The sequence below is a fragment of the Salmo trutta genome, unplaced genomic scaffold, assembly GCF_901001165.1.
Source record: "Salmo trutta unplaced genomic scaffold, fSalTru1.1, whole genome shotgun sequence".
Lineage (NCBI taxonomy): Eukaryota > Metazoa > Chordata > Actinopteri > Salmoniformes > Salmonidae > Salmo > Salmo trutta.
In genome coordinates, this window is record NW_021822911.1 from 4,124,606 (window position 1) to 4,196,694 (window position 72,089).

At 39.7% G+C, this 72,089-nt stretch overlaps 1 protein-coding gene and 1 pseudogene across 1 annotated transcript; both read left to right on the forward strand.

Moving 5' to 3' along the window:
* Positions 1–12,316: 12,316 nt before the first annotated feature.
* LOC115186412 (zinc finger protein 420-like) lies at positions 12,317–29,487 on the forward strand (annotated as a pseudogene).
* Positions 29,488–45,490: 16,003 nt separating this feature from the next.
* On the forward strand, positions 45,491–47,267 carry LOC115186590 (uncharacterized). The gene is made up of 2 exons (XM_029746179.1): positions 45,491–46,184; positions 46,229–47,267. The coding sequence occupies exons 1-2, from the start codon at positions 46,180–46,182 to the stop codon at positions 47,043–47,045; spliced, it is 822 nt and encodes a 273-aa protein (XP_029602039.1). The 5' UTR covers positions 45,491–46,179; the 3' UTR covers positions 47,046–47,267.
* The last annotated feature ends 24,822 nt before the right edge of the window (positions 47,268–72,089 follow it).

Genomic DNA, 72,089 nt, shown 5'->3' on the forward strand with positions numbered 1-72,089 from the left:
AAACAATTTACCAAGCAAAACACAATACAAAATTGCAACATTTCTGTAGACATGTCAGACCATAATAAATAATACATTTACTTTGTATAGTGCTTTTCATGACATTTAAAACAAATAAAATAATGATGTACAATAAAAACAACATTAAAAATGAATCACAGGTCAACTAACAACATTGTAGACTTGATGCTAAATACAGATTTTTTTCAGCTTTAGTGTGTATATCATATCCACTTAGTTATGTTAGGAAGTTTTCCATCTTTATGACCGGCACTGGTAACTTCACCCCAACTTCTCTGATCCCCAGAACACAGTAACTTAACAACATAAGTGTTTTTCTGACATTTTTGGTAAATTGAAGGGAAAATAAAAATACAGCCGTAGCAGAGCCCCAAGTCCCATGGGGACGTCCTCGAGGGCCTGGATGTTCTCCCCATCAAAGGCCAGCGGGATTTCACTCTCATGGTGAAATGGATTTCCAACGATGTGCAGTAAAGGAGTGAAGAGCGGTGAAATCTGTGTCAACAAAAGTAAGAAAAGATTAATACACATACAATTAACAAAGATTATAACAAATGTTCAGCTGTAGTTTTATATAAGCATGCACACCTATGTTTATGAAGAAACAGATGATTGGTGCATAGGCATACCTTGTCACGGACATAAAGGCCACTCAGGTCCTCATTGAAGAGGTTGGGCAAGAGCAGAATCGCTGCTGTGGTCTCCAGTCCTAGTAAAGAAAAGCAATGATCTTACTACACTTGCTAATTTTATTACAAAATACATTAGAGAAAGGGAAGGAATAAGAGCAAATCCCTCTTCTGTATTGTCCTTCAGGGACTGTCAAAATAGCAGGATGATGTCCTCACCCCTGCCTCGCCTCTCTGCCTCTGATAGTCCTTGAATTCTCTTTTTGTCTATATCCATTCCATGGACTTGATTCATTTCTGAGAAGATCTGAAAAGACAATTTGCACATGCTAATACATTTCAGTTTGTATTGACTGCTATGTAGGTTAAATGTACACTTCAAATGCAGCTGTCCTACAACATATCTGTACCTTCTTCTTGATCCCAATTGCATTGTGTCCATGTTCTGTCCTATACAAATTTCAAAGGAAGAGAACATGTGTCAAAGAATTACAAGCATTAAAATATATTAAGTAAATCTTGAAAGATAAATGGCATCGACATACAATTGAATGCAAAATAGAAGAACATATTGGAGAAAGCACTAGCCAATACAGTACTGCCATACAGTAACAGTACTGCCAGAGAGGCCTAATATCACATTTCAAGATATCTTTGTACACAAATTGTTCAATATTGTATCAGGCTGACTTGAAAAATTATACGCAACATTTTGCTGCGTGGCAATACAGTGTTTGGATTCTGAAGAACATTTATACAAAAGAGGTAGTCTAGACACTGTATTAATACCATTATGCATTTGAATCCCATCTACAGCTACCATCTAAGATATTAATTTCCCTCCACAAGGGGGCATACATGTAACGTTTCCAAAATGGGATAGTATTGTACATGTAACATTTCCAAAATGGGATAGTATTATACATGTAACGTTTCCAAAATGGGATAGTATTGCACATGTAACGTTTCCAAAATGGTATAGTATTGTACATGTAACGTTAACCAAAATGGGATAGTATTGTACATGTAACGTTAACCAAAATGGGATAGTATTGTACATGTAACGTTTCCAAAATGGGACAGTATTGTACATGTAACGTTTCCAAAATGTGATAGTATTGTCCATGTAACGTTTCCAAAATGGGATAGTATTGTACATGTAACGTTTCCAAAATGGGATAGTATTGTACATGTAACGTTATGCCCCCTTGTGAGTTAATAGTATTGCATGCTGTAGCAGGTTATATAAAGAGGAAGACCTCCATTGACGATTCAGTTTGTTGTAATATCTCGTCTGGACAGGTCACCGTCCTTAGATAGTTAGTTTGCTTCGTTAACTAACTTACTAACTAACTAACTAACTAACTAACTAACGTTAGCCAGTTCATTATCACAAAAGTGAGAACTGCTCTAGATTGGAAACTTACGTTAATGAGTGTAAAGCCATGTTGGGTTTATGGAAACGATATACAATATATGGGAAAGAATATAGTTGAGGAAATTATCCAAACCTAGTTGTGCCTAGTTAGGACATAACGTTAGCTAGCTAGCTAACGGTACTGTACTGTAGCTCATACAACGCCGACGGTCAAACCCGGCTTTCTAATATTTACGTTAATTAACTATAGTAACGTTATAGAAGATATTCACAGAAAAACCATCATTGTCTTCGTTATTCATTATTAGTATGTTATATTATTATATAAATTATTTCGATATATATTCAGAGCCAAACATCAACCCAACTTAACCTTTTTAACTGTTGTCGCATCCAAACTTGTCACTATCGTTTTCAGTTGTAATTGCGAAGCTCCCGGAAGAAGTCCAGCAACAACGGAGGTTCCTCGATGAACCCACCTTCTAACAAGTTCTTTGAAGAACCTTTTGGGGTTGTTTTTCATTGACCAAGAACTCTAAGGTTCTTAGGGGATCTGAGAACAACTCCAGTTGAACCCTTCATTTTTAGAGTGTAGTCTGCTCTATTTACTCTCAGATTCAAACATAATGATTAGCATCAACAATCAAGTCAGCTGCTGCTGCTCCAATACAGTATGAGGTGAGACGGTGAACTGATGTTGAACTGGGCAGTCAGCCGCTGCTGCTCCAATACAGTATGAGGTGAGACGGTGAACTGATGTTGAACTGGGCAGTCAGCCGCTGCTGCTCCAATACAGTATGAGGTGAGACGGTGAACTGATGTTGAACTGGGCAGTCAGCTGCTGCTGCTCCAATACAGTATGAGGTGAGACGGTGAACTGATGTTGAACCGGGCAGTCAGCTGCTGCTGCTCCAATACAGTATGAGGTGAGAAGGTGAACTGACGTTGAACCAGGCAGTCAGTCATTCATTATGTACTATGAGTCTGGTCTATCAATGTTGGTATTGAAAAAGCCTACTGCACATTGTGGTGGAAATTCTAAGCAATCAGGAGAGACTTTGTCATTTCTTCAAACAATCAACCTTTATTTGATAAGAATTGCAATAAAGTAGCTGGTCAGCCCTACACTCTGAGGTGGAATGCCGAGAGCTCGATGACACAAGGAGCTCAGAAGCCTTATATAGTCAAACTATCTTGTGCATATAGAAAACAGGTGATCTTGGTATGTGTACGTGTGTGGAGAACGAGACACAGACTAACTGTGAATTGGTCGTCTCGTTCTGTAGCAACAGCTAGTTATTCTAGTCTTCTAGTGAGGTGTCAAAACAACAGGAAATCACTCTAGACACAGTTCCTCTGAAGTAGATCAACGGTTCCCTGAATTGGGCCAAGCGCCTTTGGCCTGTCTGCCCAGAGGGTGTGTGGTTGCACACCTATACGTCTTTCGGATGGGTGTGTCTAGAGCTACTCCGGCGATAAATCAGATCCAGCCTGAACTGTGTGATGTAGTAGGGAGTTGTAGTTTCTCTAGAGATAAATCAGACCCAGCCTGAACTGTGTGATGTAGTAGAGAGTTGTAGTTTCTCTAGAGATAAATCAGACCCAGACTGAACTGTGTGATGTAGTAGAGAGTTGTAGTTTCTCTAGAGATAAATCAGACCCAGACTGAACTGTGTGATGTAGTAGGGAGTTGTAGTTTCTCTAAAGATAAATCAGATCCAGACAGAACTGTGTGACTCTAGTAGGGAGTTGTAGTTTCTCTAGAGATAAATCAGATCCAGACTGAACTGTGTGATGTAGTAGGGAGTTGTAGTTTCTCTAGAGATAAATCAGATCCAGACTGAACTGTGTGATGTAGTAGAGTTGTAGTTTCCAACAGGACAATATTCTACATAGTTTAGCACATGAAACGTAATTAACTACAGTGACCATAATCCATTGCGTGCCTACTTGTCTTGTCTGTGTTTCTTTTACACCTGCTATGTAAAAGAGACAGAAGAATGCACAATGGTCAATGCTATCTGGGATCCTTGGGACATCCCTACCCTAAACCCTAACCTTAACCCCTACCTTAACCATTTTAAATGTCAACTTCAAAGGTCTAGGGACGTCCCAAGGATGTATCTCTACCTGAAAATACATAATCTAAGTGATTGATAGTTGGTATTCAGCAGTCATAAAGCCTTATTTACTTTAATAAACTACTAAAATAGTGATTTTGTCAGACAGCAGCTCTACACTTTATTGACTGACTGATCCATTCATCCTTCCATCCCTCCTCAGCCTTCCTCTTCTCTGAAGACCCAGTGAGGGTGGAGCTCAGTCAGAGAGCTGTTGAGGGACTGGTTAGGAAGAACACTTCTACAGCCAGAGATGTGAGAGGTCACACATGGTTTAGATGGTAAATATTTATGTCCCCTTAGCGGTTCATCACATCAGCAAAAGGGAATATGTTCCATCATCTATATTAATTTACATTAGTGAAAATTATCCACTGATATTGGTGTAATTTCTCACCCCTTTTGGCTGTATGAACGTTAATTTGCATATTCGGTGGCCAGACTCAAATTCCGAACACAATGCTGGTAGATCTGAACCTAATGCAGTTTGGAGTGATCAGATGACAAAGTCACATTTAGGTGCCAGGTGTAACTGAGGCCATAGATGCTCCATATCCATTACTTTGAGTGTTTTATATAATATGACTAAATGTGTTTCTGTGTTGCAGGGTCAGTCAAGAAATGGAACAGCAATGACAGAAGCAGAGCTGTGGGAGACCACCTCAAGCCCCTGGTAGAGCCGGGGGTGGTGTTTACCACTCCACCACGCCTTCAGCAGGCTGGAAAAGTGGGATTGATACTTACTAAGATGGACATGGTCAGTCATCGGGTTAATTTGTTTTACAATATGTTCAAATCAAATGAAGCTTTATTTATACAGCACATTTCAGACATGGATGCAATGCAATGGCTTCACAGTGAAAAAAAAACTATGAAAATAAACAGAAATATTTAGTACATTTACATTTTAATCATTTAGCAGACACTCTTATCCAGAGCGACTTGAATGCATACATTTCATGCAATTTTTTTTTTGTACTGGCCCCCCGTGGGAATCGAACCCACAACCCTGGCGATGCACACACCATGCTGGCATTGCAAACACCATGCTCTACCAACTGAGCCACAGGGAAGACTTTAGTACAGAACAAACATAAGAGGATAAAAAACAGAAGACTAACAACTGAAATACTATTGAGCATTCTAAGGAAATGCCATTGATTAAAATATTAATTGGATGCAATATCCAACCTAAAATACCAGCTTGTTTTACTACATTGTTTGTTGTTACGTTCCCCAGCAAGAAAAATCTCAAATGTTGCTCAAATAGAAGAGGGCAACTAACAAAGAGTCACTGACAACAACCACAACTAAACAGGTTGGGTTTTAGGAGGGTTCTGATAGACACTATGGGGGTGTCCACTGAAAGTTGACTAGTAACAACAACTGGGACCTAAAAGACACCCACCATGAGACCCACTAAATCTGCCCAAGAAGAGGAAAACAAAAGAAAAACCCACACCAAACTTAAAGACAGGAAGCAAACCAAAAAGGTGGAGCAACTAAAGGTGTTGACTCTCCACATGTATCAAGACAACTGGAGCACTGGGCCAGACACTCTTAAATAGAACCTGCACCAGCTCAGGTGAAACACCTTCCCACTAACGAGATGGACAAGCCGGCACAGGTGTAACACATACTGACTAACGAGGTGACACCAATCAGTGCGTCCTACGTGCTAACGAGCTAGACGTGCTAACGAGCTAGACGTGCTAACGAGCTAGACGTGCTAACGGGCTAACGAGCTAGACGTGCTAACGAGCTAGACGGGCTAACGAGCTAGACGTGCTGACGAGCTAGACGTGCTGACGAGCTAGACGTGCTGACGAGCTGGACGTGCTGACGAGCTAGACGTGCTAACGAGCTAGACGTGCTGACGAGCTAAACGTGCTAACGAGCTAGACGTGCTGACGAGCTAGACGTGCTGACGAGCTAGACGTGCTGACGAGCTGGACGTGCTGACGAGCTGGACGTGCTGACGAGCTAGACGTGCTAACGAGTATAACGAATATAAACATGGTGTCTACTGGCTGTCAACAATTAAAAACAATCTAAATAATAATATACAATCGTTTTATTTTCTCTCATTTTTCTTTCTATAGAATCCTAAAACTCACTAGCTTCTAGAACTCTCGTCTTCCTAAATCCCACTAGCTTCTAGAACTCTCACCCCCTTGGAACGAACCCAAACAAAACTAATCTCCAATAGGTAAAAACATGTAGTCAAAATAAATTGTGATCCATGGCAACGCACTGGCTAAACGCAAAACAGAAATCTTTTTGACTGCCCACCCTTGAGACAATCAGCAACCATGTTGTCCTTACCACGGACATGTCTGATTTCAAGAGGAAACTCCTGCAATATCCGTAATAACTTTCCACCTCACTGCGGAGCTTCTCTCTCTTTTCAGGGTTCACAAGATAGGCATGTTGTTGGATCGGGGCCCAGTCCCCAATGTCATGCTCTAGTACATTTGGGTTGGCACATGTGAGAATAAACCCTGATATTCATAAAAACACGGCAACAATGGGAATACAATTGTACCAAAAAAATGGTCAGTTGGTTGCATAAATAATTATCATTACTAAATGTTACATGAATTGTAAATAGGAAATATTTGATTGCATAGTCTTATTTTCGACGTCTTTTCAATGACATTTTGCTAGGTGGGATATCCCCAATGTCAAAGCACAGTTTTAACATGTACAAATCAATAACCAATATGCAGAAACAGTTTGTGATAAATTGAAAACCTAAACATAACATGTGCTATGTACACAAACATCAGCCAGTCAGGTTGTACGTGCTGTTGAAACTAACACAACTAAAAAACACATGGAAATGGGAGATATATTTTACCTCACAGGTTAGAGGACAACCTGCAGAAGACAGTCAGCTACATTTTGGAGTGATGCATTTAAATGTAGGGGTCGCTAAACAAAGGAACACAACACTTATTCATCGATATCATGCTAAAATCATTTGTGTGACAGGAGGGAGATGAAGTTGCACGTCCTGTTAAAACGAACAGCTCAAAAACCACATGGAATCTGGGAATAATGTGTACATCCCTGGTTAGAGGACAATTTGTAGAAAGCAGCTAGATACATTTTGAAGTGTTGCGTTTTGATTCAAGTGGGTCACCAACGTGGTAAGTGTAACACAGCTCTTTTTTTGTTAGTCACTTTTTGTTAAATCTCATGAATAGTAACTCTTCCAATTCAGAGCCTGGATTTTCCCCCTGAGGCTAATATCCATATCATGTTGAAATCAATAGAACAGGGGGCAAATGTTTATGGTTGTACATTGTGACATCATTAAAATACTCCTACTACAATGTTAAAACATTCTACATTGTGACATTATTTCATTGATATCATGAAACAACTCCTTCATGTATTTTCTGATGTTTAATCAGAGATCTTTTATCAGAGTATCTCTTCCCACATTGATCACAGCTAGGAGGTTTCTCTCCTGTGTGTGTTCTCTGATGTGATACTAGGCTGGTTAGCCAAGAAAATCTTGTCCCACATTGACTACAGCTATATTGTTTCTCTCCTGTGTGTGTTCTCTGGTGTATAGTGAGATAGCTAGACGTAGAAAAACTCTTCCCACATTGAGTACAGCTATATGGTTTCTCTCCTGTATGAGTTCTCTGGTGTTTAGTGAGAACTCTAGATGTAGAAAAACTATTCCCACATTGGTTACAGCTATAAGGTTTCTCTCCTGTGTGTGTTCTCTGGTGTAATTTTAGGCTGTCTGGCCGAGTAAAACTCTTCCCACATTGATTACAGCTATAAGATTTCTCTCCTGTGTGTGTTTTCTGGTGCTTCTTCATATTCTGTGAAGATGAGAATCTTTTTCCACAATCTGAACAGTGGAATGGCTTCTCTCCTGTGTGTACTCGCTGGTGTCTAGTCAGATGGCAAGATGAAATATAGGTCTTCCCACATTGATCACAGCAAAAAGGTTTCTCTCCTGTGTGTGTTCTCTGGTGTACAGTCAGTTCACTAGATGTAATAAAACTTTTCACACATTGATTACAACTAAAAGATTTCTCTCCTGTGTGTGTCCTCTGGTGTGATAACAGGTTGCTTGACTGAGTAAAACTCTTCCCACATTAAGTACAGCTGTATGGTTTCTCTCCTGTATGTGTTCTCTGGTGTTTAATCAGATAGCTAGATCTAGTAAAACTCTTCCCACATTGATCACAGCTGTAAGGTTTCTCTCCAGTGTGAATTCTCAGGTGTACTTTTAGAAAAATATATATTTAACAAATGGTGAGCAAAGATTAGTTTTCACAATGTATTCTGAATATTACAGCACAAGATCAGGAGTGCTACTCAAGGAAACTCACATTAAGTTCTGTGTCTATTCACTAATTCACCACCGTGGGGGAAACTCAGGGGAGTTCTCATAGGCTGACAGCAAATAAAGCCTCCATTTCCAGGTTGATTATGATTATTATTATCATTTGACACTACTTTGGATTATAATTGTAAGGCTCGTTTGAATGTCCTGATTTAATATAATGTTTGTGTTATTGTCAAATGTACTACTTTATATTTAAAAACGACTTCAACCAGTAAAATGCTCATTGGCTAGTTTTCCATCAGCCTGACAATGAGGTTTTGTCCACTAAGTGTATGCCAAAATGGTCTATAATCTCACCTAACAATAACATAGACCTACTGTAGGACCCATAACTTCACCTAACAACAACATAGACCTAGGACTATAAATCATTTAATATTTCAGGTGAAAGAAGGAGACTAAAATGTCTTTGTCATGACAATTCATAACCTGATCACCAGATAATTTTGTGAATAATCCCATTAGGCTACTCTGTAATGTGTTGTCATTCTAAATGTCCTGAATAAAGGAAAATAGCTCTGTGTGTTGTACAATAGCCTATCCATCAAGGAACAGTTCTCTACACATTATGAGCTAAGTATCTCTGTGTCCAGACAGACTAATGAGACCCTACTGTAAATCAAGTAGACAATAACACATTATAAATATCGATTTGTTTGGGATGTTGGATCCAACGTGGAGCACGGCATAACTGTCTTTACCGGTGTAATGAATGAAGAACTACATTTGACTGGCATGCAGAAAATGATTTCCTGGATCAGCTGATGATAGTTGAACATGTGACTGTAACTAAACAGCTACAGTATTAAGTATTATGCGTAATTATTTAAGAACCGCATTAATGACAGTATCCATTTGGGAGTTGTCAATAAAGTTAATGTGACTCTCGGTTAGAACCATTGGATTTAGTAAACTGAAATGATTTAGGATTTCTGTGCCCATGAAAACTGTTTTCCCAGCGTAACATAAGGAGACAATAAATGTTACGTAGTTAGAGAGCATTTCAGAGATCTGAATACAAAAAACTGTCCCACAGCAAGATCCAGTATTTAAGTTAAAGTTCATAATATGACAAGCTTCACGTTATGACTATAACTACTGTTCCCTGAAGGAGGGAAACTAGGTACAACATACTATTAAATCCACACCTTATGACTATAACTACTGTTCCCTGAAGGAGGGAAACTAGGTACAACATACTATTAAATCCACACCTTCAAAAGCTCATGTTCGGGGATGTTAGCTAGCTAGCTATCATTAGCGACTAGGCTAATGCTAACTTAACCAGCCAGCTACTATAGCTGACTAATAAAAAAATAACGTAATATTAAATTAAATAGGTTAACAAGTAGATACGACAGAAGTGTGTCTAAAACACAGTAGGTAATATAGACCGAAAGCGTATAAATAGCTTGAATGTTTCGGCTATGTTGGCTAGCAAGCTACCGAGGTGGTTGACGAGCTGTTTATGAAGAACCGTCCACTAGATAATACGTCACGCTGCAGCATCGCCTGAAAGACGCACATCGCCGTCTGCTGACTGGAGGGAAACGCAGTTGAGGATCACATTTTATTTTCAGACAAAGATTATTTTACATGGATTGAATTAAATAATACTATTGAGACATACAAAGACAGGAATGTGGTGATTGATTAGTGAGAATAAAAAATGTTTACTACAGCACATTTAAGGCAGTTTCATTCAGTCAAACTAAATCTTAATAAGTAGCCAGCTACTGTAGGTCTATACTGCTCCTACATGGTGTAACAATACATCATGTAGATGTATATAATGAACAGACTAGGTCTATACTGCTCCTACATGGTGTAACAATACATCATGTAGATGTATATAATGAACAGACTAGGTCTATACTGCTCCTACATGGTGTAACAATACATCATGTAGATGTATTTAATGAACAGACTAGGTCTATACTCCTCCTACATGGTGTAACAATACATCATGTACATGTATATAATGAACAGACTAGGTCTATACTGCTCCTACATGGTGTAACAAAAGTTTGGGGTCACTTAGAAATGTCCTTGTTTTTCAAAGAAAATCAAAAAGATTGTCCATTAAAATAACATCAAATTGATCAGAAATACAGTGTAGACATTGTTAATGTTGTAAATGACTATTGTAGCTGAAAACGGCAGATTTTTTATGGAATATCTACATAGGTGTACAGAGGCGCATTATCAGCAACCATCACTCCTGTGTTCCAATGGCACGTTGTGTTAGTTAATCGAAGTTTATCATTTTAAAAGGATAATTGATCATTAGAAAACCCTTTTGCAATTATGTTAGCACAGCTGAAAACTGTTGTGCTGATTTAACAAAGCTTTTGTAAACAGTGTTGTTGCATAACAATCAGGCAGTAGAACAACAATAATCATCACCCTCTTGACCAATCTTCCCTCCCCTTAACATTGGGTTTGATTCAGACCCTGTCAGTGTACCAGGTGGACATTGGGTTTGATTCAGACCCTGCCAGTGTACCAGGTGGACATTGGGTTGATTCAGACCCTGTCAGTGTCCCAGGTGGACATTGGGTTGATTCAGACCATGCCAGTGTACCAGATGGACATTGGGTTTGATTCAGACACTGTCAGTGTACCAGGTGGACATTGGGTTTGATTCAGACCCTGCCAGTTTAACAGGTGGACATTGGGTTGATTCAGACCCTGTCAGTGTACCAGGTGGACATTGGGTTGATTCAGACCCTGTCAGTGTACCAGATGGACATTGGGTTGATTCAGACCCTGTCAGTGTGCCAGGTGGACATTGGGTTTGATTCAGACCCTGTCAGTGTACCAGGTGGACATTGGGTTTGAGTCAGACCCTGCCAGTGTACCAGGTGGACATTGGGTTTGATTCAGACCCTGCCAGTGTACCAGGTGGACATTGGGTTTAATTCAGACCCTGCCAGTGTACCAGGTGGACATTGGGTTGATTCAGACCCTGTCAGTGTACCAGGTGGACATTGGGTTGATTCAGACCCTGCCAGTGTACCAGGTGGACATTGGGTGGATTCAGACCCTGTCAGTGTACCAGATGGACATTGGGGTTGATTCAGACCCTGTCAGTGTACCAGGTGGACATTGGGTTTGATTCAGACCCTGCCAGTGTACCAGATGGACATTGGGTTGATTCAGACCCTGTCAGTGTACCAGGTGGACATTGGGTTTGATTCAGACCCTGCCAGTGTACCAGGTGGACATTGGGTTTGATTCAGACCCTGCCAGTGTACCAGGTGGACATTGGGTTTGATTCAGACCCTGTCAGTGTACCAGGTGGACATTGGGTTTGATTCAGACCCTGCCAGTATGCCAGGTGGACATTGGGTTTGATTCAGACCCTGCCAGTGTACCAGGTGGACATTGGGTTTGATTCAGACCCTGTCAGTGTACCAGGTGGACATTGGGTTTGATTCAGACCCTGCCAGTGTACCAGGTGGACATTGGGTTTGATTCAGACCCTGCCAGTGTACCAGGTGGACATTGGGTTTGATTCAGACCCTGCCAGTGTACCAGGTTCGACATTGGGTTTGATTCAGACCCTGTCAGTGTACCAGGTGGACATTGGGGTTGATTAGACCCTGCCAGTGTACCAGGTGGACATTGGGGTTGATTCAGACCCTGCCAGTGTACCAGGTGGACATTGGGTTTGATTCAGACCCTGCCAGCATGGCCAGAAATGTATTCCAAGGTCAGTAACTTATAACCACAGAACCACCCCAGACCTTTCATGCATGACTAAAAACACCTAAGTATTAGATGTACTACCATGGTCTAGTATGTCACTGCCTCAGACACCAGTCACAATGCTGGCTGAGGTACGAGTAAAACATGACATATTATTTCCTAACCATTCACAATGCTGGCTGAGGTACGAGTAAAACATGACATATTATTTCCTAATTGTAAAAAAATCCCCACTCCTTAATCAACTAGTCTCCCACTGTTTAACCAGAATAACAGGAGTTGTGTCCTTCAAAGTGTTAGATTGTTAGTCCAAAAGAATATTCAGCTACTTAGATGTCATGTATTGTCATGTTATGCTCACTATAAGAAGTCCTGAATGTATTGAAATGCCTGGAGGGGATGTGTTAATTCATAACCCATCATTTATATCTGTTAATTCATAACCCATCATTTATACCTGTTATTTCATAACCCATCATTTATACCTGTTAATTCATAACCCATCATTTATACCTGTTAATTCATAACCCATCATTTATACCTGTTAGTTCATAACCCATCATTTATACCTGTTAATTTATAAACCATCATTTATACCTGTTAGTTCATAACCCATCATTTATACCTGTTAATTCATAACCCATCATTTATACCTGTTAATTTATAACCCATCATTTATATCTGTTAATTCATAACCCATCATTTATACCTGTTAATTTATAACCCATCATTTATACCTGTTAATTCATAACCCATCATTTATACCTGTTAATTCATAACCCATCATGTATACCTGTTAATTCATATCCCATCATTTATACCTGTTAGTTCATAACCCATCATTTATACCTGTTAATTCATAACCCATCATTTATACCTGTTAATTCATAACCCATCATTTATACCTGTTAATTCATAACCCATCATTTATACCTGTTAATTCATAACCCATCATTTATACCTGTTAGTTCATAACCCATCATTTATACCTGTTAATTCATAACCCATCATTTATACCTGTTAATTCATAACCCATCATTTATACCTGTTAATTTATAACCCATCATTTATACCTGTTAATTTATAACCCATCATTTATACCTGTTAATTCATAACCCATCATTTATACCTGTTAATTCATAACCCATCATTTATACCTGTTAATTCATATCCCATCATTTATACCTGTTAATTCATAACCCATCATTTATACCTGTTAATTCATAACCCATCATTTATACCTGTTAATTCATAACCCATAATTTATACCTGTTAATTCATAACCCATCATTTATACCTGTTAATTTATAACCCATCATTTATACCTGTTAATTCATAACCCATCATTTATACCTGTTAGTTCATAACCCATCATTTATACCTGTTAATTCATAACCCATCATTTATACCTGTTAATTCATAACCCATCATTTATACCTGTTAATTCATAACCCATCATTTATATCTGTTAATTCATAACCCATCATTTATACCTGTTAATTCATAACCCATCATTTATACCTGTTAATTCATAACCCATCATTTATACCTGTTAATTCATAACCCATCATTTATACCTGTTAATTCATAACCCATCATTTATACCTGTTAATTCATAACCCATCATTTATATCTGTTAATTCATAACCCATCATTTATACCTGTTAATTCATAACCCATCATTTATACCTGTTAATTCATAACCCATCATTTATACCTGTTAATTCATAACCCATCATTTATACCTGTTAATTTATAACCCATCATTTATACCTGTTAATTCATAACCCATCATTTATACCTGTTAATTCATAACCCATCATTTATACCTGTTAATTCATAACCCATCATTTATATCTGTTAATTTATAACCCATCATTTATACCTGTTAGTTCATAACCCATCATTTATACCTGTTAGTTCAAAACCCATCATTTATATCTGTTAATTCATATCCCATCATTTATACCTGTTAATTCATAACCCATCATTTATACCTGTTAGTTCATAACCCATCATTTATACCTGTTAATTTATAACCCATCATGTATACCTGTTAATTCATAACCCATCATTTATACCTGTTAATTCACAACCCATCATTTATACCTGTTAATTTATAACCCATCATTTATAACCCATCATTTATACCTGTTAGTTCATAACCCATCATTTATACCTGTTAATTCATAACCCATCATTTATATCTGTTAATTCATATCCCATCATTTATACCTGTTAATTCATAACCCATCATTTATACCTGTTAGTTCATAACCCATCATTTATACCTGTTAATTTATAACCCATCATTTATACCTGTTAGTTCATAACCCATCATTTATATCTGTTAATTCATATCCCATCATTTATACCTGTGAATTCATAACCCATCATTTATACCTGTTAGTTCATAACCCATCATTTATACCTGTTAATTCATAACCCATCATTTATACCTGCTAATTCACAACCCATCATTTATACCTGTTAATTCATAACCCATCATTTATACCTGTTAATTCATAACCCATCATTTATACCTGTTAATTCATAACCCATCATTTATACCTGTTCATTTATAACCCATCATTTATACCTGTTAATTCATAACCCATCATTTATACCTGTTAATTCATAACCCATCATTTATACCTGTTAATTCATAACCCATCATTTATACCTGTTAATTCATAACCCATCATTTATACCTGTTAATTCATAACCCATCATTTATACCTGTTAATTCATATCCCATCATTTATACCTGTTAATTCATAACCCATCATTTATACCTGTTAATTCATAACCCATCATTTATATCTGTTAATTCATATCCCATCATTTATACCTGTTAATTCATAACCCATCATTTATATCTGTTAATTCATAACCCATCATTTATATCTGTTAATTCATATCCCATCATTTATACCTGTTAATTCATAACCCATCATTTATACCTGTTAGTTCATAACCCATCATTTATACCTGTTAATTTATAACCCATCATTTATACCTGTTAGTTCATAACCCATCATTTATACCTGTTAATTCATAACCCATCATTTATATCTGTTAATTCATATCCCATCATTTATATCTGTTAATTCATAACCCATCATTTATACCTGTTAGTTCATAACCCATCATTTATACCTGTTAATTTATAACCCATCATTTATACCTGTTAGTTCATAACCCATCATTTATACCTGTTAATTCATAACCCATCATTTATACCTGTTAATTCATAACTCATCATTTATATCTGTTAATTCATAACCCATCATTTATACCTGTTAATTCATAACCCATCATTTATACCTGTTAATTCAGGTGTGGTTCGGACAGGCTGGCACGCTCCCTAACCATACTCGGCAGGAACTCATGGGGATCCATAATAAACCCCAGGAAGAGTAGCTGCTGCCTTGACAGGAACTAATGGGGATCCATAATAAACCCCAGGAAGAGTAGCTGCTGCCTTGGCAGGAACTAATGGGTATCCTTAATAAACCCCAAGAAGAGTAGCTGCTGCCTTGACAGGAACTAATGGGGATCCATAATAAACCCCAGGAAGAGTAGCTGCTGCTTTGGCAGGAACTAATGGGGATCCATAATAAACCCCAGGAAGAGTAGCTGCTGCCTTGACAGGAACTAATGGGGATCCATAATAAACCCCAGGAAGAGTATCTGCTGCCTTGACAGGAACTAATGTGGATCCATAATAAACCCCAGGAAGACTAGTTGCTGCCTTGGCAGGAACTAATGGGGATCCATAATCAATACAAATACTTGCATCAATATATTTGTGTCTCTTTACTCTCGGATTCTAAAATGCTAATTAGCATCAAAGTAGATGACATGCAAGACTACAAATCCCTGCAAGATCCTGCATGTCATCTCTAGCTAACACCTTTCACAGAACAGTTCACTGAATTGTCCATTGAAATACATTTTGACAATTTAATCATTGCTACATTAAGGCCTGATTGCTGGAGTGCTGCAGAGATGGTTGTCCTTCTGGAAGGTTCTTCCATCTCCACAGAGGAACTCTGGAGCTCTGTCAGAGTGAACATCAGGTTCTTGTTCACCTACCTGACCAAGACCCTTCTCCCCCGATTTCTCAGTTTGGCCAGGCGGCCAGCTCTAGGAAGAGTCTTGGTGGTTCCAAACTTCTTCCATTTAAGAATGATGGAGGCCAGTGTGTTCTTGGGGACCTTCAATGCTGAAGACATTTTTTGGTACCCTTCCCCAGATCTGTGCCTCGACACAATCCTGTCTCAGAGCAATATGGACAATTCCTTTGACCTCATGGCTTGGTTTTTGCTCTGACATGCACTGTAAACTGTGGGACCTTATATAGACAGTTGTGTGCCTTTCCAAATCATGTCCAATCAATTGAATTTACCACAAGTGGACTCCAAGTTGTAGAAACATTTCAAGGAAGATCAATTGAATCAGGATGCATCTGAGCTCAATTTCGAGTCTCATAGCAAAGGTTCTGAATACTTAAGTCAATACATTTGCAAAAATGTTTTTTTAAATGATTTTGTTTTGTCATTATGGGTTATTGTGATGTCATTATGGGGTATTGATTATTCAATTATAAAATTATTCAACTTTAGAATAAGGCTGTAATGTAATTAAATGTTTAAAAAGTGAAGGGGTCTGAATACTTAATGAATGCACTGTATACCCCTTGCAGTTTTGTACACAGTCATGTGATACGTGGTATAGAAGAGTCCAATCTTAGGAGAGTACATGGGAGGCACTATAATGTGTGTCTGCAGGTGTCTATCTGGTTAAAACCACTGTTACAGGAGCCCCTCCACCCTCTGGTGGGATGGATCATGTCAACAGAGAAACCTAGATTCAAATACTTAGATGTGTGTGTATTGGGTATATGTTGTGAAATTGTTAGATATTACTTATTAGATATTACTGCACTGTCGGAGCTAGAAACACAAGCATTTCACTACACCCACAATAACATCTGCTAAACACGTGTATGTGACCAATAAAATGTGATTTTGTTTTGAAATAAACGTCCTATTTATCAAAGATGCTTTTGGCTGGAGTCAAAATGACTCCAAAGGATTTGAATTTGTTAAAAGTCCATATTGATACAGAAACACTAAACCATGATTTAGATTTATTAAGAACAAGTTGATTGACAAAGTCATTAAAATTTGGAAGAATTGAATGAAATACATTTTGGCTATGATAAAAGATATGCCTCTGGGGTCAAAATGATCCATGTCATAAGTATGGTTCAATGCAAATATGTAGTGGGTGTAAAGTTGGTTTTAAATTCTCACTCATTAAACACGAATCAATCAACACATGCTTCTCTTTGAACGACTTAATATAATATTAATCTTCTCTGAAATAAATGAAAAATAAACGTTTGGTTCCTCAACTGCGTTGCCCTCCAGTCAGCAGATGGCGATGTGCGTCTTTTAGGTTCAGGCGATGCTGCCAGTGTGACGTATAATCTAGTGGACGGGACGCTCCTTCAACAACAACAGCTAGTCAGACACCTCGGTAGCTTTCTAGCAAACATAGCTACAACATTCACGCTCTTTACACTGGTTTGGTGTATATTAGTCGCTGTATATTAAACACACTTCGATCGTATGTACTTGTTGGCCCATTTAATTATATATTTACGTTGTTTGTCAGCTAGCTGGTTTGCTAAGTTAGCTTAGAACTAGGCTAGTCGCTAATGCTAACTAGCTAACATCCCCGACCATGAGTTCACTAAGCTACTCTCCTCCTGTTAAAGAGGAGGAGGAAGAGAAAGATGTTACAATACAAAAACAAGTAAAGGGTGAGGCTGTTACAGTGAAAGAAGAAGAAGACGAGTTCAGAGTGAAAGAGGAGGAAGATAATGTTACAATACAAAAACAAGTGCAGGGTGTAAAACAAGAAGTAGAGGGTGAGGCTGTTACCGTGAAAGAAGAAGAGAAAGTTGTTTCAGTGAAAGAAGAGGAAGACGCTTTCAGAGTGAAAGAGGAAGAGGTAAACAGTTACAGTAAAAGAAGAGGATGAGAAACAGGAGGATGCAGAGTGGAGTGAAGAGAAGGAGGGGGAGATGACTGTCGCATCGAAAAAGGAAGAGGAGGAAACTGCATATCTGGGCCCGGTTTCCCAAACGCATCTTAAGGCGTCCAATGGTTCTAACGGTGAATTTAGCCATAAGATGGTTTTGAGAAACCGTTCCCTGATTAACACTAGTAAGTACTGTCTTAAATACAGAGGCACAAACTCTGCAGTTGTTGAACCGATGTGTGGTGTTAAAGGGGAAATCTGCAATTGCTACATCCATATTTGGACTTTAAATTATTAATTATTAATTTATAGCCATTGATCCTTGAAGAATATAACACATGTCTCATGAGCTTAGTTCAACTGTTGTACCCCATCAGAATCCCAAATAAGCTTTTTTTACTCCAATGTTTAGAAACAATGTAAACCAACACTGTTAAGCCTCAACATAGTTAAAACTATAATGTTGATATCATGGATGGTCAGTCCTTGTATCCGTGGCTTTTTTAAAGGGACAACCAAGTATTTAAACAGAAACAAAATGATTGTCCAGAGACTTGGTTTGGTAAACATCTGAGGGATGGGGGCTGGAGAAATGTAACCACTCTCAAATTCATAGAGAAAGCTATTGTATCAACCTTAATCCAAAACCTAGCGACCTCGTCAAGAAGTTCAGACATCTTGGCGTTACAGTTATAAGGTGTTGGCTTGACAGTCGCTGGACCCAGGTTTGAGTCCAGCTTAGGGCTACCTCCTGAATTGACTACACTATAAATACAAGGACTGGCCATCCATGAGGTCAAAATTATAGTTTTAACCTGATTTCAAGGCTATATAGTATATTCTATAATTGGCAGTTAAGATTTGCTGTGGGGGTCAAATTGTTACAGCTGTTGATACAGTTTAAGAGGGAAGTTTACATACACTTAGGGAGTTTTTCCTAGCCACCGTGCTTCTACACCTGCATTGCTTGCTGTTTGGGGTTTTAGGCTGGGTTTCTGTACAGCACTTTGAGATATCAGCTGATGTTAGAAGGGCTATATAAATAAATTTGATTTGATGTTGGAGTCATTAAAACTCGTTTTTCAACCACTCCACACATTTCTTGTTAACAAACTATAATTTTGGCAAGTCGGTTAGGACATCTACTTTGTGCATAAAACAAGTCATTTTTTCAACAGTTGTTTACAGACAGATTATTTAACTTATAATTCACTGTATCACAATTCCAGTGGGTTTGAAGTTTACATACACTAAGTTGACTGTGCCTTTAAACAGCTTGGAGAATTCCAGAGAATTATGCCATGGCTTTAGAAGCTTCTGATAGGCTAATTGACATCATTTGAGTCAATTGGAGGTGTACCTGTGGATGTCAAGGCATAGCTTCAAACTCGGTGACTGTTTGCTTGACATCATTGGAATATCAAAAGAAATCAGCCAAGACCTCAGTCTGGTTCATCCTTGGGAGCAATTTCCAAACGCCTGAAGGTACCACGTTCATCTGTACAAATAATAGTACACAAGTATAAACACCATGGGACCACGCAGCCGTCATACCGCTCAGGAAGGAGACGCATTCTGTCTCCTAGAGATGAACATACTTTGGTGCGAAAAGAGCAAATCAATCCCAGAACAACAGCAAAGGACCTTGTGAAGATGCTGGAGGAAACAGGTAGAAAAGTATAGGACTTTTACTGTGGATATAGATCCACAGTAAAACTAGTCCTATATCGACATATCTGAAAGGCCGCTCAGCAAGGAAGAAGCCACTGCTCCAAAACTGCCATAAAAAAGGCAGACTACGGTTTGCAACTGCACATGGGGACAAAGATCGTACATTTTGGAAAAATGTCATCTGGTCTGATTAAAAAAAAAATAGAACTGTTTGGCCATAATGACCATCGTTATGTTTGGAGGAAAAAGGGGGAAGCTTGCAAGCCGAAGAACACTATCCCAACCGTGAAGCACGGGGGTGGCAGCATCATGTTGTGGTGGTGCTTTGCTGCATTAGGGACTGGTGCACTTCACAAAATAGATGGCATCAGGAGGAAGGAAACGTATGTCGATATATTGAAGCTACATCTCAAGACATCCGTCAGGAAGTTAAAGCTTGGTTGCAAGTGAGTCTTCCATATGGACAATGACCCCAAGCATACTTCCAAAGTTGTGGCAAAATGGCTTAAGGACAACAATGTCAAGGTATTGGAGTGGCCATCACAAAAGCCTGACCTCAATCCTATAGAACCTTTGTGGGCAGATCTGAAAAGTGTGTGCGAGCAAGGAGGCCTACAAACCTGACTCAGTTACACCACCTCTGTCAGGAGGAATGGGCCAACAATCACCCAACTTATTGTGGGATGCTTGTGGGAGGCTACCCATAACGTTTGACCCAAGTTAAACAATTTAAAGGCAATACTACCAAATGCTAATTGAGTGTATGTAAACTTCTGACCCACTGGGAATGTGATGAAAGAAACAAAAGTTGAAATAAATAATTCTCTCTATTATTCTGACATTTCACATTCTTAAAATAAAGTGGTGATCCTACCTGACCTAAGACAGGGAATTTCTACTCGGATTAAATGTCAGGAATTGTGAATAACTGAGTTTAAATATATTTGGCTAATGTGTATATAAACTTCCCACTTCAACTGTAAGTCATTGTAAAATATTCAGCCATTTATTTTTTCATGCCATTACATTGAAGGTGAAACATACCTAGATACAATAACATTAACCTCTCTAGGGGGAGTGGGACGCTAACGTCCCACCTGGCCAATATCCAGTGAAATTTCAGAGCGCCAAATTCAAAAACAGAAATATTATATAAATAAAAATTCATTCAGAAAACATACAAGTGTTATACATCGGTTTTAAGATGAACTTCTTGTGAATCCAACCACGGTGTCAGATTTCAAAAAGACTTTACGGCGAAAGCAAACCATGCAATTATCTGAGAACTGCGCCCAGCAGACAAATCATTACAAACAGTAACCAGCCAAGTAGAGGAGTAACACAACTCAGAAATAGTGATAAAATGTATCACTTACCTTTGATGAGCTTCATATGGTTACACTCCCAAGACTCCATGTTACACAATAAATGTTTGTTTTTTGTTCGATAATGTCCCTCTTTATGTCCAAAAATCTCAGTTTTGTTGGTGCATTTTGTTCAGTAATCCATTGGAACAAAGAGCAGACACAACAGGTAGACAAGTACCATAAAAGTTCGTAGAAACATGTCAAACGCAAATCCTCAGGTTGTTTTTGTCATAAATAATCGATCATATTTCAACCGGACAATAGCTTCGTCAATAGAAAAAGAAAAACAAGAAAGGCACGCTCCTGGTCATGCGCAGGACTCATATCTGTAAATTTCCACTGTCCTCTCATTGAAAGTGGTGTTTCTCCCTCATTTTTCAGAGTAAAGGCCTGAAACAATGCCTAAAGACTGGCCACATGTTGTGAAAGCCATAGGGATCGTGAACTGGGTCATAAGTCTTTGTATGGTGGATAGGCTCTCAATGGAAAAACAGCCGTTTCAAAATAATAGCACTTCCTGGATGGATTTTCCTCAGGTTTTCACCTGCCATATCAGTTCTGTTATACTCACAGACATTATTTTAACAGTTTTGGAAACTGTAGATTGTTTTCTATCCACATCTACCAATTATATGCATATCCTACTCAGGCTTCTGGGCCTGAGTAGCAGGCAGTTTACTTTGGGCACGCTTTTCATCCAAAATTCCTAATGCTGCCCCCTACCCTAGTGAGGTTAAAGGTGAAACATACTTAGACTCAATTACATTAAGGATGAAGCATACCTAGATTCAATAACATTCATGAATTGGTTTGAAACCTTTGTTTTAGAACCTTCTTAAAGTTGGTGTCTTGATGGTTTCTCACTCGTACCCTGACTTTTTAAAAGGGATTTTGGGACAATTAGCTTAGTTTATAACGTGTATTTTAGGAACTGCGTGTCACAGCATGACAATGTGAACGTGATTGGTCGACAGTCTCTTGGATGGGCATTAAACATTTGAATAAGGCTGTAACTTAACAAAATGTGGAAAAGGGAAGGGGTCTGGACTTTCTGAATGCTCTATGTTTTATTACATTTTTCAAATGTAACCTTTATTTAACTAGGTAAGTCAGTTAAAAACAAATTCTTATTTACAATGATGGCCTACACCGGCCAAAACCGGACGACGCTTGGCCAATTGTGCGCCTCCCTATGGGACTCCCAGTCACGGCCAGTTGGGATACAGTCAGGATTCGAACCAGGGTCTGTAGTGACGTCTCAAACAATCGATTGGTTGAACATTTCTAATGTGTATTTTTCCATATATAAACACCACCCACGTGTTTTAATAAAATAAAAATTATTCTCAACCAGGTAGAAATACTTTCAGACATCCCAAATGGGCACATTTATAGACCTACATTTGTGTGCAGGCCAGGTAGACTAGTCCTACTTCTATATGCGTAATCAGGTGTGCGTCCTTACTCAACATTGACAGGACTGTTTCAAACAAAAGACAATTAATAAATTGACAAACCTGACGCATCTTCAAATCAAATCAAATTTATTTATATAGCCCTTCGTACATCAGCTGATATCTCAAAGTGCTGTACAGAAACCCAGCCTAAAACCCCAAACAGCAAGCAATGCATGTGAAAGAAGCACGGTGGCTAGGAAAAACTCCCTAGGAAAAACTCCCTAGAAAGGCCAAAACCTAGGAAGAAACCTAGAGAGGAACCAGGCTATGAGGTGTGGCCAGTCCTCTTCTGGCTGTGCCGGGTGGATATTATAACAGAACATGGTCAAGATGTTAAAATGTTCATAAATGACCAGCATGATCAAATAATAATAATCATAGTAGTTGTCGAGGGTGCAACAAGCACATCCGGTGAACAGGTCAGGGTTCCATAGCCGCAGGCAGAACAGTTGAAACTGGAGCAGCAGCACGGCCAGGTGGACTGGGGACAGCAAGGAATCATCATGCCAGGTAGTCCTGAGGCATGGTCCTAGGGCTCAGGTCCTCTGAGAGAAAGAAAGAAAGATCTTGCGGTGTCAGGTCTGGGTGGTCTGCCAGGGGCCATTTCATTTAGTATCCGTGGATTTGGGTTGGCATGGGGAATGATTGTATTTCCCCATAGAATGTTGTACCGAAGTTGACCGACTGAAAGGGAGTGTAACTTTGACTATAACTACTGTTACAAAATTCAAAAGGCACTCGCACATCTGATCAATCTTTTTGCAGGTGCATGGCAACAGTTGAAACAGGATGTAGGAGAAAGGAAACCGCACACTGCTCTCGATAGTATCACTGATATTTAATAAGCTTTACGTATCGGCCTTCGTCAGAGCTTTTGTGATTTTTAAAAAATCAGCACCCCTATGTAGACCTAGCCCCACCCACATCCGTTCCACGCATGGAAAGGGGTTGGAGGCAAAGGAAAAATAAATAAGTGCTACCAAACATAACAATATGCCTTTCATCTCTGCTGGTTTTTTATTTGAAAGGAAAAGTGGCCATTGTGGCACTGGCCAGTTAGTTGATTTTTCGTCTTGCTTTTCAACCGTTACTCTGAAAAATGGTAACCCTGTTTTTAGTTTCCAGAAAATAACCGAAGCAGAGGTTCTAGCTGCCCTGTGTGCCATTGATACTAAGAAATCCTTAGGCGCTGACAATTTAGACCCGTTCTTACTTAAGTGTGCTGCACCTATCATTGCTGGTTCAGTGACACACATTTTTAATCTAACATTAAGCACAGGAATTATCCCTAAGGTGTGGAAAGCAGCTTTTGTTCTGCCGTTACATAAGGGAGGTGACGGTAGTGATTTGGATAACTATCGACCCATCTCTAGGCTCCCTTGTCTGGCAAAGATCCTAGAATCTATAGTCAACAAACAGTTACAGTCTTTTCTTTCTGCTAACAGTATTCTTAGCACCAATCAATCCGGTTTTAGATCTAAACACAGTATCACATCGGCCACTATGCTTGTTGTAAATGATATTGCAAATGCCTTAGATGATAGAAAGCACTGTGCTGCGTTGTTTGTAGATTTGTCAAAAGCTTTTGACACTGTAGACCATGCTATCCTTTTGAGTAAGCTGTCATCTATAGGAGTGGGCACGGATGCCTGCCGATGGTTTTATGACTATCTTAAAGATAGAACTCAGGCCGTCATGGTCGACGGGGTCAAGTCTGACTCCTTACAGTTACTTAAAGGGGTCCCTCAGGGTTCAAAAATTGGCCCACTATTGTTCTCACTTTATGTAAACAACATTGGTGATGATGTCAGATATTGTAAATTCCATTTATATGCAGATGACACAGTGATGTACTCTATTGCTCCAACAGCGGACCAAGCTTTAATGCAGTTGGAGTCTGATTTTAGGATACTACAGGGGTCTCTTTTACAGCTTAAACTTGTTTTAAACGCTAAGAAAACAAATGTCATGTTTTTTTCTAGGTCTAAACTCTCAGTTAGAAACACTTTTGTAATCACTAGCTTGGATGGTACTCAAATCAAACAGGTCTCTGCATGTAAATATTTAGGGGTATGGTTAGATGATAGGCTTTCTTTTAAAAAACATGTTACTGAATTGGGAAAAAAGCTCAAATTCAAGATAGGGTTCCTTTATAGAAACAGGGCTTGTCTGTCCTTTGTAAATAGAAAACAAATTGTGCAGGCTAATTTAATGTCCGTTTTAGATTATGGTGATATTATCTATATGCATGCATCGGCAAACACATTAAAACCACTGGATGCTATTTACCATTGTGCGCTCAGGTTTATCACGGGTGATATTTACAAAACTCATCACTGTATCCTTTATCAACATGTGGGTTGGGCCTCTATCTGTGAGGCGAGAGCAACATGCTCTCTTGTTTATTTATAAAGCGCTTCTTTTAAAACTACCTCCATATATATCATCATTAATTTCCACTAGATATACAAATTTTAAAACCAGATCACAGATGTGGATTACATTAGAGACTCCTGCGGTCTCCACAGAGTTGGGTAGGACTGCCTTTAGTTCCTTTGCGCCTTATTTATGGAACAAACTGCAGATCCAACTTAAGTTAGACACTCTGGTGTCCCTTGCCCATTTTAAAAATGTTATGGAGGATCAATATGATGTTATCTGTGATTGTTTCTGTTGAATTGTGTCTTTGTTTTGTATGTTTGAAATGTTCTTTTCTGTATGCCTAAAACTGTATATGTCAACATGTTTACACAGGGCACAGCCGTAAAAGAGATCCAGGTCTCAGTCTGTTTTCCCTGTTAAAATAAAGATTTAAAAAAAATAAAATAAAACACTACAAAAGTGTATAAATAAGACGCATTAAACACGTCCATAAAACCACAATGAGGACATAGCAAGTTTTCATTAATCATTGGGTACGTCGTACGAAAAGCATCAGAATTATCTTAAATAGGCACATAATTCATGTTGAAATTCACAACATAACATACATAGGCATTTCATCATTAAGTCCTTTAGCAAATAATGTGTTGGAGGGTGAAAATCCAAAACATTCTCTTTTGCTCAGAGTATTATTAATATCACCTCCCCTGTCTGATATCTTGACTTTCTCTATGCCACAAAATCTAAAGGTAGAAATATCATGCTTTAGGTCATTAAAATATACTGCGACTGGATAATCCCTGTCATTTCGATTGAACTTTTATGTTCACTAATTCTCTGTTTGAGAGAGCGGGAGGTCTTACCGACATAGTAGAGCCCACATGGACATTTAATAATGTAAATAACATGGGTGGCGGAACACGTAATGATATCATTTATTTGGAACCGTTTTCCTGTGTGGGTGTGGCAGAAATATTCACACCTCATCATATTGTTGCATTGTGCGCATCCTCTGCATTTATAGCTACCATTTGGTAGAAGAGCCTGGCTGATTTTCTTTTGTGGCTAGCAGTTGGCATGAACCAATTTATCGCGTAAATTGCGACCTCTCCTATACACAATAAGTGGTGGATTTTTAAATTCGGCCGGCAAAGTTGGGTCCGATGATAAAATATGCCAGTGTTTCTTGACCACACCTCCCACTTTTCGCCCCAGTAATGTGCTAAATCTTCAGGCAAGCAAAATCTAGACTTCCTTAGATTTCGTGCACCAGCTGTTGTTTACAAATGTGCACAGACCGCCCCCCCTCGTCTTACCAGAGTGTGCTGTTCTATCTTGCCGGTGCAGCTTATATCCCGCAACCTGAATATCCATGTCGTCATTCAGCCACAATTCCGTGAAACATAGGATATTACAGTTTTTGATGTCCCATTGGTAGGATATTCGTGATCGTACCTTGTCTAGTTTATTGTCCAATGATTGCACTTTGGCGAGTAATATTGACGGTAACGGCAGCTTTCCTACTCGCCTTCTGCGGGTCCGGACGAGGCATCCGGCTCTTCGTCCTCTGCGTCGCTTCCTTTTGCGAATAATTGGGATGTCGGCCCTGTGGAGTGTTTGGAGAATATAGTCTGAGTCCTGCTTGTTGTTGTTGAAAAAAATCTTTGTCTAATCTGAAGTGAGTGATCGCTGTCCTGATATCCAGAGGCTCTTTTCTGCAGAAACATTATGTACAAAATAATTTACAAATATCGGGAAAGAAAACACATAATAGCACAATTGGTTAGGAGACGGCCATCTCCTCCGGCGCCATTTTTGAATTAAAAGCGTTTTACTGGTTGAAGTGTTTTTTAAGTACAAAGAGGTTGATTTGCGATGATGACACAAACATTATTTTAAGCAGGACATTCAAAGAATCCTTACAATTATAATCCAAAGTAGTGTGAAATGCACTCATAAGCAACCTGGAAATGGAGGTTACTCCCCTGAGTTTTCCCCCGTTCACATTCTGAATACATTGTAAAAATCTAAGATCTTTGCTCACCATTTTTGCTCCAGGCAGATATACTACATCCATAACTATTGGTTTCCTCATTAGCAGGGAGATGTTTCTGCAATCAAATTGTGTGTGCATCGCCCTCGTGCATCTATTTTATTAAACACAGAAAGGGGCCTATATTGGAGACCAAAAGTCGTCTGGCACACTCCTTAGGATTTCAGCAACTTTAACTTTCTTCTAGCATACAATCATCGATTTTACTACTATTGTGAAAAGACAAAATATGACTGTTCTTGCTAATTTTAAGACAATTGTCAAATAATTGTAACATTCATTACAGATGTCAATTGTTGTACAACATCATGGCTACGCTGTTGGCATCACCTTTTACAGTGGATTACTGCTGTTGTGGGCCTTTAATTATCTGTCTGACTTTGTTGTTCACACAGGAGAGATACGTGACTATCATGGGTCCTCTGAGGAGCCTCAACAATCTCATGATGCTGAGAAGGCAGAGAAGAGTCTCTCCACATTAGAACACCTCAAGAAACACCCACAGAGACCCACAGGGAAGAGAACTCACTGCTGCTCTGACTGTGGGAAGAGTTTTGTTTCTTCTGGACATTTAAAATCACACCAGAGAATACACACGGGAGAGAAACCTTATAGCTGTGCTCAATGTGGGAAGAGTTTTACTACATCTGGCCAACTGACTTTACACCAGAGAACACACACAGGAGAGAAACCTTATAGCTGTGCTCAATGTGGGAAGAGTTTTGTTCAATCTGGCCAGCTGACTTTACACCAGAGAACACACACAGGAGAGAAACCTTATAGCTGTGATCAATGTGGGAAGAGTTTTGTTCAATCTGGCCAGCTGACTTTACACCAGAGAACACACACAGGAGAGAAACCTTATAGCTGTGATCAATGTGGGAAGAGTTTTGTTCAATCTGGCCAGCTGACATTACACCAGAGTACACACACAGGAGAGAAACCTTATAGCTGTGATCAATGTGGGAAGAGTTTTGCAGCATCTACAAGTTTGGCTCTACACCAGAGAATACACACAGGAGAGAAACCTTATAGCTGTAATCAATGTGGGAAGAATTTTGCTGCATCTAGCAGTCTGACTCTACACCAGAAAATACACACAGGAGAGAAATCCTATAGCTGTAATCAATGTGGGAAGAGTTTTACTACATCTGGCCAGCTGACTTTACACCAGAGAACACACACAGGAGAGAAACCTTATAGCTGTGATCAATGTGGGAAGAGTTTTGCGGCATCAAGAAGTCTGACTCCACACCAGAGAACACACACAGGAGAGAAACCTTATAGCTGTGATCAATGTGGGAAGAGTTTTGCTGCATCTAGCAATCTGACTCTACACCAGAGAATACACACAGGAGAGAAGCCTTATAGCTGTGATCAATGTGGGAAGAGTTTTATTACATCTAGCATTCTGACTCGACACCAGAGAACACACACAGGAGAGAAATCTTATAGCTGTGATCATTGTGGGAAGAGTTTTGCTGCATCTAGCAATCTGACTCTACACCAGAGAATACACACAGGAGAGAAGCCTTATAGCTGTGATCAATGTGGGAAGAGTTTTACAGGATCTAGCAATCTGACAATACACCAGAGAACACACACAGGAGAGAAACCTTATAGCTGTGATCATTGTGGGAAGAGTTTTGGTCAATCTGGGAAGCTGACTGTACACAGGAGAATACACACAGGAGAGAAGCCTTATAGCTGTGATCAGTGTGGGAAGAGTTTTGGTCAATCTGGGAAGCTGACTGTACACAGGAGAACACACACAGGAGAGAAGCCTTATAGCTGTAATCAATGTGGGAAGAGTTTTACAGGATCTTGCAATCTGACAACACACCAGAGAACACACACAGGAGAGAAACCTTATAGCTGTGATCATTGTGGGAAGAGTTTTGGTCAATCTGGGAAGCTGACTGTACACAGGAGAATACACACAGGAGAGAAGCCTTATAGCTGTGATCAATGTGGGAAGAGTTTTACAGGATCTAGCAATCTGAGAATACACCAGAGAATACACACAGGAGAGAAGCCTTATAGCTGTGATCAATGTGGGAAGAGTTTTACAGGATCTAGCAATCTGAGAATACACCAGAGAATACACACAGGAGAGAAACTGTATAGCTGTGATCAATGTGGGAAGAGTTTTATTACATCTCGCAATCTGACTCTACACCAGAGAACACACACTGGAGAGAAATCTCATAGCTGTGACCAGACATAATCTGATAAAAGATCTCTGATCAAATATCAGAAAATCCATGAAGGAGTTGTTTCATGATATCAATGAATTAATGTCACAATGTAGAATGTTTTAACATTGTTGAAGGAGTATTTTATTGATGTCACAATGTAGAACCCTAAACGTTTGTCCCCTGTTCTATTGATTTCAGCATGATATGGATATTATCCTCAGGGGGAAAATTCAGGCTCTGAAAGGGTCGTTCCACTTACCACGTTGGTGACCCACTTGAATCAAAATGCAACACTTCAAAATGTAGCTAGCTGTTTTCTACAAATGGTCCTCTAACCAGGGATGTACACATTATTCCCAGATTCCGTGTGGTTTTTGAGCTGTTAGTTTTAACAGGACGTGCAACATCTCCTTCCTGTCACACAAATGATTTTAGCATGATATCGATGAGTGATGACAAATAGGTGTTGTGTTCCTTTGTTTAGTGACCCCTACATTTAAATGCATCACTCCAAAATGTAGCTGACTGTCTTCGGCAGGTTGTCCTCTAACCAGTGAGGTCAAATATATCTCCCATTTCCATGTGTTTTGTTTAGTTGTGTTAGTTTCAACAGCATGTACAACCTGATTTCCCTAATTGATATCAGTGATTTATTGCTGCTTGTGAAAACAACAGCGTTTCTGGTGCTTGTGCAGTTTATAAGCTGCTTGTTTAAAAAAAACAAGTAATATGATTATTGTGGCAGATGTTTGTGTATATAGCACATTTTATGTTTAGGTTTTCAATACACCACAAACTGTTTCTGCATATTGGTTATGGATTTGGACACCCCAAATGTAATTGAAAAGACGTTGAAAATCAAACTATGCCCGACATCCAAAAAACAGTTCAGTTTTAGTTGAAAGTGAAAGTTGAGAAGATGATGTCTTTTCGGGTTGTTTTTTCATTGACTTGAAAACAACTTAATTTCAACGTACTTGCGGCCTAAACACATGGACGTAGTATAATAGATTGGTCTATAATCAATTTTATTAACAATCTGACATCACTCCAGTATTTCTTGACAACATTCAAGTGATAATTGTCTTTATTCCACTCCTGAAGAAGCATGATTTTAAATCACCTCATATTTCAAACATTCAGCCTGACAAAATATACATGTTTTATTATTCCATGCCTCACCATTAAGTTAATTGTTGACAATACATATTAACAAAGGGGTGTACATTTGGTATTCATATTTACATTTAGTAATCCTAATTATTTATATGACCAACTGACAATTTTTGGGGACAATTATATTGACAATGTTGCCCTGCTTTTAGAATATCAGGGTTCATTCTCAGATGTGCCAACCCAAATGTACTAGAGCATGACATTGGGGACTGGACCCCGATCCAACAACATGCCTATCTAGTGAACCCTGAAAAGAGAGAGAAGCTCTGCAGTGAGGTGGAAAGTTACTACGGATATTGCAGGAGTTTCCTTTTGAAATCAGACATGTCCGTGGTAAGGACAACTTAGTTGCTGATTGCCTCAAGGGTGGGCTGTCAAAAAGATTTGTTTTGCATTTAGCCAGTGTTGCCATGGATCACAATTTATTTTGACTGCATGTTTTCCCGTATTGGAGATGAGTTTTGTTTGGGCTCGTTCCAAGGGGACAGGAGTTCTAGAACCTAGTGAGTTTTAGGAAGACGAGAGTTCTAGAAGCTAGTGAGTTTTAGGAAGACGAGAGTTCTAGAAGCTAGTGAGTTTTAGGATTCTATAGAAAGAAAAGGTGAAAAATAATACGATTGTATATTACATTCACATCATTTAGCAGACGCTCTTATCCAGAGCGACTTACAGCAGTGAATGCATACATTTCATACATTTTTTTCTCCGTACTGATCCCCCTTGGGAATCAAACCCACAACCCTGGCATTGCAAATACCATGCTCTACCAACTGAGCTACACGTAGAAATGTTTTTAATTGTTGACAGCCAGTTGGTGAAGGTGAAGCATTGTAGTTGATTATAATGAGAAAGGGAAGTTGTTTTCTGTTAGTGGTGAGCATTCTATTAAGGGGGAAGGTGTTACAGTCTTTCTTTTAAGGTGTTAGTCTTTTTGGTTTTTCCATTTTATGTTTTGAGGTTGGACGTTAGCACGTCTAGCTCGTTAGCACGTCTAGCTCGTTAGCACGTCTAGCTCGTTAGCACGTCTAGCTCGTTAGCACGTCTAGCTCGTTAGCACGTAGGACGCACTGATTGGTGTCACCTCGTTAGTCAGTATGTGTTACACCTGTGCTGGCTTGTCCATCTCGTTAGTGGGAAGGTGTTTCACCTGAGCTGGTCCAGGTTCTATTTAAGAGTGTCTGGCCCAGTGCTCCAGTTGTCTTGATAGATGTGGAGAGTCAACACCTTTAGTTGCTCCACCTTTTTGGTTTGCTTCCTGTCTTTAAGTTTGGTGTGGGATTTTCTTTTGTTTGCCTCTTCTTGGGCAGATATAGTGGGTCTCATGGTGGGTGTCTTTTATGTCCCAGTTGTTGTTACTAGTCAACTTCCTGTGGACACTGAGAGCAAAACTGCAAGATTATGTTATAATACTTTTATTGCATCAAATGGTTGTTTTATGCAACAGAATAGAGGGTTCTTAGAACTATTGTGTCTGTGTGTTCTACTGAGGATGGGCCTCTGGGAGAAAACACTGACAGGAGATTTACAATGTCTTTTGGGTGATAAAACCTAAAGAGACTGCATTCCAGAGCATGAGTTAATGTTTCTGTTCTATATGTTACCAGGGAGAGATGACCTCAGGGCCAGACCCTGGTCTCTACACAAAGAGTACTGTTTTTACAGCAGATACTGTCTGCTGAGAATTATAAGTATCTTTCATACAAATCTTAACCTTGTGACCCGTTCTATACATCTGTTGTTGGTCATGTAGGTTAAAAGGGGTGTATCTTGGCTGTAAAAGACCTTTGTACTTTTGTCTCGGGGCTCTCAACGAATCATCTGGGGTTGATTCATCTCTCAACGAATCATCTGGGGTTGATTCATCTCTCAACGAATCATCTGGGGGTGATTGTTCGACCAGCCATCATTATCATAGGGCACCCAATTGATTGACTTTATATGTGTGTTGTATTGACCTGCTCCCTTATAAGTGAATAAAGATTTAGTTTAAGAATAACTCTGACTTGTGTGATAAGTTTGTCTCATTTGATATTAACCACCACATTTGGCGATGGGGATGTGAATCTTGACTTGGTGACCGCTCCTGGTGACCTGGGTAAATGGTGCACCAGGGATCCCTCTAACTTGGGATCTCAGGGAGACCACACTGCGGGAACGGAGCAGATGGAACCACCTTTGATCTGAGAGGCAGCGAGCCGAGTGGATACCATCAGAATAGTATATATAGTGGATACCATCAGTATAGTATATATAGTGGATACCATCAGTATAGTATATCTAGTGGATACCATCAGTATAGTATATCTAGTGGATACCATCAGTATAGTATATATAGTGGATACCATCAGTATAGTATATATAGTGGATACCATCAGTATAGTATATATAGTGGATACCATCAGTATAGTATATATAGTGGATACCATCAGTATAGTATATATAGTGGATACCATCAGTATAGTATATATAGTGGGTACCATCAGTATAGTATATATAGTGGATATCATCAGTATAGTGTATATAGTGGATACCATCAGTATAGTATATATAGTGGATACCATCAGTATAGTATATATAGTGGATACCATCAGTATAGTATATATAGTGGATACCATCAGTATAGTATATATAGTGGATACCATCAGTATAGTATATATAGTGGATACCATCAGTATAGTATATATAGTGGATACCATCAGTATAGTATATATAGTGGATACCATCAGATAGTATATATAGTGGATACCATCAGTATAGTATATATAGTGGATACCATCAGTATAGTATATATAGTGGATACCATCAGTATAGTATATATAGTGGATACCATCAGTATAGGATATATAGTGGATACCATCAGTATAGTATATATAGTGGATACCATCAGTATAGTATATATAGTGGATACCATCAGTATAGTATATATAGTGGATACCATCAGTATAGTATATATAGTGGATACCATCAGTATAGTATATATAGTGGATACCATCAGTATAGTATATATAGTGGATACCATCAGTATAGTATATATAGTGGATACCATCAGTATAGTATATAGTGGATACCATCAGTATAGTATATATAGTGGATACCATCAGTATAGTATATATAGTGGATACCATCAGTATAGTATATATAGTGGATACCATCAGTATAGTATATATAGTGGATACCATCAGTATAGTATATATAGTGGATACCATCAGTATAGTATATATAGTGGATACCATCAGTATAGTATATATAGTGGATACCATCAGTATAGTTATTTATATTAGTGTAGTGGATACCATCAGTATAGTATATATAGTGGATACCATCAGTATAGTATATATAGTGGATACCATCAGTATAGTATATATAGTGGATACCATCAGTATAGTATATATAGTGGATACCATCAGTATAGTATATATAGTGGATACCATCAGTATAGTATAATAGTGGATACCATCAGTAGTATATATAGTGGATACCATCAGTATAGTATATATAGTGGATACCATCAGTATAGTGTATATAGTGGATACCATCAGTATAGTGTATATAGTGGATACCATCAGTATAGTATATATAGTGGATACCATCAGTATAGGTATATAGTGGATACCATCAGTATATGTATATAGTGGATACCATCAGTATAGTATATATAGTGGATACCATCAGTATAGTATATATAGTGGATACCATCAGTATAGTATATATAGTGGATACCATCAGTATAGTATATATAGTGGATACCATCAGTATAGTATATATAGTGGATACCATCAGTATAGTATACATAGTGGATACCATCAGTAAGTATATAGGATACCAAAAAGTATATATAGTGGATACCATCAGTATAAGTATATATAGTGGATTACCATCGTATAATGTATATAGTGGATACCATCAGTATAGTAATATAGTGGATACCATCAGTATAGTATATATAGTGGATACCATCAGTATAGTTATATATAGTGGATACCATCAGTATAGTATATATAGTGGATACCATCTAGTATAGTATATATAGTGGATACATCAGTATAGTATATATAGTGGATACCATCAGTATAGTATATGATATAGTGGATACCATCAGTATAGTATATATAGTGGATACCATCAGTATAGTATATATAGTGGATACCATCAGTATAGTATATATAGTGGATACCATCAGTATGTATATTAGGATACCTATAGTGGATACCATCAGTATAGTATATATAGTGGATACCATCAGTATAGTATATATAGTGGATACCATCAGTATAGTATATATAGTGGATACCATCAGTATAGTATACATAGTGGATACCATCAGTATAGTATATATAGTGGATACCATCAGTATAGTATATATAGTGGATACCATCAGTATAGTATATATAGTGGATACCATCAGTATAGTATATATAGTGGATACCATCAGTATAGTATATAGTGGATACCATCAGTATAGTATATATAGTGGATACCATCAGTATAGTATATATAGTGGATACCATCAGTATAGTATATATAGTGGATACCATCAGTATAGGTATATAGTGGATACCATCAGTAGTATATAGATGGATACCATCAGTATAGTATATATAGTGGATACCATCAGTATAGTATATATAGTGGATACCATCAGTATAGTATATATAGTGGATACCATCAGTATAGTATATATAGTGGATACCATCAGTATAGTATATATAGTGGATACCATCAGTATAGTATATATAGTGGATACCATCAGTATAGTATATATAGTGGATACCATCAGTATAGTATATATAGTGGATACCATCAGTATAGTATATATAGTGGATACCATCAGTATAGTATATATAGTGGATACCATCAGTATAGTATATATAGTGGATACCATCAGTATAGTATATATAGTGGATACCATCAGTATAGTATATATAGTGGATACCATCAGTATAGTATATATAGTGGATACCATCAGTATAGTATATATAGTGGATACCATCAGTATAGTATATATAGTGGATACCATCAGTATAGTATATATAGTGGATACCATCAGTATAGTATATATAGTGGATACCATCAGTATAGTATATATAGTGGATACCATCAGTATAGTATATATAGTGGATACCATCAGTATAGTATATATAGTGGATACCATCAGTATAGTATATATAGTGGATACCATCAGTATAGTATATATAGTGGATACCATAGTGGATACCATCAGTATAGTATATATAGTGGATACCATCAGTATAGTGTATATAGTGGATACCATCAGTATAGTATATATAGTGGATACCATCAGTATAGTATATATAGTGGATACCATCAGTATAGTATATATAGTGGATACCATCAGTATAGTATATATAGTGGATACCATCAGTATAGTATATATAGTGGATACCATCAGTATAGTGTATATAGTGGATACCATCAGTATAGTATATATAGTGGATACCATCAGTATAGTATATATAGTGGATACCATCAGTATAGTATATATAGTGGATACCATCAGTATAGTATATATAGTGGATACCATCAGTATAGTATATATAGTGGATACCATCAGTATAGTATATATAGTGGATACCATCAGTATAGTATATATAGTGGATATCATCAGTATAGTGTATATAGTGGATACCACATCTCCAACGTAGTTTAAAAAAAAAAAGAAAGAGGTGAAACAAAGTGGAGTTTTTAGAAAATCCTCGTAGGCTCTGAGTGTGTATTCCTGTGTGGAGGTGTAAACAGGGCCCAGTCAGTAGGCTCTGAGTGTGTATTCCTGTGTGGAGGTGTAAACAGGGCCCAGTCAGTAGGCTCTGAGTGTGTATTCCTGTGTGGAGGTGTAAACAGGGCCCAGTCAGTAGGCTCTGAGTGTGTATTCCTGTGTGGAGGTGTAAACAGGGCCCAGTCAGTAGGCTCTGAGTGTGTATTCCTGTGTGGAGGTGTAAACAGGGCCCAGTCAGTAGGCTCTGAGTGTGTATTCCTGTGTGGAGGTGTAAACAGGGCCCAGTCAGGAGGCTCTGAGTGTGTATTCCTGTGTGGAGGTGTAAACAGGGCCCAGTCAGTAGGCTCTGAGTGTGTATTCCTGTATGGAGGTGTAAACAGGGCCCAGTCAGTAGGCTCTGAGTGTGTATTCCTGTGTGGAGGTGTAAACAGGGCCCAGTCAGTAGGCTCTGAGTGTGTATTCCTGTGTGGAGGTGTAAACAGGGCCCAGTCAGTAGGCTCTGAGTGTGTATTCCTGTGTTGAGGTGTAAACATTGTCCAGTCAGTAGGCTCTGAGTGTGTATTCCTGTGTGGAGGTGTAAACAGGGCCCAGTCAGTAGGCTCTGAGTGTGTATTCCTGTGTGGAGGTGTAAACAGGGCCCAGTCAGTAGGCTCTGAGTGTGTATTCCTGTGTGGAGGTGTAAACAGGGCCCAGTCAGTAGGCTCTGAGTGTGTATTCCTGTGTGGAGGTGTAAACAGGGCCCAGTCAGTAGGCTCTGAGTGTGTATTCCTGTGTGGAGGTGTAAACAGGGTCCAGTCAGTAGGCTCTGAGTGTGTATTCCTGTGTGGAGGTGTAAACAGGGCCCAGTCAGTAGGCTCTGAGTGTGTATTCCTGTGTGGAGGTGTAAACAGGGCCCAGTCAGTAGGCTCTGAGTGTGTATTCCTGTGTGGAGGTGTAAACAGGGCCCAGTCAGTAGGCTCTGAGTGTGTATTCCTGTGTGGAGGTGTAAACAGGGCCCAGTCAGTAGGCTCTGAGTGTGTATTCCTGTGTGGAGGTGTAAACAGGGCCCAGTCAGTAGGCTCTGAGTGTGTATTCCTGTGTGGAGGTGTAAACAGGGCCCAGTCAGTAGGCTCTGAGTGTGTATTCCTGTGTGGAGGTGTAAACAGGGCCCAGTCAGTAGGCTCTGAGTGTGTATTCCTGTGTGGAGGTGTAAACAGGGCCCAGTCAGTAGGCTCTGAGTGTGTATTCCTGTGTGGAGGTGTAAACAGGGCCCAGTCAGTAGGCTCTGAGTGTGTATTCCTGTGTGAGGGGGCACCTTGGAGGCGTAAACAGGGCCGAGTCAGTGGAGGATGATCTGAGAGTCAGTCGACTCAGACACCTATCATTGGTCGGTTGCGGGCGACCTAGAGCCATCCTGACACTGAATTGATCACAGTGGGGATTGGTCTGTAGGTGTGAGGGGCCAGGGTGACTGTGGGTTCTGTGTGAAACACGGTACCTGGTTAAACTCTATTGGAAGAAGGACCTCATTCTGAAAAGTGTCTGTGTGACTCTCAGAAGTGGTGAATTCCAATGATTTTAAACGTGCTGCCAGGTATGCCCTGGGTTCGGTCATTTCGCGTTAAATATCTAGAATCTGTGTGAACGAGATGACAACTAGAATCTATGTGAACGTGATGACAACTAGAATCTGTGTGAACTAGATGACAACTAGAATTTGTGTGAACTAGATGACAACTAGAATCTGTGTTTACTAGTTAAGACCATTTATGATATAGTACAAGATAGTAAGGTGCACCTGTAATTGTTTTAAACCTGTAATTATTTTAAACCTGGACCCCATTTCATATTTTCTGATATGAGAGTTGTGTGACTGTGATATGAGAGTTGTGTGACTGTGGTATGAGAGTTGTGTGACTGTGGTATGAGAGTTGTGTGACTGAGTCATAATCTGATGTTTGGATAGTAACAGAGATCTATAGTTCCTCCTAGAGATCTATAGTTCCTCCTAGAGATCTATAGTTCCTCCTAGAGATCTATAGTTCCTCCTAGATATCTATAGTTCCTCCTAGAGATCTATAGTTCCTCCTAGAGATCTATAGTTCCTCCTAGAGATCTATAGTTCCTCACAGAGATCTATAGTTCCTCCTAGAGATCAATAGTTCCTCATAGAGATCTATAGTTCCTCCTAGAGATCTATAGTTCCTCCTAGAGATCTATAGTTCCTCCTAGAGATCTATAGTTCCTCCTAGAGATCTATAGTTCCTCACAGAGATCTATAGTTCCTCCTAGAGATCAATAGTTCCTCCTAGAGATCTATAGTTCCTCATAGAGATCTATAGTTCCTCCTAGAGATCTATAGTTCCTCCTAGAGATCTATAGTTCCTCCTAGAGATCTATAGTTCCTCCTAGAGATCTATAGTTCCTTTAGAGATCTGTAGTTCCTCACAGAGATCTATAGTTCCTCCTAGAGATCTATAGTTCCTCATAGAGATAGATCTATAGTTCCTCATAGAGATCTATAGTTCCTCCTAGAGATCTATAGTTCCTCATAGAGATCTATAGTTCCTCCTAGAGATCTATAGTTCCTCATAGAGATCTATAGTTCCTCCTAGAGATCTATAGTTCCTCATAGAGATAGATCTATAGTTCCTCCTAGAGATCTATAGTTCCTCCTAGAGATCTACAGTTCCTCATAGAGATCTATAGTTCCTCCTAGAGATCTATAGTTCCTCCTAGAGATCTTTAGTTCCACCAAGAGATCTATAGTTCCTCCTAGAGGTCTATAGTTCCTCCTAGAGATCTATAGTTCCTCCTAGAGATCTATAGTTCCTCCTAGAGATCTATAGTTCCTCATATAGAAATATGCTTAATCAGATGATTGACATGTGGATAATAAGCTTTGATATAACGTTATCTTGGGGTTCCGTTCCTTCACTGCCCATCATAGAAGATCACGGGGTGGTATTGAGAGGGGGATGATATTTTAGAAAGCAGCGGAAGGTCTATAGTTCCTGGGAGGCTTGATTTTGCCGTGGTCTCTGGGAGGTTAGAGAACCGTTGAGGATCCCATGGTCATTGTCCGGGAAACAAACGTATATTTTTTGGTTCCGTTGTGAGTATGTTTGGAGAGCTGCTTCGTAGCTGTGGAGAGTCCTTGAAAAAGCAAATGGAATGGTTGTCGTGAGTACCTAAGAATGTCTTATGTTTTCTATGGATTCTGTGAATATATGAAAATATGATGAATTGTATGTGTGTATAATGATTAGTAGAGATTTGATGAAGTAATACTGGGAATATAATTAGATACAATTTAAACAACCCATATATAGACGAACGTAGGCTTTGAGTTGGTATCTTTAATGGATCATTTGATAAAGATGAGTTTTAAGCATTATTAAACTGTCTATAAAGTCTGGGCAGTTGTCTCAGAAACTGGAGTGAATCACAGGTAAACTAACAACATTGTAGACTTGATGCTAAATACAGATTTTTCAGCTTTAGTGTGTATATCGTATCCACTTAGTTATGTTAGGAAGTTTGCCATCTTTATGACCGGCCCTGGTAACTTCACCCCAACTTCTCTGATCCCCAGAACACAGTAACTTAACAACATAAGGGTTTTTCTGACATTTTTGGGAAATTAAGGGAAAATAAAAATCCAGCCGTAGCAGAGCCCCAAGACCCATGGGGACGTCCTCGAGGGCCTGGATGTTCTCCCCATCAAAGGCCAGCGGGATTTCACTCTCATGGTGACGTCCTCGAGGGCCTGGATGTTCTCCCCATCAAAGGCCAGAGGGATTTCACTCTCATGGTGAAATGGATTTCCACCGATGTGCAGTAAAGGAGTGAAGAGCGGTGAAATCTGTGTCAACAAAAGTAAGAAAAGATTAATACACAAACAATTAACAAAGAACATAACAAATGTTCAGCTGTAGTTTTATATAAGCATGCACACCTATGTTTATGAAGAAACAGATGATTGGTGCATAGACATACCTTGTCACGGACATAAAGGCCACTCGGGTCCTCGTTGAAGAGGTAGGGTAAGAGCAGAATCGCTGCTGTGGTCTCCAGTCCTAGTAAAGTAAAGCAATGATCTTACTACACTTGCTAATTTTATTACAAAATACATTAGAGAAAGGGAAGGAATAAGAGCTGTTGTTGGCTTTATGGAAACGATATACAATATATGGTAAAGAATATATTGAGGAAATAATCCAAACCTAGTTGTGCCTAGTTAGGACATAACGTTAACTAGCTAGCTAACGGTACTGTACTGTAGCTCATACAACGCCGACGGTCAAACCCGGCTTTCTAATATTTACGTTCATTAACTATAGTGACGTTATGGAAGATATTCACAGAAAACCATCATTGTCTTCGTTATTCATTATTAGTATGTTATATTATTATAATAAATGATTTCGAGACATATTCAGAGCCAAACATCAACCCAACTTAACCTTTTTAACTGTTGTCGCATCCAAACTTGTCACCATCGTTTTCAGTTGTAATTGCGAAGTTCCCGGAAGAAGTCCAGCAACAACGGAGGTTCCTCGATGAACCCACCTTCTAACAAGTTCTTTGAAGAACCTTTTGGGGCTATTTTTCATTGACCAAGAACCCTACGGTTCTTAGGGGATCTGAGAACAACTCCAGTTGAACCCTTCATTTTTAGAGTGTAGTCGGCTCTATTTACTCTCAGATTCAAACATCAGCTGCTGCTGCTCCAATACAGTATGAGGTGAGACGGTGAACTGATGTTGAACCGGGCAGTCAGCTGCTGCTGCTCCAATACAGTATGAGGTGAGACGGTGAACTGATGTTGAACTGGGCAGTCAGCTGCTGCTGCTCCAATACAGTATGAGGTGAGACGGTGAACTGATGTTGAACTGGGCAGTCAGCTGCTGCTGCTCCAATACAGTATGAGGTGAGACGGTGAACTGATGTTGAACTGGGCAGTCAGCTGCTGCTGCTCCAATACAGTATGAGGTGAGACGGTGAACTGATGTTGAACCGAGCAGTCAGCTGCTGCTGCTCCAATACAGTATGAGGTGAGACGGTGAACTGATGTTGAACCGGGCAGTCAGCTGCTGCTGCTCCAATACAGTATGAGGTGAGACGGTGAACTGATGTTGAACTGGGCAGTCAGCTGCTGCTGCTCCAATACAGTATGAGGTGAGACGGTGAACTGAAATATATTACGCTATTGTTATCATATAGAAACATCATGGAATATTATACATCATATTAAATATATTACTGTATTGTTATCATATAGAAACATCATGGAATATTGTACATTATATTAAATATATTACTGTATTGTTATCATATAGAAACATCATGGAATATTGTACATCATATTAAATATATTACTGTATTGTTATCATATAGAAACATCATGGAATATTGTACATCATATTAGCATCAACATACATTATTGTTTCATTCAATTTCACATAATAAGGATATTTCATATTTTCAAGTTCAGAAGTCAGAACCCATCACCTGCTATGTAAAAGAGACAGAAGAATGCACAATGGTCAATGCTATCCGGGATCCTTGGGACATCCCTACCCTAAACCCTAACCTTAACCCCTAACCTTAACCATTTTAAATGTCAACTTCAACGGGCTAGGGACGTCCCAAGGATGTATCTCTACCTGAAAATACATGATCTAAGTGATTGATAGTTGGTATTCAGCAGTCATAAAGCCTTATTTACTTTAATGAACTACTAAAATAGTGATTTTGTCAGACAGCAGCTCTACACTTTATTGAGTGACTGATCCATTCATCCTTCCATCCCTCCTCAGCCTTCCTCTCCTCTGAAGACCCAGTGAGGGTGGAGCTCAGTCAGAGAGCTGTTGAGGGACTGGTTAGGAAGAACACTTCTACAGCCAGAGAGGTGAGAGGTCACACATGGTTTGGATGGTAAATATTTATGTCCCCTTAGTGGTTCATCGCGTCAGCAAAAGGGAATATGTTCCATCATCCATGTTTATTTACATTAGTGCAAATTGTCCACTGATATGGGTGTAATTTCTCATCCCTTTTGGCTGTGTGAATGTTAATCCTGGTCGATATGCAGCTTGGAGTGATCAGATGACAGAAGTCACATTTGGGTGCCAGGTGTAACTGAGGCCATAGATGCTCCATATCCATTACTTTGAGTGTTTTATATAATATGACTAAATGTGTTTCTTTCTATGTTGCAGGGGCAGTCAAGAAATGGAACAGCAAGGCCACAGAACATGACATAAGCAGAGCTGTGGGAGACCACCTCAAGCCCCTGGTAGAGCCGGGGGTGGTGTTTACCACTCCACCACACCTTCAGCAGGCTGGAAAAGTGGGATTGATCCATTTGTTTGTTTCAGTTCTCAGTAGTTGAATCCTCTGATGTATTGTTGAGTTCAACATTTTTCATTTTCAACAAATGAACTGGTTGGTTGAAAAGTGATAAACATGCATACCATTTGCACTATATTGACAGTAGAAGATATACTGAATTTATACTGTTTTTCATACTAAGAACGACCAATATGTGTTGCTTTTGCACATATTTGTTAATTGGTTTTGCAAGTCTGTTGATTGGTCGATCATTAGGTTAATTTGTTTTGCAATATGTTCAAATCAAGCTTTATTTATACAGCACATTTCAGACATGGATGCAACTAAATGGCTTCACAGGGGAGAAAAACAATGAAAATAAACAAATATTTAGTACACAACAAAACATAAGAGGATAAAAAAGTAAATTAACAACTTAAAGACTTATGGGCACCTTAAAGAAATTCCATTGATTAAAATATTAATTGGGTGCAATATCCAACCCAAAATATAAGCTTGTTTTTTAGGAGGGGCTCTGAAAGACACTATGGGGGTGTTTACTGAAAGTTGACTAGTAACAACAACTGGGACCTAAAAGACACCCACCATGAGACCCACTAAATCTGCCCAAGAAGAGGAAAACAAAAGAAAAACCCACATCGAAGTTAAAGACAGGAAGCAAACCAAAAAGGTGGAGCAACTAAAGGTGTTGACTCTCCACATGTATCAAGACAACTGGAGCACTGGGCCAGACACTCTTAAATAGAACCTGGACCAGCTCAGGTGAAACACCTTCCCACTAACGAGATGGACAAGCCAGCACAGGTGTAACACATACTGACTAACGAGGTGACACCAATCAGTGCGTCCTACGTGCTAACGAGCTAGACGGGCTAACGAGCTAGACGTGCTAACGAGCTAGACGGGCTAACGAGCTAGACGTGCTAACGAGCTAGACGGGCTAACGAGCTAGACGTGCTAACGAGCTAGACGGGCTAACGGGCTAGACGTGCTAACGAGCTAGACGTGCTAACGAGCTAGACGTGCTAACGAGCTAGACGTGCTAACGAGCTAGAAGTGCTAAAGTCCAACCTCAAAACATAAATGGAAAAACCAAAGCCTGTAACACCTTCCCCCTTTAAGACAACAAATATTTCCTATATTTTTGATGGACAAGTTTGCTCACCACCAACAGAAAACAACTTCCATTTATCATTATAATCAACTACAATGATTCACCTTCACCAATATAAACATGGTGTCTACTGGCTGTCAACAATTAAAAACACGCATTTAAATAATAATATACAATCGTATTATTTTTTTCTCATTTTTCTTTATATAGAATCTGACGCTATATTTTAAATGTGATATGAAATTAGACCATTTCGCATATATCGATATAGTTGAAATTTGCGCTTTGATCCTTGCTCCAAGCAAGCTGCAGACCCGGAGCTCTCTGCGCTGCTCCCCGCGCCTCCTCTTTCATGCACAGAGGGCGGAGGGGCAGGAACAGACACTTCAACAAACATGGAGGAAGCAACAGCGTCTGCGGAGCGTTTTGACGAGGAATTGGTTAGTAAAATAAAAAGCATTGGCTCAGTCATTTGGAGATGGTTCGGATTCAAAGTATCAGATGAGCAACAAAATCACGTTATATGTAGGCAGTGCCATAAAAAAAGTTCCAGCACTACAAATCTTTTTCACCACCTAAAACAGTGGCACAAACTGCAATACGAAGAGTGTGTGAAACTGCGCGCTGCAGAAGCCCCAGCCGCAAGCCGTCGACAACCCGAAAAAGCTCCAGCCCCGAAACAAAGCTCACTGCAAACTTCATTTTCCCGCAGTGTGGTGCCTAATGAAAAGAAAATTGGCAAGTGGTGTACTATAACTAAAGCGGTGTCCTATCACATTGCTAAAGATATGGTCCCTGTTGCAACTGTGGAACAAGTCGGATTCAAAAAGCTACTGAAAACTATGGACCCGAGATATGAGCTTCCCAACTACTTTGCACGAGAAGCACTGCCACAAATGTCCACTGAAGTCAGGCAGAGCCTTGCTGACCGGCTCGCTAACGGGACCCATTTTGCGTTGACCAGCGATATGTGGTCGAGCAGGACATGTGAGCCTGAGATGATGATGAAAACAGCGTCGTGTCGTCTCCAAAACAAGTTATTTCCCCCCCCCCAGGATCACACCGGTGAGCATATAGCTGAGGCCTTGCAGGACGCAAGCTGGGAAACTCCCGAGAAAAGCATCCGGTTGCTATAACAACCGACAACGGGAGCAACGTGGTCAAAGCGGTGGAGCTGAACGAGCGGCTGAGGATGCAGTGCTTCGGTCAGACTACACTTGGCTATTGGGGAGTGCAGTGTTTTAAGGACTATTCACACATTTTACTGATTACAATATTACTTTTTCATTATTTTTTCCTTTGTGTCTTGTCTAAAACTTTTTTTGGTTTTATGCTGCTGTCTTGGCCAAAAATTGATTAAGTAGATTAAAATATTAGTTTTTCATTATTTTCCTTTGTGTCTGTCTGCAACTTTTTTTTGTTTTATGCTGCTGTCTTGGCCAAAAATTGATTAATAAAACACAAAACATAAAGTACTTTAAAGAAAAAAACATATTAAAATATTAGTTTTTCATTATTTTCCTTTGTGTCTTGTCTGCAACTTTTTTTGGTTTTAAGCTGCTGTCTTGGCTAAAAATTGATTAAGTAGATTAATAAAACACAAAACAAAGTACTTTAAAGAAAAAACATATTAAAATATTAGTTTTTCATTATTTTCCTTTGTGTCTTGTCTGCAACTTTTTTGGTTTTATGCTGCTGTCTTGGCCAAAAAATTGATTAATAAAACACAAAACATAAAGTGGTAAAAGTAAAATCACTTACAATACAGGATGGTAGATTTCAGAAGCATATTTATTAGGTTATTGGATAAGAATTAGTGATGCATTGATGTGTTTACCACTTTAATGTTACAGCTGGTAAAGGTGAGGTAATTATGACTTTAAAATGCTGGTTAGCCTGTTGATATCATCAAGGTAACATATTTAGTTATTATGATAGACTATAGTTTTTTCTCTGGATTGAAAGAGCCAACTGCAAAGTAACTAGAAACTAATGTTGACACGTAGGTAGGCCTAAACATTGTGGAGTTTTTAGTGGAGTAGAAATATGAAGTAGCATTAAATACTAAGCATAAATACTAAGAACAACAACAAGAACGAAACATGAGTAAATGTACATACAGTATAGTCATCATTTATAAATTATACAAAAATAATAATACATAAAAATCACTTACAGGATTAAAATTCAGAAAATAAATGAATATAATATTTGATATTTATGATTAGGACTGGCGTTGATTAAAAAAAATAAACTATGAAACAAGAAAATATTAATGTAGAATATTTCTAAAGCTTGATTTTGGAAAGCACTTAGTTGTATGAGTGTGTTAAAGTGAAAACAGAGTCAAATTTCTCGCATAAGCACATTTGTTTAATAGTTTTTTTATGATTCTGACAGGACATGGCATGAATGACAAGCGCGTCACCCGGGCCATTTCTCTGTGCAAGAGAATTGTAAGCTGTTTTTCGTACAGCTGGAAGAAAAGGAGACATCTTGCTGAAGTCCAGATTCAGCTGGGTCTGCCAAGTCACCAACTCATAACCGAGTCTGCCACAAGCTGGGGATCAAGGCAGCAGATGACAGAGAGAGTCCTGGAGCAGGAAGGAGCACTGGCCAAAGTCCTGTCTAATGACAAAAAGACCAGGCACCTTGTCCCTACCTGGCAGGACTTAGAGGTCCTAGAAGCAGTCCAAAAGGTCCTGAAACCTCTCCAGGACTTTACCAATGCTTTGTCAGGTGAGGAGTACGTCACTCTATCATCTGTAAAACCTGTGCTGCACCTTTTTAACGACAGTCTCCTGGCATGTGAAGAGGGTGATAGCGAGCTTTGCAAATCAATCAAGACCAGCATTGTTGAGTACCTCAACCGCAAGTATTCTGACCCAGCCACTACTGACCTATTGGAGATGGCTTCATTTGTGGATCCACGCTTCAGGGCCACCTATATCTCAAGTGAAAAAGTTGATGCATTGAAGCACAGAGCTGTCTTGGAGGTGGAGACGCTACTGGCTGATCAGAGCAGCTGTCAACCGCCTCACCTACGTGTGCCAACTGAGCCTGAGCCTGCAGATGGAGAAGCAGCAGTGGCACCAAAAGCTAAGACACTGGCTTCTTCAAGCAGCGCACAGCCACCAACACTGCGCCACCAACCAAGAGGGAGGCTATTGAAAATGAACTGTCAAGTTACTTGCAGTCAGCAAGTGTGGAGAGTGACACTGATCCCCTCAAGTGGTGGAAGGATCATGAAGTTGTCTTTCCAGCTCTGAGCCACCTGGCAAAAAAGTATCTCTTGGTACCAGCTACCAGTTCACCCTCCGAAAGGGTTTTCAGCTGCAGTGGCAATATGGTGACCTGCCACAGAGCATCTCTGAAGCCGGATGCCGTTGACAGGCTGGTGTTTCTCGCACAAAATCTTTAAACGAAGGAGGACACGCTTGTCTTCTAATGTCTACCTCAAGACAGCATTACTGTTTATCAAAGTAAAAAAAGAGGGGAAATGTTTATTGAGTTGATAGTCTGTTTCTTGTGCAACTGGTTGAGGCTGTTCAGATGAGAAATTGAGTTAACATAAAGCAAATGGTAATCTCAGGCTGATGTTTAAAAAACATTTTCTCAAACTGAGCACTTTATTTTGTTCTTTATTTATATATAATTGCTGCCCTTACTAGGGTTTGTCATATTTTATTATTTTGTAATGTTCGTTATTTGCATCTGTGGATTTGTTAGAAAGGATAAGAAATCTGTAATTTGATTTTAATAAGCCATTTAAAGTTGTCAAACTAAAAAAAAAGTTGACTTTTCTCATAAATATATATAATATTTATTTCAGAAAAAGATAGGCCTATTTTATTTTATAGGCTATTTTTGTTTAAGATATTTGTATTTATTTAAATGTGCACCTTATGGAGCTTTGATTTCAGAAAAGGTTCTCCTGTTGTTATACAGTGTTTATGTTTACATGTTATTGTTATTTGAACAGCTGAGCATTTAATCTGAACCAGGTGAAGAGCCCTGTTTATTATTTATTCATTTGATTTTTCAACTGTTCACTGAAATAGCCGGTTTCAATAAAACTACTTGAGACATGTCATATCTGGCTTTGACTTTGACTGAACATTTGCTCTCACTTTGCAGAAAAAATATCAGGATATATATCTTATATCGATATTCAGCCTAAATATATCACACACAAGAATACACACTCTGAGCCTGCACTTGCATGTTTTGCTCACCTCATTCTTAAAAAAAAAAATAGGTTTGAGTTGTGGTATCCTCTCAGATCAAAGGTGGGTTCATCTGCTCTGTTCCCGAAGTGTGGTCTCCCTCAGATCCCAAGTTAGAGGGATCCCTCGTGCACCATTTACCCAGGTCGTCAGGAGCCAGGTCATTTACCCAGGTCGTCAGGAGCCAGGTCATTTACCCAGGTCATTTACCCAGGTCGTCAGGAGCCAGGTCATTTACCCAGGTTGTCAGTCACCAAGTCAAGATTCACGTTCCCATCGCCAAATGTGTTTGTTAATTTCTTTAATATCAAATGAGACAAACTTATCACACAAGTCAGAGTTATACTTAAACTAAATCTTTATTCACTTAATAATAAGGGAGTAGGTCAATACAACATACAATTATAAAGTGAATCAATTGAGTGCTCTATGATAAATGACGGCTGGTCGACGAATCACCCCCAGATGATTCGTTGAGAGATGAATCACCCCCAGATGATTCGTTGAGAGCCCTGAGACAAAAGTACCAAGGTCTTTTGCACCCCTTTCAACCTACATGACAAACAACAGATGTATAGAACGGGTCACAAGGTTAAGATTTGTATGAAAGATACTTATAATTCTCAGCAGACAGTATCTTCTGTAGAAACAGTACTCTTTGTGTAGAGACCAGGGTCTGGCCCTGGGGTCATCTCTCCCTGGTACCATATAGAACAGAAACATTAACTCATGCTCTGGAATGCAGTCTCTTTAGGTTTTATCACCCAAAAGACATTGTAAAGACGGGGCCCTAGCCGTGAGACGGGGCCCTAGCCATGAGACGGGGCATTGTAAATCTCCTGTCAGTGTTTTCTCCCAGAGGCCCATCCTCAGTAGAACACACAGACACAATAGTTATAAGAACCCTCTATTCTGTTGCATAAAACAACCATTTGATGCAATAAAAGTATTATAACATAATCTTGCAATTTTGCTCTCACAGTGTCCACTGAAAGTTGACTAGTAACAACAACTGGGACGTAAAAGACACCCAGCATGAGACCCACTAAATCTGCCCAAGAAGAGGAAAACAAAAGAAAAACCCACACCAAACCTAAAGACAGGAAGCAAACCAAAAAGGTGGAGCAACTAAAGGTGTTGACTCTCCACATGTATCAAGACAACTGGAGCACTGGGCCAGACACTCTTAAATAGAACCTGGACCAGCTCAGGTGAAACACCTTCCCACTAACGAGATGGACAAGCCAGCACAGGTGTAACACATACTGACTAACGAGGTGACACCAATCAGTGCGTCCTGTGCTAACGAGCTAGACGTGCTAACGAGCTAGACGTGCTGACGAGCTAGACGTGCTAACGAGCTAGACGTGCTGACGAGCTAGACGTGCTGACGAGCTAGACGTGCTGACGAGCTAGACGTGCTGACGAGCTAGACGTGCTGACGGGCTAGACGTGCTGACGGGCTAGACGTCCTAACGAGCTAGACGTGCTAACGAGCTAGACGTGCTAAAGTCCAACCTCATAACATAAATGGAAAAACCAAAGCCTGTAACACCTTAAGACAACAAATATATCCTACATTTTTGTTGGACAAGTTTGCTCACCACCAACAGAAAACAACTTCCATTTCACATTATAATCAACTACAATGCTTCACCTTCACCAATATAAACATGGCGTCTACTGGCTGTCAACAATTAAAAACAAGAAGAAAAAAAAAACACTAGCTTCTAGAACATTTCTAAATATATATTTTTCTACAACCTTAATTTTTGAAAAACTCACTAGCTTCTAGAACTATGGTCCCTTTGGAACAATGTTTTTGTTGGACAAGTTTGCTTACCAACAACAGAAAACAACTTCCATTTCACATAATCATCTACAATGCTTCACCTTCTACAAAATAAGCATGGTGTCTACTGGCTGTCAACAATTAAAAACAAGAAAAAACACATTTCTAAATAATAATATACAATCGTGTTATTTTTTTCTCCTATAGAATCCTAAAACTCACTAGCTTCTAGAACTCTCGTCTTCCTAAAACTCACTAGATTCTAGAACTCTCCTCTTTCTAAATCCCACTAGCTTCTAGAACTCTCGTCTCCTTGGAACGAGTCCAAATAAAACTCATCTCCAATACGGAAAAACGTGCAGTCAAAATAAGATCCATGGCAACTCACTGGCTAAACACAAATCTTTTTGACTGCCCAACCTTGAGACAATCAGAAACTAAATTGTCCTCACCATGGACACAAGCACCAAAAACGCTGTTGTTTTGACAAGTAGCAATAAATCACTGATATCGATTAGGGTGAAAACTGTTGAAACTAGCACAACTAAAACACTTGGAAATGGGATATATATTTTTCCTCACTGATTAGAGGACAACCTGCAGAAGACAGTCAGCTACATTTTGGAGAGATGCATTTAAATTTAGGGGTCACTAAACAAAGGAACACAACACTTATTTGTCATAACTCATCGATATCATGTTGAAATCAATTGTGCGAGAGGAGGGAGATGAGGTTGCAAGTCCTGTTAAAACTAACAGCTCAAAAACCACACGGAATCTGGGAATAATGTGTACATCACTTGTTAGAGGACAACTTGTAGAAAACAGCTAGTTTAGTCAGACTGCTAGAGTTTGTAAAACTCTTTCCACATTGACAACAGCTATAAGATTTCTCGTGTGTGTATTCTCTGGTGTTGAGTCAGATGGCCAGATTGAACAAAACTCTTCCCACATTGATCACAGCTATAAGGTTTCTCTCCTGTGTGTATTCTCTGGTGTTTAGTCAGACCGCTAGAGTTAGTAAAACTCTTCCAACATTGACCACAGCTATAAGGTTTCTCTCCTGTGTGTGTTCTCTGGTGTAATGTGAGCTGGATAGATGTAACAAAACTCTTCCCACATTGAGTACAGCTATAAGATTTCTCTCCTGTGTGTCTTTTCTGGTGCACTGTCAGATGGGTAGATTGACAAAAACTCTTCCCACATTGACCACAGCTATAAGGTTTTTCTCCTGTGTGTATTCTCTGGTGTTGAGTCAGACTGCTAGAGTTAGTAAAACTCTTCCCACATTGATCACAGCTATAAGATTTCTCTCCTGTGTGTATTCTCTGGTGTTGAGTCAGAGTGCCAGATTCAACAAAACTCTTCCCACATTGACCACAGCTATAAGGTTTTTCTCCTGTGTGTGTTCTCTGGTGTTTAGTCAGACTGCTAGAGTTAGTGAAACTCTTCCCACATTGAGCACAGCTATAAGGTTTCTCTCCTGTGTGTGTTCTCTGGTGTAATGTGAGCTGGATAGATGTAACAAAACTCTTCCCACATTGAGTACAGCTATAAGATTTCTCTCCTGTGTGTCTTTTCTGGTGCACTGTCAGATGGGTAGATTGACAAAAACTCTTCCCACATTGATCACAGCTATAAGGTTTCTCTCCTGTGTGTATTCTCTGGTGTTGAGTCAGACTGCTAGAGTCAGTAAAACTCTTCCCACATTGATCACAGCCATAAGGTTTCTCTCCAGTGTGTATCCTCTGGTGTGATTTCAGGGTTTGAAGCCGAATAAAACTCTTCCCACATTGATCACAGCCATAAGGTTTCTCTCCTGTGTGTGTTCTCTGGTGTGATTTCAGGGTTTGTAGCCGAATAAAACTCTTCCCACATTGATCACAGCCATAAGATTTCTCTCCAGTGTGAATTCTCTGATGAATTTTAATGCCTGATGAGGTGAATCTCTTCCCACAGTCAGAGCAGCAGTGAGTTCTCTTCCCTGTGGGTCTCTGCTGGTGTTTCTTGAGGAGTTCTGATCTGGAGAGACTCTTCTCTGCCTCGTCAGCATCATGATGTTGCTGAGGCTCCCCAGAGGATCCACGATAGTGAAGTATCTCTCCTGTGTGAACGACAAAGTCAGACAGACGGTTAAAGGCCCACAACAGCAGAAATCCACTGTTTATTTGAGGTAAAAGGTGATGCCCAGATCATACCCATGAAGTTGTACAACAGTTGACTTCTGTTAAATTATTTGACCATTAAGACAGTTAACTTAGCAACAATCATATTTTGTCTTGTTTTCACATTAGTAGTAACTAGAAATAAGTTATTAAAGTTGTTGAAATCCTAAGCAGTGTGCCAGACGACTTTTGGTCTCCTTTAGGCCCCTTTATGTGTTTGCTAAAATTGCAGCACGAGGGCAATGAACACACAATTTGATTGCAGAAACACCTCCCTGCTAATGAGGAAACAGCTAGTTATGGATGTAGTATATCTGGTAATGAGGAAACCACTAGTTATGGATGTAGTATATCTGGTAATGAGGAAACCACTAGTTATGGATGTAGTATATCTGGTAATGAGGAAACCACTAGTTATGGATGTAGTATATCTGCTAATGAGGAAACCACTAGTTATGGATGTAGTATATCTGGTAATGAGGAAACCACTAGTTATGGATGTAGTATATCTGGTAATGAGGAAACCACTAGTTATGGATGTAGTATATCTGGTAATGAGGAAACCACTAGTTATGGATGTAGTATATCTGGTAATGAGGAAACCATTAGTTATGGATGTAGTATATCTGGTAATGAGGAAACCACTAGTTATGGATGTAGTATATCTGCTAATGAGGAAACCACTAGTTATGGATGTAGTATATCTGGTAATGAGGAAACCACTAGTTATGGATGTAGTATATCTGGTAATGAGGAAACCACTAGTTATGGATGTAGTATATCTGCTAATGAGGAAACCACTAGTTATGGATGTAGTATATCTGGTAATGAGGAAACCACTAGTTATGGATGTAGTATATCTGGTAATGAGGAAACCACTAGTTATGGATGTAGTATATCTGGTAATGAGGAAACCGATAGTTATGGATGTAGTATATCTGGTAATGAGGAAACCACTAGTTATGGATGTAGTATATCTGGTAATGAGGAAACCACTAGTTATGGATGTAGTATATCTGGTAATGAGGAAACCACTAGTTATGGATGTAGTATATCTGGTAATGAGGAAACCACTAGTTATGGATGTAGTATATCTGGTAATGAGGAAACCACTAGTTATGGATGTAGTATATCTGCTAATGAGGAAACCATTAGTTATGGATGTAGTATATCTGGTAATGAGGAAACCGCTAGTTATGGATGTAGTATATCTGGTAATGAGGAAACCGCTAGTTATGGATGTAGTATATCTGGTAATGAGGAAACCACTAGTTATGGATGTAGTATATCTGCTAATGAGGAAACCGCTAGTTATGGATGTAGTATATCTGGTAATGAGGAAACCACTAGTTATGGATGTAGTATATCTGGTAATGAGGAAACCACTAGTTATGGATGCAGTATATCTGGTAATGAGGAAACCACTAGTTATGGATGTAGTATATCTGGTAATGAGGAAACCACTAGTTATGGATGTAGTATATCTGGTAATGAGGAAAGCACTAGTTATGGATGTAGTATATCTGGTAATGAGGAAACCACTAGTTATGGATGTAGTATATCTGCTAATGAGGAAAGCACTAGTTATGGATGTAGTATATCTGGTAATGAGGAAAGCACTAGTTATGGATGTAGTATATCTGGTAATGAGGAAACCACTAGTTATGGATGTAGTATATCTGGTAATGAGGAAACCACTAGTTATGGATGTAGTATATCTGCTAATGAGGAAACCATTAGTTATGGATGTAGTATATCTGGTAATGAGGAAACCGCTAGTTATGGATGTAGTATATCTGGTAATGAGGAAACCGCTAGTTATGGATGTAGTATATCTGGTAATGAGGAAACCACTAGTTATGGATGTAGTATATCTGCTAATGAGGAAACCGCTAGTTATGGATGTAGTATATCTGGTAATGAGGAAACCACTAGTTATGGATGTAGTATATCTGGTAATGAGGAAACCACTAGTTATGGATGCAGTATATCTGGTAATGAGGAAACCACTAGTTATGGATGTAGTATATCTGGTAATGAGGAAACCACTAGTTATGGATGTAGTATATCTGGTAATGAGGAAAGCACTAGTTATGGATGTAGTATATCTGGTAATGAGGAAACCACTAGTTATGGATGTAGTATATCTGCTAATGAGGAAAGCACTAGTTATGGATGTAGTATATCTGGTAATGAGGAAAGCACTAGTTATGGATGTAGTATATCTGGTAATGAGGAAACCACTAGTTATGGATGTAGTATATCTGCTAATGAGGAAACCACTAGTTATGGATGTAGTATATCTGGTAATGAGGAAACCACTAGTTATGGATGTAGTATATCTGGTAATGAGGAAACCACTAGTTATGGATGTAGTATATCTGGTAATGAGGAAACCACTAGTTATGGATGTAGTATATCTGGTAATGAGGAAACCACTAGTTATGGATGTAGTATATCTGGTAATGAGGAAACCACTAGTTATGGATGTAGTATATCTGGTAATGAGGAAACCACTAGTTATGGATGTAGTATATCTGGTAATGAGGAAACCACTAGTTATGGATGTAGTATATCTGCTAATGAGGAAACCACTAGTTATGGATGTAGTATATCTGGTAATGAGGAAACCACTAGTTATGGATGTAGTATATCTGGTAATGAGGAAACCACTAGTTATGGATGTAGTATATCTGGTAATGAGGAAACCACTAGTTATGGATGTGGTATATCTGCTAATGAGGAAACCACTAGTTATGGATGTAGTATATCTGGTAATGAGGAAACCACTAGTTATGGATGTAGTATATCTGGTAATGAGGAAACCACTAGTTATGGATGTAGTATATCTGGTAATGAGGAAACCACTAGTTATGGATGTAGTGTATCTGGTAATGAGGAAACCACTAGTTATGGATGTAGTATATCTGGTAATGAGGAAACCACTAGTTATGGATGTAGTATATCTGGTAATGAGGAAACCACTAGTTATGGATGTAGTATATCTGGTAATGAGGAAACCACTAGTTATGGATGTAGTATATCTGGTAATGATGAAACCACTAGTTATGGATGTAGTATATCTGCTAATGAGGAAACCACTAGTTATGGATATAGTATATCTGCTAATAAGGAAACCACTAGTTATGGATGTAGTATATCTGGTAATGAGGAAACCACTAGTTATGGATGTACTATATCTGCCTGGAGAAAAAATGGTGAGTAAAGATTTTAGTTTTTCACAATGTTTTCTGAATGTGAATGGGGGAAACTCAGGGGAGTAACTTCCATTTCCAGGTTGCTTATGAGTACATTTCACACTACTTTGGATTATAATTGTAAGGCTCGCTTGAATGTCCTGCTTAATATAATTTTTGTGTCATCATCGCAAATCAACTGCTTTATACCTTTTTTAAAACACTTCAAACAGTAAAATGGTCTTTGGCTAGCTTTTCCATCAGCCTGACAATGAGGGTTTGTACACTAAGTGTTTGCCAAATTGGCCCATAACTTCACCTAACAATAACATAGACCTACTGTAGGACCCATAACTTCACCTAACAACAAATATCATGATACCATATATATATATATATATAAATACCATGTCGTATTGTTTGCCATTTGACTGGCATTCAGAAATTGATTTCCTGGATCAGCTGATGATAGTTGAACATGTGACTGTAACTAAACAGCTACAGTATTAAGAACTGCGTTAATGACAGTATCCATTTGGGTGTTGTCTGTAAAGTTAAAATGACTGTTATTTTTTGTTTTATGTATTATTATTATTTTTATTATTATTATCATCATCATCATCATCATCATCAACACAGGAGAGGCAGACTGAGCGGCCTACTGGTCAGACTCAGAAGGAGAGCACAACATCCACCACTTCCGATCAAATTACTCGCCAATGTCCAATCTCTAGACAACAAGGTGGACGAAATTGCTACCAGATAAATTAAACAACTTCTTTGCTCGCTTTGAGGACAATACAGTGCCACCGACACGGCCTGCTACCAAAGACTGTAGGCTCTCCTCCTCTGTGGCCGACGTGAGTAAAACATTTAAACATGTTAACCCTCACAAGGCTGACGGCCCAGACGGCATCCCTCGCCGCGTCCTCATAGCATTCGCAGACCTACTGGCTGGTGTGTTTACGGACATATTCAATCAATCCTTATCCCAGTCTGCTGTCCCCACATGCTTCAAGATGGCTACCATTATTCCTGTTCCCAAGAAAGCTAAGGTAACTGAACTAACATTTTACATTTACATTTTAGTAATTTAGCAGACGCTCTTATCCAGAGCAACTTACAGTAGTGAATGCATACATTTCATACAATTTCATACATTTTTTTTTTCTGTGCTGGCCCCCCGTGGGAATCGAACCCACAACCCTGGCGTTGCAAACACCATGCTCTACCAACTGAGCTACAAGGAATTACTATCGCCCCATTTCACTCACTTCTGTCATCATGTAGTGCTTTGAGAAACTAGTCAAGAATCATATCACCTCCACGCTACCCGATACCCTAGACCCACTTCAATTTGCTTACTGCCCCAATAGGGCCACAATGCAATCGCCATCACACTGCCCTATCTCATCTGGACAAAAGGAACACCTATGTAAGAACGCTGTTCATTGACTACAGCTCAGCATTTAACACCATAGTACCCTCCAAACTCGTCATTAGGCTCGAGACCCCGCCCTGTGCAACTGGGTCCTGGACTTTCTGACCACCTCCAGGCAGTAAAGGTAGGAAACAATATCTCCACCCCGCTGATCCTCAACACTGGGGCCCCGCAAGGGTGCGTTCTCAGCCCTCTCCTGTACTCCCTGTTCACCCATGACTGGGTGGCCATGCACGCTTCCAACTGCAGACGACACTACAGTAGTCGGCTTGATTACCAACAACAACGAGACGGCCTACAGGGAAGAGGTGAGGGCCTTCGGAGTGTGGTGTCAGGAAAATAACCTCTCACTCAACATCAACAAAACAAAGGAGATGATCGTGGACTTCAGGAAACAGCAGAGGGAGCACCCCCCATCCACATCGACGGGACAGTAGTGGAGAAGATGGAACGTTTTAAGTTCCTCGGCGTACACATCACGGACAAACTGAAATGGTCCACCCACACAGACAGCGTGGTGAAATAGGTGCAACAGTGCCTCCTCAACCTCAGGAAGTTGAAGAAATGTGGCTTGTCACCGAAAACACTCAAACTTGTACAGATGCACAGTTTCTTAAAGTATTTTAGTAAAAGATTTCCAGCTCTCGCCCTTTCGATAACCACTCGGGATAAAAGGGAAAAATGTAATGCTCTGATCCAGTGGAAATGTCATAAAATACCTGATTACTTCTTATTCTTTGCACAAATAGCCGACAGCTGTGTCTATCCCAAACTCACTGGCGCGGGAAACTGAGGGCCCAGAATATTTTATACAATGTTGCAAGCCTGTTACCTCGAGTTTCTGCCGACCCAGTTGATATGTTTCAAGTTTGTTGTAGACAGGCCATGTGCAGCCAATGTGATTTTTAGGATATTTATTTTTTAACTGCAGAATGCAATATTTTTATTATTTATTAACTTTTATTTGTTGGCTTTATGTAGGCTATTTTTTTTACATAGTTGGCAATGGCAATAACAGTTACTTTTAGATTTGTATTATTTTCATTTAGATTTAGATTGTCTGTGATTGATCTACATTCGATGATTTTGAGATACTATTATGAATTAAATGAAACTGTTCCACGAAAATGTGCATATGAAAATCATAACTGGCACACAGATTGGTAGAAATGGTCAGATAAATTGGCACTCCAAATGAAAAAGGTTGTCGACCGCTGGTGTAGCCCATTACCGGAAACTTCAGGAGCATAACGGCAGAATTTCTCTCTCTTCTGGTTAGGTTATCTTGATGTCTGGCTCCCTCCAGTCATTTGTGTGTCTTAATTATTTAATCAAACAGAATGCTTAAAGCGTCAGACCAGTTCAGTACATACAGTTGATTTTATAAAAACACATGGGGCGATTGGTAGAAATAACAGATGACTCTTGGTTGACCAAGATGTATTTTAGTTGGGGACAGCACTAGAACATGACTTTGGGGCTCCAGAGTGGCGCAGCGGACACTGCATCTCAGTGCTTGAGGCATCACTAGACACCCTGGTTCAAATCCAGGCTGTATCACAACCGGCCGTGATTGGGAGTCCCATAGGGTGGTGCACAATTGGCCCAGTGTCGTCCGGGGTAGGCCGTCATTGTCAATAAGAATTTGTTCTTAACCGACTTTCCTAGTTAAATAAAGGTTACATTTAAATAAATAAAAAGTGTTCTATGACAAACCATTTTTTACAAATCCATCAAGGCACCAACTTTGAGAAGGTTTTAAAACAAAGGTTTCAAACCAATTCATGAATGTAATTTAATCTAGGTGTGTTTTGCCTTTAATGTAATGGCATTAAAAAAAATTGATGAATATTTTACAATGACTTATCAACAGCTCTAATAATTTGCCACCACAGGAAATCTTCACAGGCAATTATAGAATATACTATATAGCCTCAAAATCTGTTTAAAACAATAATTTTGACCTCAAGGATGGCCAGTCCTTGTATTCATAGTGTAGTGAATTCAGGGGGAAGCCCTGAGCTGAACTCAAAACTGGGTCCAGTGACTGTCAAGCCAACACCTTATAACTGTTATGGCAAGATGTCTGAACTTCTTGACGGGGTAGCTAGGTGTTGCGTTACGGTTGCTACAATAGCTTTCTCTATGAATGTGAGAGTGGTTACATTTCTCCAGCCCCAATCCCTCAGCTGTTTACCAAACCAAGTCTATGGGCAGCCATTTTGTTGCTGTTTAAATCCTAGGTTGTCCCTTTAAAAAAGCCACACATCTATCAACCAATCTGCAGTTCATACAATAACAAATCTGTCATTCCACCACTGTTTTGGTAGTAAGATGATGGGGTTGGAGAAATGTAACTACTCTCAAATTCATAGACAGACCTACGGATGCAAGGACTGACCATCCATGATATCAACATTATAGTTTTAACCATGTTGAGGCTATACAGTGTTGATTTACATTGTTTCTAGACATTGGAGTAAAAAAAGCTTATTTGGGGTTCTGATGGGGTACAACAGTTGAACTAAGCTCATGAAGCATGTGTTATATTCTTCAAGAATCAATGGCTATAAATAAATAATTTAAAAGTCACAATATGGATGTAACAATTGCAGATTTCCGCTTTAACACCAAACATCAGTTCAACAACTGCCGAGTTTGTGCCTCTATATTTAAGACAGTACTTACTAGTGTTAATCAGGGAACGGTTTCTCAAAACCATCTTATTGCTAAGTTCATCGTTAGAACCATTGGACGCCTTAAGATGCGTTTGGGAAATCGGGCCCAGATATCCAGTTTCCTCCTCTTCTTCCTCCTCCTTTATCGATGTAACAGTCATCTCCCCCTCTTCCTCTTTCACTCCATAAACTGCATCCTCCTCTTGCTCTTCCTCCTCTCCTTTTACTGTAACATCCTCCTCCTCTTTCACTCTGAACGTGTCTTACTCTTCTTCTTTCACAGTAACGGCCTCACCCTCTACTTCTTGTTTTACTGTAACATCCTCCTCCTCTTTCACTCTGAACGCGTCTTTTTCTTCTTTCACAGTAACGGCCTCACCCTCTACTTCTTGTTTTACTGTAACATCCTCCTCCTCTTTCACTCTGAACGCGTCTTTTTCTTCTTTCACAGTAATGGCCTCACCCTCTACTTCTTGTTTTACTGTAACATCCTCCTCCTCTTTCACTCTGAACGCGTCTTTTTCTTCTTTCACAGTAACGGCCTCACCCTCTACTTCTTGTTTTACTGTGATGTTCTCTTCTTTAGCAGGAGGAGAGTAGCTCAGTAACCGCATGGTTGTGAACGTTAGCTAGCTAGGCTAATGCTAACTTAACCAGCCCGCTAGCTGAATAATAACAACAACACCGTAAATATGACATTAAATCGGATAACTAACTAGACGACAGTAGTGGGTTTAAAACACAGAGCCTAATATACACTAACGCGTCTAAAGAGCTTTATCGGTTCGGCAATTTTGTCTAGCAAGCTACCGAGGTGTCTGACTAACTGTTGCTACTGTTGAAAGAAGAGTTCCGTCCACTACATTATACGTCACACCAACAGCATTGCGTTAAATTCCCAGACCGCCATCTGCTGACTGGAGTGGGTAACGCAGTTGAGTAAAATGTTTATTTTGTCAGACAAAAAGTTAAAGGGTAGGAATAAGGGACATCGCTGGTGCTAAAATATTCATTAGCCCCCCCCCAAATAAATCAATATCAGTCAATATATTTTTTCTGTGATTTATTTTTTTTCGTCAACCGTTCCATCGCATCTTAAACTTCCTACCGGGCCGACACTAGGACCAGGGGAGGCTGCTGCTGCACTAGTGACTGTTAGACTTTCTTCAGCAAAGATGGCGGACAGAAATACTAGGAGAGAGGGGTACCCCTACACAGAACTGAACTGGATCAAAGATGGCGGACAGAAATACTAGGAGAGAGGGGTACCCCTACACAGAACTGAACTGGATCAAAGATGGAGGACAGAAATACTAGGAGAGAGGGGTACCCCTACACAGAACTGAACTGGATCAAAGATGGCGGACAGAAATACTAGGAGAGAGGGGTACCCCTACACAGAACTGAACTGGATCTAAGATGGAGGACAGAAATACTAGGAGAGAGGGGTACCCCTACACAGAACTGAACTGGATCAAAGATGGTGGACAGAAATACTAGGAGAGAGGGGTACCCCTACACAGAACTGAACTGGATCAAACATGGTGGACAGAAATACTAGGAGAGAGGGGTACCCCTACACAGAACTGAACTGGATCAAAGATGGCGGACAGAAATACTAGGAGAGAGGGGTACCCCTACACAGAACTGAACTGGATCAAAGATGGCGGACAGAAACACTAGGAGAGAGGGGTACCCCTACACAGAACTGAACTGGATCAAAGATGGCGGACAGAAATACTAGGATGGAAGCAAATGTAAGGGATTATAACGAATCATGCAGAAACATGTACAGTTGACAGGAATGTTAGTTAATGTAGAGACAAACAATTATGCTTTTTTTTTATCGTAAAGTTAATTTACGAAAATCGCGATTTAGCAAGCTAGCTGACTAGCTAACATTAGCCAACTAGCTGACTAGCTAACATTAGCCAGCTTGCTGACTAGCTAACATTAACCAACTAGCTGACTAGCTAACACTAGCCAGCTAGCTGACTAGCTAACATTAACCAGCTAGCTGACTAGCTAACATTAGCCAGCTAGCTGACTAGCTAACATTAGCCAGCTAGCTGATTAGCTAACATTAACCAACTAGCTGACAACTAACATTAGCCAGCTAGCTGACTAGCTAACATTAACCAGCTGGCTGACTAGCTAACATTAGCCAGCTAACTGACTAGCTAACATTATCCAGCTAGCTGACTAGCTAACATTAACCAACTAGCTGACTAGCTAACATTATCCAGCTAGCTGACTAGCTAACAATATCCAGCTAGCTAACATTAGCCAGCTAGCTGACTAGCTAACTTTAGCCAGCTAGCTGACTAGCTAACATTAGAGAGCTAGCTGGGCTAGCTTTATGGGTGTTGTGACATGAGTATGAAATTGTCATTCTGGTTGTTTTAGGGACTCCTGAAACAACCGGCAAACCAGGTGGTAGTTTTGTGAAACAGTGGATGTATAGAATCTAGCTAGCTGAAGAATTTAATGCAAATTGAATGTACAACTGTGTTAGCTTGCCTTGCTGATATTTGCCATGCAGATAGATGAAATAACTTAGCTAGCTATGTTCTTGCTTATTGTGCAGTGGATACCTGTATGTCTATAGATGTGTAGCTAGCTATCTAGCCGATCTGTGTATGGACCCAAACGTTTGGTATACATATTAGTTCAGAACCTATGAACCTCAGCTATCATAGCCAGTTGTATCAACTTCAAAACAGCCTGAATGACATTAATGAAGCCTATGGATTGAGTAGAATATAATATAATGTTGTGCCAAGGATACAAGTCGTATATACATGTAGTTATTACCATGCATGAGATCCCCACATTGTAGCCTGTACATTTAATATATTCACTGATCATGTACTCTACCTTGGCAAATAAAGGTGCAGTTTAGGTATGAATGTCTGAGATTATTTTTCAGTCATATCCAATACCAGGAGTATCAAATTCCAGTCTTTGAATGACGCTGTGTCTGCATGTATGTATTACAATTATACACTTCGACAGTGTTTACCAATCTTGGTCCTGGGACATCAATGGTTACACATTGTAACTAATAGACTAGAAACAGGATTTAACTAGTTAATTCATATATACAGAAATATAATGTTAAAAAACAGAACACTACACTTCCTATGCATCATGTAAATACTCTAACACTGGTTCATCTCAACATCTAATGTCCTTCATCTGCATTGATCTGATAAACACAGGATAGGTGGAGTATTTCATCACATTACACTTCATTTCAACCAGTAGAGAATGTGAAACGCTTTATTGAAAAGCTCATTATCCAAGTGTTATAAATACAAGTTCAATCTGTCCTTCAATGCACATCTGTTGTGCATTATAAAAACAGAGGAAGAAAGAGGAGGTGGTGAGAGAGGTGTAAAAGACAGAAAGGGAAAGAGGTAAGCACATAGGAGCAGGGAAGGCAGCACACGATTAATGAAACACAGTGCTACATAAATATTCTCTCAGTTCATCACAATTACATAATAGTATCTCTCGTCGGCCCAAAGGTTCTTAAAAGCAGGTGAGGTGGCGATGACAGGACTGGGGGTTGGCATCCTCTCACATCAAAACATCTCTGCAGACGAGAGACAGATGGAGAGAGAGAGCATGTTTAAACCTTGTGTTATTATTTTTTATTCTAACATTGTTAGTCATCAATCAGGAGATGAAATACAAAACTGACCTGGGATCATTAACTCTGGGACTACTGCATCTCTAACTGTATTTCAATGTAAAGCATCTCTTTAATAATACTTCCTGTATAATATAAACTGACCTGGGATCATTAACTCTGGGACTACTGCATCTCTGTCTGAATTTCAATGTAAAGCATCTCTTTAATAATACTTCCTGTATAATATAAACTGACCTGGGATCATTAACTCTGGGACTACTGCATCTCTATCTGTATTTCAATGTAAAGCATCACTTTAATAATACTTCCTGTATAATATAAACTGACCTGGGATCATTAACTCTGGGACTACTGCATCTCTATCTGTATTTCAATGTAAAGCATCTCTTTAATAATACTTCCTGTATAATATAAACTGACCTTGGATCATTAACTCTGGGACTACTGCATCTCGATCTGTATTTCAATGTAAAGCATCTCTTTAATAATACTTCCTGTTGACCTGACCAAGTGACCTCTCACCTCTGATCATGCTGTGCCCTCTATGTAGCCAGTTCAGATGCAGGAGGGGTTCACCGACACAGCTGATATAACCTAGAGGATTTAGGGAGAAGAGGAGAGAGGGAAGAAGTGAAGAAGAGAGACTGTTATTGAGAAAATAAGGTAGTTAAAGCAATCGGACATACAAGGATAAACAATATAGCATAGTTATAGAAATAATACTATTCTCCATGGTTGGCCCTCTTGCCTATTCTTTGAAGGTGGAAGGAGCCACAGTTATACACCTGAGCCTGTTTACTGCACAACACAATCCATCAATCCGATTGATACATGAGTGTGTAGGTGTGGGTTATAGGGTGTCTAATTGTTCTACATTTTTTTCAATATGGGTGATTTAAAATAGCCTGTTTTGTTTTTGCACAGACATCACTCCCTTACCTACACAGCACCCTCACATGAGAAGTAGAAATCAATTGGACAGAAACGGGGAATTGAACAACTGCAGTTGACATAGCTCAGTAAATGGAAGAATACTCTTATTGCAATGTGAATGGCTCTTAAAAGAGCCTTTGGTTGTGCATAGTGTAGTCTATGGTGTTGCCAGGGCACAACACCCTCTTTGAAGAAGTAGGAGGTGAAGATCTCCTGCACACGGATTGCCTCTCTTGCTGCGTTGTTGGACCCCATCCTTGAAACATCCTGCAGAGCAGCAGACTCCTCTGGCACACGGCGGTGAGCTGCTGATCCCCTCCTGGTCCTCGTGTCCATCCTCATGAAGTTACGCAGGACACAGGTAGCCTTCACACACCTGAATTCCTCCAGGAGGCAGTCCCAGATGGCCCTGGTCACCCAACCTTGCAGTGCCCTACACGGTAACTGTAGGCAATCGTTATGAAGGAATCTCCAGTTACAAGGTATCTGTAGGAATATGGAAGACAATGTAATTATTAGACTGTTATATCACCAGGTCATTATGGATTACTAAAGTATAATATCCCTGATAACAAATCATGATAACATTGGATTGATAAATGCATGGGCACACATATGTACATGTGTAGCATGTGAAAATAACGGGATCATATCAAGGATCGCATCACAAATGAATACATAAACACCACTTGAAGCTTGATGATGAGTTGATCATTTGAATCAGCTGTGCAGTGTGACGGCAAAAACAACAATGTGCCCCTCTGAGTCCCCAGGACTGAGAACCACTGCTCTTCATTGGGACCTCTTCATATGTAGACTGGCTTTCATAGAGCTCTTTATCTGAGGATAGAAAACCTCACAAGAAACAGACTTCATTATAGTCAAATTACACCACACTGAATATTATGTTACTATTATCTCCGTCCTCACTTCTAGGGACAGGAACTACACAAAAGTACCTGCCCTATCCTTTCACCCTCCTCCATGGCTGTTCTACATTTGGAGTTTGTTTTTTACAGTGATAAATAGATAGCTGGTCTGATGTGAAGGAGGAGGTTGATCGTCAGGAGTCAGATGTGAAGGAGGAGGTTGATCATCAGGAGTGAGATGTGAAGGAGGAGGTTGATCATCAGGAGTCAGATGTGAAGGAGGAAGTTGATCATCAGTGAACCTCTAGGATTGTGGTTGGGCTGGCGTTTACACTTCCAGCTTGGTCATATATTTTGATACATTGAATGTTGATATTGTGAAACTATGTTATATATTTGCACCTCCTGTTTCAGGAAGTGATGTCACTAAGTACTGCCCCAATTTATACAGTCTGTCGGAAAGTATTCAGACCCCTTCACTTTTTCCACATTTTGCTACGTTATTCAAAAATTTATGAGGAAAACATTGATTTAATCCATCTACACACAATACCCCATAATGACTTCACAATACCCCATAACGACATCACAATACCCCAGAATGACATCACAATACCCCATAATGACAAAGCAAAAACCGTTTTTTAGAAATGTTTGCAAATGTAACAAAAACAACAACTGAAATATCACATTTACATACAGTACCAGTCAAAAGTTTGGACACATCTACTCATTCAATGTTTTTTCTTTATTTTGACTATTTTCTACATTGTAGAATAACATTGAAGACATCAAAACTATGAAATAACACATGGAATCATGTAGTAACCAAAAATGGGTTAAACAAATCAAAATATATTTTATATTTGAGATATTTCAAAGCAGTCACTCCTTGCCTTGATGACAGCTTTGCACACTCTTGGCATTCTCTCAACCAGTTTCATGAGGTAGTCACCTGGAATTAATTTCAGTTAACAGGTGTGCCTAGTGAAATGTTAATTTGCGGAATTTCTTTCCTTCTTAATGCGTTTGAGCCAATCAGTTGTGTTGTGACAAGGTATGGGTGGCTCTCATGAGGATTGCCACAGGAATGGAAGAAACAGAGTTACCTCTGCTGCAGAAGATATGTTCCTTAGAGTTAACTGCACCTCAGATTGCAGCCCAAATAAATGCTTCACAGAGTTCAAGTAACTGACACATCTCAACATCAACTGTTCAGAGGTGACTGTGTGAATCAGGCCTTCATGGTTGAATTGCTGCATGCAAAAACACTGTTTACAAATAATGTGCTTTTCTTTCAAAAACAAGGATATTTCTAAGTGACCCCAAACTTTGAACAGTAGTGGTGTATTGTTACACCATGTAGGAGCAGTATAGACCTAGTCTGTTCATTATATACATCTACATGATGTATTGTTACACCATGTAGGATCAGTATAGACCTAGTCTGTTCATTATATACATCTACATGATGTATTGTTACACCATGTAGGATCAGTATAGACCTAGTCTGTTCATTATATACATCTACATGATGTATTGTTACACCATGTAGGAGCAGTATAGACCTAGTCTGTTCAATATATACATCTACATGATGTATTGAAACACCATGTAGGAGCAGTATAGACCTAGTCTGTTCATTATATACATCTACATGATGTATTGTTACACCATGTAGGAGCAGTATAGACCTAAAGTAGCTGGCTACTTATTTATATGTTGTTTGACTGAATGAAACTGCCTTAAATGTGCTGTAGTAAAGATGTTTTATTCGCACTAATCAATCAACACATTCAGGTCTTTGTATGTCTCAATATAATAGTATTATTTAATTATTAAACCCATGTAAAATACTCTTTGTCTGAAAATAAAATCTGATCCTCAACTGCGTTTCCTTCCAGTCAGCAGACGGCGATGTGCGTCTTTCAGGCGATGCTGCAGCGTGACGTATAATCTAGTGGACGGTTCTTCATAAACAGCTCGTCAACCACCTCGGTAGCTTGCTAGCCAACATAGCCGAAAGATTCAAGCTATTTATACGCTTTCGGTCTATATTAGCTACTGTGTTTTAGACACACTTCTGTCGTATCTACTTGTTAACCTATTTAATTTAATATTACGTTATTTTTTTATTAGTCAGCTATAGTAGCTGGCTGGTTAAGTTAGCATTAGCCTAGTCGCTAATGATAGCTAGCTAGCTAACATCCCCGAACATGAGCTCCCTAAACTACTCCCCTCCTGTTAAAGAAGAGGAGGTCTGCTGGACGGAGAAAGAAGCTCTGGGGCTGAACATTGTCGTGAAAGAGGAGAAGGAAGAGGAGGATGTTACAGTAAAACAAGAAGTAGAGGGTGAGGCTGTTACAGTGAAAGATGAAGAGAAAGACGTTTCAGTTAAACAAGAGGAAGAAGAGGATGATGCTGTTTTTGGAGTGAAGAAGGAAGGAGAGATTACTGTCACATTGAAAGATGAAGAGGAGGAGACAGGAGATCTGAGTAACACTAGTAAGTACCGCCTTCAATTAGTTTTTAACTTTGGATATTTGGAGTTGGCTCGTCAATACCTCTTCAACGGAGGGTCCTGGGATGATGACTGATATGTCTAGAATCAGACGACGTAGAGAACAAGCTACCCCTTGTTTTCTCCGTTCCGTTTCCAAAAAGTGACTTAACATATATATTTGAGGAGGGTCTATCTGCTGACCGCAGACTGGGGGGCCACGGCATGTAGTGATTTTAATGTAGTGATGTTTTACTACACACCGTGACCCCCAATAGAGCCATGTGAGAGTTGGGTTGGCTACACCAAAGATTATGGATATACTGACAAGATGTCTCTCCGTCCTAACAAGGGGAGTCGTTGTCCACAAAGCTGCACTGTGGGTTGTCTATCTCCCGCCTATCCTGTCTTTGGATTGGTGGATACATCTTATTATTGTAATCTATTGTTTATATTCTATGAGGGTTGTTGACGTCAACCGCCTGTATTCAATGGAGAGAGATGCTAAGCTACTAGCATGAATATGCATAGCGATCTGGAGACAACTCCTATAGTGTTTTTATCAAAGTTGTCGGTATGTCACGTGTCCACATAACGACTTAATCATTACGAAACTTCTGTTGGATCAAGTAAACCTCAAGTAGCAAATAAGCCATTCATTTTGTTGTTGACCAAATTCAACACTTTCCACATTGGGTTGATAATTGTTTCCACTTGGATAAAACCTACTGTAACCTACTGGCATGACCTAGAGAGATACAACCTACTGTAACCTACTGGCATGACCTAGAGAGTTACAACCTACTGGCATGACCTAGAGAGATACAACCTGCTGTAACCTACTGGCATGACCTAGAGAGATACAACCTAATGTAACCTACTGGCATGACCTAGAGAGTTACAACCTAATGTAACCTACTGGCATGACCTAGAGAGTTACAACCTACTGTAGCCTACTGGCATGACCTAGAGAGATACAACCTACTGTAACCTACTGTCATGACCTAGAGAGTTACAATCTACTGTAACCTACTGGCATGACCTAGAGAGATACAACCTACTGTAACCTACTGGCATGACCTACAGAGATACAACCTACTGTAACCTACTGGCATGACCTAGAGAGATACAACCTACTGTAACCTACTGGCATGACTTAGAGAGATACAACCTACTGTAACCTACTGGCATGACCTAGAGATACAACCTACTCTAACCTACTGGCATGACCTAGAGAGTTACAACCTACTGGCATGACCTAGAGAGATACAACCTACTGTAGCCTACTGGCATGACCTAGAGTTACAACCTACTGTAACCTACTGGCATGACCTAGAGACACAACCTACTGTAGCCTACTGGCATGATCTAGAGAGATACAACCTACAGTAGCCTACTGGCATGACCTAGAGAGATACAACCTACTGTAACCTACTGGCATGACCTAGAGAGTTACAACCTACTGTAGCCTACTGGCATGACCTAGAGAGTTACAACCTACTGTAACCTACTGGCATGACCTAGAGAGATACAACCTACTGTAATCTACTGGCATGACCTAGAGAGATACAACCTACTGTAGCCTACTGGCATGACCTAGAGAGATACAACCTACTGTAGCCTACTGGCATGACCTAGAGAGTTACAACCTACTGTAGCCTACTGGCATGACCTAGAGAGATACAACCTACTGTAACCTACTGGCATGACCTAGAGAGATACAACCTACTGTAGCCTACTGGCATGACCTAGAGAGATACAACCTACTGTAGCCTACTGGCATGACCTAGAGAGTTACAACCTACTGTAACCTACTGGCATGACCTAGAGAGATACAACCTACTGTAACCTACTGGCATGTCCTAGAGAGATACAACCTGCTGTAACCTACTGGCATGTCCTAGAGAGATACAACTTCCTGTAGCCTACTGGCATGACCTAGAGAGTTACAACCTACTGTAACCTACTGGCATGACCTAGAGAGATACAACCTTCTGTAACCTACTGGCATGTCCTAGAGAGATACAACCTGCTGTAACCTACTGGCATGTCCTAGAGAGATACAACTTCCTGTAGCCTACTGTCATGACCTAGAGAGATACAACCTACTGTAACCTACTGGCATGACCTAGAGAGTTACAACCTACTGTAGCCTACTGGCATGACCTAGAGAGATACAACCTACTGGCATGACCTAGAGAGTTACAACCTACTGTAGCCTACTGGCATGACCTAGAGTTACAACCTACTGTAACCTACTGGCATGACCTAGAGATACAACCTACTGTAACCTACTGGCATGACCTAGAGAGATACAACCTACTGTAGCCTACTGGCATGACCTAGAGAGATACAATCTACTGTAACCTACTGGCATGACCTAGAGAGATACAACCTACTGTAACCTACTGGCATGACCTAGAGAGTTACAACCTACTGTAGCCTACTGGCATGACCTAGAGAGTTACAACCTACTGGCATGACCTAGAGAGATACAACCTACTGTAGCCTACTGGCATGACCTAGAGATACAACCTACTGTAACCTACTGGCATGACCTAGAGATACAACCTACTGTAACCTACTGGCATGACCTAGAGAGATACAACCTACTGTAACCTACTGGCATGACCTAGAGAGATGTAACCTACTGGCATGACCTAGAGAGTTACAACCTACTGTAACCTACTGGCATGACCTAGAGAGTTACAACCTACTGTAACCTACTGGCATGACCTAGAGACTTACAACCTACTGTAACCTACTGGCATGACCTAGAGACTTACAACCTACTGTAGCCTACTGGCATGACCTAGAGAGATATAACCTACTGTAACCTACTGGCATGACCTAGAGAGTTACAACCTACTGTAACCTACTGGCATGACCTAGAGAGTTACAACCTACTGTAACCTACTGGCATGACCTAGAGAGATTCAACCTACTGTAACCTACTGGCATGACCTACAGAGATACAACCTACTGTAACCTACTGGCATGACCTAGAGAGTTACAACCTACTGTAGCCTACTGGCATGATCTAGAGAGATACAACCTACAGTAGCCTACTGGCATGACCTAGAGAGATACAACCTACTGTAACCTACTGGCATGACCTAGAGAGTTACAACCTACTGTAGCCTACTGGCATGACCTAGAGAGTTACAACCTACTGGCATGACCTAGAGAGATACAACCTACTGTAGCCTACTGGCATGACCTAGAGTTACAACCTACTGTAACCTACTGGCATGACCTAGAGATACAACCTACTGTAACCTACTGGCATGACCTAGAGAGATACAACCTACTGTAACCTACTGGCATGAACTAGAGAGATACAACCTACTGTAGCCTACTGGCATGACCTAGAGAGTTACAACCTACTGTAGCCTACTGGCATGACCTAGAGATATACAACCTACTGTAACCTACTGGCATGACCTAGAGAGTTACAACCTACTGTAACCTAATGGCATGACCTAGAGAGTTACAACCTACTGTAACCTACTGGCATGACCTAGATAGATACAACCTACTTTAGCCTACTGGCATGACCTAGAGAGTTACAACCTACTGTAACCTAGTGGGATGACCTAGAGAGATAAACCTACTGGAATCTACTGGCATGACCTAGAGAGTTACAACCTACTGTAACCTACTGGCATGACCTAGATAGATACAACCTACTTTAGCCTACTGGCATGACCTAGAGAGTTACAACCTACTGTAACCTAGTGGGATGACCTAGAGAGATACAACCTACTGGAATCTACTGGCATGACCTAGAGAGTTACAACCTACTGTAACCTACTGGCATGACCTAGAGAGATACAACCTACTGTAGCCTACTGGCATGACCTAGAGAGTTACAACCTACTGTAGCCTACTGGCATGACCTAGAGAGTTACAACCTACTGTAGCCTACTGGCATGACCTAGAGAGATACAACCTACTGTAGCCTACTGGCATGACCTAGAGAGTTACAACCTACTGTAACCTAATGGCATGACCTAGAGAGTTACAACTTACTGTAACCTACTGGCATGACCTAGATAGATACAACCTACTTTAGCCTACTGGCATGACCTAGAGAGTTACAGCCTACTGTAACCTAGTGGGATGACCTAGAGAGATACAACCTACTGGAATCTACTGGCATGACCTAGAGAGTTACAACCTACTGTAACCTACTGGCATGACCTAGAGAGATACAACCTACTGTAACCTACTGGCATGTCCTAGAGAGATACAACCTCCTGTAGCCTACTGTCATTACCTAGAGAGATACAACCTACTGTAACCTACTGGCATGACCTAGAGAGTTACAACATACTGTAGTCTACTGGCATGACCTAGAGAGAGATAACCTACTGGCATGACCTAGAGAGTTACAACCTACTGTAGCCTACTGGCATGACCTAGAGAGATACAACCTACTGAACCTACTGGCATGACCTAGAGAGATACAAACTACTGTAACCTACTGGCATGACGTAGAGAGATACAACCTACTGTAACCTACTGGCATGACCTAGAAAGATACAAACTACTGTAACCTACTGGCATGACCTAGAGATTTACAACCTACTGTAACCTACTGGCATGACCTAGAGAGATACAACCTACTGTAACCTACTGGCATGACCTAGAGAGATGTAGCCTACTGGCATGACCTAGAGAGTTACAACCTACTTTAGCCTACTGGCATGACCTAGAGATATACAACCTACTGTAACCTACTGGCATGACCTAGAGAGTTACAACCTACTGTAACCTAATGGCATGACCTAGAGAGTTACAACCTACTGTAACCTACTGGCATGACCTAGATAGATACAACCTACTTTAGCC